General features: G+C 37.4%; 3 protein-coding genes and 2 non-coding genes across 6 annotated transcripts; 3 read left to right on the plus strand and 2 right to left on the minus strand.

The window, feature by feature from the left end:
* Nucleotides 1–1,678: 1,678 nt before the first annotated feature.
* LOC133778508 (serine/threonine-protein phosphatase PP1) lies at nucleotides 1,679–5,258 on the minus strand. The gene is made up of 4 exons (XM_062218464.1): nucleotides 4,724–5,258; nucleotides 3,350–3,909; nucleotides 2,505–2,717; nucleotides 1,679–2,083 (listed from the first exon to the last, which is right to left on the minus strand). Exons 1-4 carry the CDS (start codon nucleotides 4,899–4,901, stop codon nucleotides 2,072–2,074), a joined length of 963 nt encoding a protein of 320 aa, XP_062074448.1. The 5' UTR covers nucleotides 4,902–5,258; the 3' UTR covers nucleotides 1,679–2,071.
* A 42,247-nt stretch (nucleotides 5,259–47,505) lies between these two features.
* LOC133778510 (uncharacterized) lies at nucleotides 47,506–53,186 on the plus strand. Of its 2 annotated transcripts, XM_062218466.1 has the most exons (8): nucleotides 47,814–47,967; nucleotides 48,550–48,683; nucleotides 49,256–49,552; nucleotides 49,979–50,134; nucleotides 50,412–50,749; nucleotides 51,076–51,571; nucleotides 51,717–51,749; nucleotides 52,348–53,186. In XM_062218466.1, the coding sequence occupies exons 2-8, from the start codon at nucleotides 48,644–48,646 to the stop codon at nucleotides 52,881–52,883; spliced, it is 1,896 nt and encodes a 631-aa protein (XP_062074450.1). In that variant the 5' UTR covers nucleotides 47,814–47,967; nucleotides 48,550–48,643; the 3' UTR covers nucleotides 52,884–53,186. The 2 variants fall into 2 exon arrangements, with proteins under 2 accessions (XP_062074449.1, XP_062074450.1); XM_062218465.1 differs by lacking the exon at nucleotides 48,550–48,683 and having other exon boundaries at nucleotides 47,506–47,967.
* Nucleotides 53,187–53,581: 395 nt separating this feature from the next.
* TRNAA-AGC (transfer RNA alanine (anticodon AGC)) lies at nucleotides 53,582–53,654 on the plus strand. Its single transcript has one exon. It is a non-coding gene; the product is annotated as a tRNA-Ala (tRNA).
* A 173-nt stretch (nucleotides 53,655–53,827) lies between these two features.
* TRNAA-AGC (transfer RNA alanine (anticodon AGC)) lies at nucleotides 53,828–53,900 on the plus strand. Its single transcript has one exon. It is a non-coding gene; the product is annotated as a tRNA-Ala (tRNA).
* Nucleotides 53,901–54,180: 280 nt separating this feature from the next.
* On the minus strand, nucleotides 54,181–55,517 carry LOC133834088 (protein LURP-one-related 17-like). Its single transcript, XM_062263592.1, has 2 exons — nucleotides 55,190–55,517; nucleotides 54,181–54,834 (listed from the first exon to the last, which is right to left on the minus strand). The coding sequence occupies exons 1-2, from the start codon at nucleotides 55,502–55,504 to the stop codon at nucleotides 54,376–54,378; spliced, it is 774 nt and encodes a 257-aa protein (XP_062119576.1). The 5' UTR covers nucleotides 55,505–55,517; the 3' UTR covers nucleotides 54,181–54,375.
* Between the last annotated feature and the right edge of the window lie 16,572 nt (nucleotides 55,518–72,089).

Below are 72,089 nucleotides of genomic sequence, written 5' to 3' on the forward strand. Positions count from 1 at the left end.
TATTCTGTACAATTAGAACCTACAAAACCCAAACCTGAGCCCCTTAGTTGCAAATGTGTTCATGCGAGTTGTTGGAGTGAAAAATCAAGCACAAACCAAACAAAGGAAAACTTATTAAACCAAACTACTTATTTTTTAATAAAAATGTGATTTCATTAAGCATAATCGACTATCAAAATAGCCTCCAAGCCAACATGGACAAACCCTCCATTGGTAAGACGACTAGGGGAAGTACAAGCAGACCGAGCCAACCAATTGGCCGCCTTGTTCCCGAATTGTTTCACAAAAGAGACAAAAACATTTGGTAAAGATTGCAACATAGCCTTGCAATCATCAACAATAAGTCCAAAAGGAGAATTTAAAGAAACTGAATTACAAACAGCTTGAACTAAAACAAGACAATCAGATTGTACACAAATGTGAGTGCCATGAAGTTGCCGAAGTAATACAGAATTATCAGGTTGGGCCTTGATCCAACTCAGTACCTCTTTTAAGCTAATTGCTTCAGCAATTAGAGGTTCCACAATCCCCAAGCGAAACCCAGCAGCAGCTTCCAACAATCTCCCATCATGGTCACAAACCAACCAACCAAAGCCATATTTATTTTTGGACCTAAAAGTTGAAGCATCACAATTAAACTTGACAGTACCATGTTTGGTTTAGTCCAATGCTCCTCCACACCAGCCACGCTAGCTGACGTATTCAGGTGTTACCTTCTTCATGAGCTAATTTCCATGAGTCAAGAAAAGTAACTGCATTGCTTACCACCCGAGCCACTATTGGAGTTTTTTGGTTCCACACCAGTTCATTACATGATTAAACCGAACTACTTAAATATACAGTATAGACAAGGATTATTTTCCCGATAAATGCTAAATACACTTTATATTACTCTCTTTTGTACTCTCTTAAATCAATAAATGATATGTGGATTCCACTAATGATTTGAAAAATATTAAAATATAAAAAATTGAATAATATTCACATATCAAGGAGAATGTCTTAACACTCCTCTTGTTTTCTTACCGTAATTACCCACCAATGGGTACCTAGTAAAATGTTTAGAGTTGGCATAATAATGACTTGCTACAATAAGTTACCATCTCGGAGCAGGTCTCCAGATTATTCTGAGAACCAAGCATAGGAGACCATTCAAAATTGGTCTTTTGGCGAAGTAACAATTGACCAGAGATCTCTCACCAGTCACTAATCACCCAAGCAACTTAATCCACTGATAAATTGAATAATCTAACTTACCACCTTATCTCCTCCATCAACATGAACTTAGACAGCAACTACCTCTTTCGTTGGGGTAGACCACATGGGCCGCAACTACCTCTTCCAACAGGGAAAACTACAAAAACCGAAAAGAGCATAGCAAGCTTTCAGAAAAGCAAGGATTTAGTCACTCATGGGTCTCGACGAGGACCATATATCCATTTAAAAAAAGTTCGTATTCTCCAGAAAAAAATAATAATAATAAATACACTTTTTAGGACGCCAGAAATCTTTTGTGATTAATATCATATTCTTTATGTAGCGGCGGTTCAGCTAAAAAGACAAATAAAAAGTACTAACTTATATAAAAATGCCTTCAATAAATTACATCGTACTGATTTTGTTAACCTCTCAAATCACTACTATCTACTTGCATAAAAGTTTATATGATGACGATAAATCAAGACTAAAAATCAATAATTTTCCCAATCTCAAAGGAACAATGGCCAATGGAACAAGTATTTAGCTCCAATTCCACACAACAAAGTCAGAATTTCAATTATACATTAGTTTCAAAAAGGGAAGAGAATTGAAAGTAAAGAAGAAAGTAAAAAAAGACAGCTTTAACGTTATAAAGCCTGGTCAGGCTCTCCTTAAGTGTAGAAGTAACTGTGTCTTCATATGTCTGTAATGCATGCACAAAATGCAGCGCTGAACTATCAAACCTCGCAGTTGCAACGATGCCGGGCAGCACGAGTTCAGAAGTACACAAGCTAAACATTGAGATGGGAAAGTATAATAGCCCGCATTTATGCTTTTACTACTCATGATTAGCTCACAATAGAGGTCTCAATCAGCCCTTACCCTGAAAGTAATAATAAAATATAAATAAATAGGCGCAGCAAAATCCACATTTTAACAACACATCCTAAGATAATTTAATTCAAGTAAAATCTAAAGTTCATTTGATCAGTCGGAGCAGAGCTGTTCTCCTTTCACTCTCAATTAGAGAAAGAAAGGAAAAAAAAAGAACGTAAGCATGATTTCATAAAAGGCCAGGTGTAAATATTTGCACTACATTCCAAAATCCTAGAATCTGGATCACTAAGTTAATGGTGTAAGAGAGCAGATAGTATAACTTATGAGTCACAGGACAAAGCTGCTAGCGTATTGGTCATCTTCCTTGCAAACTTGTTGAAGTATTGATGTGAAAAAAGATTAAATGTATTAATTGAGTAGGCGTAGCTTCTAATATTAAGCCTCTAGTTTTAAAAAGGTTCTTATACCTTATGGGGTGGAGTTCCTGGTCGTATCGTGCTGTTCGCAAGTCCAAATTTCCCCTTCTTCTCGGAAGACTTGAGGATCTGGAATGAGCATGTCAATGAATCATCCACGCTCATCATAGCACCAGCATTGTCGAACTCACCACAGTAGTTTGGAGCTGAAAATATGGTTACCAGTTGCCGCTTCGCAAAAAATTCGTATCCATCTTCCACAACCTATTAAACAAAAACCAAGAAATCCTAGATAAAACCAAAGAAAAATAATTTAAAAAATGCTCATTGTATACACTAGCATGTGATTTCTCATTGAATGGCTGAGTCCAAGAAGCCGTACAATTGCCTTAAGATTATGTGCATGCTAAACAGCAATAGCATATCAGCCTCTACTGATAGACAAGTATCTAATTACCAGAGTATGATTGGTGAAAATAATTAGGATAAGGGAGTAAATTTGTTTCAATAAATATCTTTTCGGGATTGGAAGAACAAGAAGTTGTACATCAGAATGCTGAATTACTTCATGCCAAAAGAATAGCATCCACAAGCAAAATCAATAATTACTAGTACAGTGAACAATTACAACAACACAGTCATCAGCAGCAGAGACCATACTGACGCCTAAATTAAAAAAGAGGATAATAGAAATAACCAAATAAACATATCATGCCATAATCACAAAGTTGTAAAGCCATGGTGGGAAAAAAAAAGAAGCAAATTATACCTTAGAAAACTAACCGGTTGAAAGTGTATGCATGAACAGCTATGCAATGTATTAACCTTTCAATTCTACGATGACATGCAAGAGCATACAAGCCTCAATAGATCCAAAAGATAGATAATCAAATCACCTGGTGAGCACGGCAAACGAGATCAAGGTCATGTTTCTGAAGAAATTCAGCTACCTTGTCAGCTCCAAACGTATATGAAACACCTCGGTCATTCTCCCCCCAGCCATCAATATCCTTATCTGGATCTGCCCATAAAAGATCGCACAAAAGGCCCTGATCTGGCACATCAACAGGACGAGCAATATTCCTAATCTGATCCAGGTGTTTTAGATCAGGAGATAAGCCTCCATGCATGCAAAGGATCTTTTCATCTATAAGAGCAGCAACGGGGAGACAGTTAAAGCAGTCGGTAAATGTCTTCCACACACGAACATTAAATCTCCTCTTGCACTCATCATAAAACCCATATATACGGTTGATGGAAGCACATTCATGATTGCCCCTGAGAAGGAAGAAATTCTCCCTGTATTTGATCTTGTATGCGAGAAGAAGGCATATAGTCTCTATACTCTGCTTACCACGGTCTACATAGTCTCCTAGGAACAGATAGTTTGCTTCAGGTGGGTATCCACCATACTCAAACAATCTTAACAAGTCTGAAAACTGACCATGAACATCTCCTGCAAACGCATGCATAAAGATGTCATTACCAACCAACAAATTAACATATATAATAACATAGCTCAAAATATAAGTTCTCAACAAGTTGCACATACAATTAAGAAAATTATCAACATTTTCATTCATTTCGTTTACCCTCACCTCCAAAACAATATTTAACTATTAGACAGACATGTCCTGGCCTAATGCTCCACATCTCTTTAACCTAAAGCCAGACACGGTGGTCATAAAAATACAACAGGACTGACTAAAAATGACTTTATTCAAGATATCCAAGCATTCAACCCTCGTCCCAGATTTCAACCAAGAATGACAGCCTGAACTATCACAGACTCAATTCTATTAAACAGTTGACAAGGAGGAAAATAATGGTCATATAAAAAAACTTAAAAAACAAACAATGTCACTTTATATACAAATACAATATTTTGTCACTAAATTTAAGTTATATAGAGGTGTTTCAGCTGTGCTGAATACAACATTAGCGGTATGAGTTTATATGCCGGAAGTGAAACAAACCCAACTACGCTTAGAACGTTGTTTCTTTATTTTTTTTCCCTCCATTATCAAAACGTCTCAGTAATATCAATAAGCTTCACAAACTAGAGAAAGATAAGAAGAAAACCTCAAAACCTTTAGGAATATATATTTATATACACATACATATTTAAAACCTGAAAATCTTTTTTTCCCTCTCAAAACTGAAGAGTTTTTCCCCCTCGTTCAAGATACAAGCACACAAGCAAATAGCAGAAGTGACTTAAAATTCAAAACAACACCAGCAAGAATATCAATATAGTCTTCGATATATACCACAAATTTTTATGGGAGCTTCGAGCTCGAGGAGATTAGGTTGACTGAGAAAAATCTCCTTGGACGTAGAGCAAAGCTGTCGTATTTCAGGCTCCGTAAGCTGCACCTGCTTGGTCGTCCGTCCATTTTTGGCCGACACAAGACGCTTTATAATATCCTCAAGAGCACTATCGTCCATCACAACCCTCAAAAAATACCCAATACAACCAAACCCTAAAACCCTATCTTCCTCCCGAAAACTCCAGCCAACTGGTACCAAGAACCGGTAAGGAAAGATCCGATTCCGAAATCAAACCCTCCTCTAAAAGTATAAATAAAAAGAGAGAGCAGTGTTTGGCTTCAAACAAAAACAAATCCAAAGAAAAAGAATCTGCGAGTGAGTTGATGAGACGGAGAAAGAAGAGGAGAAACGAGGTCAATGGGTTTAGGGGGTTATGGCGGCCATTTCCGGCTCGCGAAGAAGAGGGGTTAAGAAGGCTTAGGTGTTGGGGTCTGGGGTTTGTGAGAGGGAACCTCTCTCGTATAATAGAATGGAAGCCCTAATTTGAAGAATCCTATCCCCAATCTGTAAGTTGCAATTTCAGGAAGAATCGTGTGCCTCGCACGTGCGTTGGCTTTTGGTCAACTTGTTTTGGTATGGATGGATTATATGTTGTGTAAGCTTTTTTATAGCAATTATGACGATGATGGACTTTGACATTCAATTTGATACCTTCAAAATATCTATTTTTTTTTTCTCTAGTTTTTTTTTTTCTATTTTTAAAATTTGTGGATGGGAATTGGGTTGTGAATGATGTAGATGAAAAATTGTATGAGAAATGGTAATAATTTTTTTAAAAAAAAATCCAAACATTAGCCTAATTTATTTCATATTTATCTTTATTTTTCATTAAAATATGAGTTAAAGAGTTTTTTTTTTGGGTTGTCATCATAAGCTCTAAGTTTTAAATAGGTGGATGGAAATGAGGATAACAAAAATAATTTGTTTTGTTCGGATATGATCATTATTATAAAAAATTTTAAAAAAAAACTTATCATAAAGATAGAGATAGAAAAAAAAAAGTTCACATGTATTTCATTCTATTACATTAATTTTTCAATCAAATATTTTTTTAATAGATGTTATTATGACCTACAATTTTTGTTATTTGAACTATTTTGGTTTGTAAAAAGTATCTCAAAATAATGTAAGTATAGAAAATGACTTATACTATTTTGTTTCCTAAAAATAAAAATAAAAATATAATGTAACATGTACACGAGTCGATAATTTTGAATTTTCGTTGTTCGAGATATGATTAGAAGAAAACAATACTAAAACCTATCCGACACTAGTTTGGATTTCCTCGAATTCTTTATTTTGTATTTTGAATGGGTCACGTCAAGTTCGGATGAAAATCCCCAAAAATTCCATAACTTGAATCTCACAATCCAAAACAATCCCAAAGTGGCAAAATCACAAAACCAAGTGTAACTCAGAATCAAAGTTTCACTCATTGTCTTGTAAAATTACCAAGTCAAAGATCATATATAATATTCAATCTACACATTACAAACACAATAATGATAGTGGAAAATTTTGAAAAAGGTAGAGAGATACTTTGCCAATTAAGTGGAGACAAACTTGCAAGGGTAGGAAAGACTCTAACAAGGGTGGCAGTAGCTATATCAAAGAACATGAGAGTATGAAAGAAAAAAATATACTACTAAGGGCCAATGAGATCCCACGATTGATGGTTGTGACTGGCGAGGCTTCGAGGATGATGTAGCAACTGGTGAGGCCCCAAGGACGATGGTGGCAAAGGGGAATTGGTTGAATCTCAAATAAAGGGGCAATAAGCAAGGAACCTGGGTTGGGTTTGAGACAAATAAGCGAAAGAGTTTGAGATTAATAATTGGGGGAGTAAATAGACTGTTAAGTAGGATTGTGTTATTTTATTTATTTATTTATTTGGTAAAATAGGGTTTCAGGTTTCGAGTTCACCCAAAACCCATAAACACATATTGATGCAATATGAAATCCATTCAAATTGAGCAGGTTTTGGATCACTATAAACGGGTATGGGCGAGTATTAGGTTGAAAGGTGTCAGGGTTGGGCGAGTTACTCAAGTTGAGCCAGATTTTAGACTCAGTGTTTAGCCCTAATGTATACTAACATATTCTAAAAATTATAGGTATGTTGATGTAATTTATAATAGAAAAATGAAGAAATAAAGTTTTTTATTGGTATTACTTAATAAATCATTTAATTTATTAGTAGTTTTTTTTTTTAAAAAGTCATAAATTTAACCAATTTTAAATTTTTTATCATCAAGAAAAAATATGTATTATTCTTCAAATAGAAAGCAATTTATACTATTTCAATAGTGAAATAAAGAAAAGTAAAATGAAAAATTAGAAGTAATTTAAAGGAAATTTAAAACTTAAAAAATAATTTTAAAAATGTAATGTATTTTTTTAAGAGAGAAAAAAAATTAAAAAACAAACTTATGGCTATTTGAAATTATATTTGTTTATAGTATTACCAAGTGATTAAGTATACAATTTTTCTTAAAAGTAAAAACATAAAAAAATTATTAATCAAACTCGCAATATGATATGTCAAAAGTACTAAATGCTTGATATGATTGCTTATAGAGTGTTGAATGGTAAAAATTGAAAAATAAAACCAACACATGAAATTTTTACATGGTTTTGTTTTCCTAGTCCATAGGGCCACACTTAGAGAATAAACATGATTAGTAAGAGATCTGTACGCCCTGATATTCAGCCCGGGTGTTTTATGCAGCTCGAGTACAGCTGGCTAGCTAAGAACATTACTAAAGGATCTACAAGTTGACATCTCCTCTGCGAAGGCAGTACGATTCCCCAGGTGATAACACGAGCTGAGGAATACGAAGCATTAAGGCACGAGCTGGAGATGGATATAAAGCACAACCTCCTGGGCGCAAGCTGACGTTAAGTTCAAGTCGTGGTACTCTGACAATCTACCATACCCAGGAGTCTTTATAAACCTGGATATGTTATTTATAAATGTGCGTGGTCAGACACTACATGTCTGTTATCCCTGAATTCTCGGACACGTAACATAAACGTGCATGATCAAACATCACATGTCTGATTATGCCAAACGACTCATGATCAATTTTACCTAATGATTAGACCATACCTTAATATATATATATATTGTAATATTCATCATTTGTACAAGACAAGTCACAAATGGGATGGGTATTCACGTGATGACCCCTACACCTATCCTGGGATGGTTCTTCTATAAATAACAAGACCTTTGACAGAAGAAAGGGGGGGGGGGGGGGGGGGGGGGGGGTGTTTCCATGTAAGACAAATATTCTGTCAAAATATAGAGAGAGATACTGTAATAATATCGACTCGTGGACTAGAGGGATTTTAGCTTCCGAACCACGTAAAAAGGGAACGAGTGTTCTAACTATTTCATTCTAAGCTTCCTTAAGAATTATTATTCGTATTGCGGTTTATCCTTAAGCACTAGTTTTCTCCAGCTAATTACGTAATACACTGTTGGCGAAAAACCGCATCAACAAGATCAATGATACACAATAAGATTATCTTAAACACAAGTAGACTCTCTCTACTTCAACGTCGCAAGGTTGAGTATCATATTCCTAATCATTGTTTTTTCTTGCACTTTCACACTTCAAATTTCTTCAATGCTTTGGTGTTGTAACTTCTCCCGAAGTCGTTGCTTGCTTCCTCCCGAAATAAGTCTTTCAATTGTTCTCCCAAAGGTGTTGCTTTCTTCCTCCCAAAGAAAGATTTGTAAGAGTCTTCGCCTGAAGACAATGGTAAGCACAGTTCGTGTGAATGGTTATGACTTCTTCCTTCTGAAGTAGACAATGAACACAATTACACAAATGAATAGTACAACTACACAATCACTAAATTAAGAAAACCACTCTTAACCTCACATAAAAATAATTTTAAAAAAACACTCTCTAGTATTACAATGAAAGACAAAGATAAGGAATGGGAGAGCTAACAATTTATGGTGCTTGAAGTACTATTTATAACTAAATAGGTGACCAAGGACTGATGCACAAAACCTCGTAGTCATTACTAAGAAATCCGCAGCATTCCTTATATAGATGATTTCGACAACTCGCACATCCAACCTGCATGATCAACTCGAATAGTCAACAACAAGTCAGATTGAATGAACATGGTTTGATAGCCATCTATGTAATGCCCCAAATTTCCTAATATGGCTTAGTGCTTGGATTAGGGGGCTGGGAGGCAATAATTGAATTAATTGAGTGTGTATGTGTTATGAGTATGTTATTATATGAATTATGTGAGTTATATTATAATATGACTATATTGGCATGTGTTAGGTGTATTAAACATGCATGTGGGCCTATTTCTTATTAGAATGACATTTTCGTAATTTTGGCCCGTTGAGGGCATATTTGAATATATGTATGGTATATGATTGTGACCACATTATTATGTAGATTTATTTGGGTTATCTGGCATGAGGCGATCCAAGGAGGCAAGTTAGCGATTGAGTCATAACGGGGTCAAATACTCGATTCGGGGTGAGTCTAGGGGTATTTTAGTAATTTAACACATTACCAGGATCTATCGGATAATGGGGAAATTATTTAGTGATCATTTGAGGATAATGGAGATAACGGGAATTTATGAGACGTTAATTATGATTAATGGGGAAAAGTGACAAATGGTGGTAACTGACCAAAGTGCCCATGTGAGCATTGGAGAGGAAAATTTGGGTTAAGGGTATTTAGGTCCTTTGGATAGACCTTAGCTTGACTTAGCTGGTTTGGAAGGCTGTGGAAAGCAGAGGAACACTCAAAAAACAAAAGGAAAAGCTCTCACTCTCTCTTTCCCGTAGCTCTCTCTCTCCCTCCCTGATGACTTGATAATTTTGAAGTTTTTGAGGAAACAAAGCTTGGGAATTGAAGGGTTGGATTTTAGGATCAAGTTAGGAGTAACTTGGGGCCATAATTCAACTATTGGAGGGAAGGATTTGTTCTGTTTGTGAATTTAGTTTCTGGTGGTTTAAGTTTTGTTAGAATTTTAAACTTTGATGGGTTTTGAGTTTGGGGTTTGGATTTGAGTTGGTTTTTTGGGATGTTTAGGGTGCATATGTTGTGTATTATTTCTTTTGGGACTCAATTGGGACTTTGGGCAAACCTTGGGATGGTTATGGAAGGTTTGGGTTCGGAGAAAACGCAAGAAAAACCCAATTTTTATGGGTTTGCGAAGGAGCGTCGCGACTCTGTTCTTCCGAGCTGCGGCACTGTGATGAACAAGGGCAAGGGGCCCTGGTTGTGTGCGGTGGCGCTTTGGGGGCTGCGCTGCAGCACTAGGCCAAATTTTAGGATCCCCAAAATTCAATTTTTAGGGTTTTTGCCCAGGGGCTCGGGGGACGACTTCACCACCCCGTTTGGTGGAATGGGAGGTCCTGAGAGCACGGGATTCATTCATGCAATCGAATATTGATAAGATATTATCTATGGGTTTTGACTAGGTTATCACCAAGGCTCAGGAGAGGATCGTTCTTGGGGGTCGTGCTTGCTTGCTTATTTGCTTGTGCTTGGACCAAAGGTAAGAAAATTGCACCCAATGCGTGAAATACATGATTAGGGCTCGACCCGTTGTTAAATGTATTATGATTAGGGCTCAGACCCATTGTCGAATGTATTATGATTAGGGCTCGGCCCTGCTGTTAAATGTATTATGATTGGGGCTTGGCCCAACTGTTAATGTAAACATGATTATGGCTCGGGCTCAGCTAATGAGCATGATTATAATTATGCATGTGTATACCCGTGTAAGTACATTGTAATGTGTTGTATCTGTTTATGATGAATATATTATATGTATGTCTGTTCCCAGCTGGGAGGTTCGACTTATAAGTATAAAGTATGTCTATTACACCTAACCAAGAGCTCGCCCTGCTAGTCGAGGGTATATTTGATTTAAAAAAAGGGCTCGGCTTATAAGCCGATGGAAAAAAAAAGTGCTCCGCTTATAAGCCAAGGGACTACAAGGGGCCCGGCTTATAAGCCGAGGGATTATAAGGGATTCGACTTATGAGTCGAGGGGTTTACAAGGCTCAACTTATAAGTCGAGGATTTACAAGATCGACTTCTAAGTCGAGGGATTACAAGGCCGACTTATAAGTCGAAGTTTTACAAGGCCTTGCTTATAAGTCGAGGGTTTACAAGGCTCGATTTATAAGTCGAGAGTTCACAAGGCTCAACTTATAAGTTGAGGGTTTGCAAGGCTCGGCTTATGAGCCGTGATCGGCATTATGCGCTTTAAGTGCAGGCTGTTATGGCTAGGCCATCCCGGGAGTGCATTATGCACTTGATTGGTTCGGATGCCAAAGGAATGAAAGGGAGTGCATTATGCACTTGGCTGGCTCATATGCCATAGGAATGAACGGGAGTGCGACACGCACTTGCGTGACCCTATGGTCACTTACTTGTACTGTGTATGTATGCTTGGTTCCAGTATTACTGTTGAGCATGCTGTTTATATTCTGTGGACTATCTGAATTTGCTAATGTGTTTTTTTGCTGAGTCTTTTGGCTTACGAGTACTTTGTGGTGCAGGTAAGGATAAGGAGAACCTTGGCAAGCCATGAGTTGGAGAGCATTAAGGGTGATGTGTATATATGCAGTCTACTCGACCGCCACGACTGAGGTATCGCAGGGGAAATTGGGGTTGGACCTTGTTTTGCCTCTTAGGTCGGTTTATTTTGTAATCCCTGAGTTGTAAACAAATTTTTAAACTTATATTTTTGGGATCCCATGTAAAGACTAAATTTTTCTTTTAATGGAAATGTTTATTCGTTGACCAGGATTTTTAATACATGAAACCTTAGTGGCTTAGTCACATGTTTTAGTTCAAAAAACTTGTTTAGCGAGCTCCGCACTATTTTAAACACACGTGGTAACAGACACTAATTAGCATAGCGCTACAATCTAGGTTCATTTGCTAGAGAGAATCACAACCAATATTTGCATTTGAATGATAATGGCTGGCACACAACAATATTACTACAAACATTATAAACAAAATACTGCAATCAATCATAATTTTAATAAGAAGATAAGTTATAATCAAGGAAAAAATCCATTATTATAAAATAATCTTTGACTGCAAATTCTCCATGATTAGCAATGTATTAACACCGAAATGGATTTCATAAGCTTATTTAAGGAAATAAAGATATTTACATAATAAATAATTAAATTATTAATTAAATAAATATCTTTTTTTGAAATACTCCTGCATTAAAGATAGACACAAAAGAAATTGATTTGGTCAAAGAAAAATATAATATGACAAATCAGCTTGAATAGAATCTACACGAACCTAGCATATGCGTGTGCCCAGGTTCGTTTTTACTCACTTTGATATGCAAACCAATATATCCATGCACAAAACTAAAAATATTAATAAAATCCTAAAACTTTTCAATTTTATTCATTTGGTGCGAAAAATAAAGGAAACAAAAAATCACAATATTTATTTAAAAAATAATTTTATAATAATATCTTTCAATATTATAAAATTATTTTTTGTTACATTTGCTTGTCATTCAATCTGAGTGGCGAAAAGAGGAAACTGCAATATTTAATTAATAAATGAGTGAAAAAATATTTTATTAATTAAATATAAAAGCTCCTTCATTTTGTTAATCACAAAATATAGTTTTATGTAATAAAAGGACAAGGGACACAAAATAATGCAACCAAATGATCCATCAAATTTATCAGTTCCCATGAATCTATCATATTTACCAATTATGATGATTTAATTTTGACATAAATTATCATTTTAAAGGATAGCAATTAATTTTATACTATTTTACGACAACAGTCTTGCAGATAGTATAGTAATTATAGCCCTACTTCACAATTAATAATTGTCTATGTATAGAAATTGATAAGAATAATGTCCCATGGCATGCGATAAAACGACAACAGATTTATTGTGGGAAGAATGTGTTATGACATGTGGTCACTAACCATCTTCCATCATCTTCGTGGCCCCGTGAAACGGAGAATCTCTGTCTAAATGGGAAATAGGACGGAAACGTGGATAACTTTCAATCTTCGAATGTTAAATGGGGTGGGGACGGGGATAGCACTCCCCGCCACGACGAGGCCCCGTTTAATTTTTTATATATTTTTATAATATTTTATATGTATTTTATATCTTTCTTTATGTGTTTTTGTTGTATAATAGTAATTTTTTTAATATTTTAAATTTTATTTAGGATAGTGTTTAATATTTTAAATAATAAATATTGTACAATATTTTAATTCACATATAATTTACAATTTTTATTTTAACATTTTAATTAAAAAATTATTTTTTAAATAAATAGGTTCCCTGTGTGGATTCCCCGCCCCAATAGGAGATTCCCCACCCCATCCCCGACGGAAAATAAGCAGAGATGGGGATTAGAAATATAAACGGGGACGGGGACGGGGACGGGGACAAGGGGAGCACTCCCTGCCAATTCCCCACCCTGTGTGCATCACTAGGAGGCAACAAACTCTTGTTGTGTCCAATTGTTTGGAGCATGTTTTTGGTGGGTTATTAGTAAATCACAATGAGCTCTTCTATTGTGAAACTTATTTAGTGAGAAAACTGAAAAAGTGTTTGGCCAAAGCCAAAAAGAGGTCGACCTAATCTTTGGTCATATAGTGAATGCTCGTTCCACCCACCATAATGTTATAATTATATTATTGTCCAAAATTATCTTTTTAAATTTAGTATTTTGTTTCCTTCTTCTTTTTCATTTTAGTATATTTCAACATTAACTCTTCTTTCATCATTTTTATATCTTTTCAAATCCACTTATTTATTGGATTTATTTCTTTAAATTTTAGTTTCTTTATTTGTTTATTTTGATGATTTTAATATAATTTTTTTTACATTGATTAACGCTCAAACACGACTTCCACTAAACAATGGTTGTAGTATAGATTGGGCGGTCAATTCCACAAGAAGGTAAAGAAACAAAGTTAACAATAAATAAAGTTTAGAGACAAATAATGTGAGAAAATTACAACAAGTGATATTTTTGTGTTTTTGATATTTAAATATTAGAAATAAAGATATGATAAAGTATAATGTAACAAGTAGGAATGAGCAAGAGTCACCAATACGCATACTTATTTATTGGTATTTTTTATTCACAAAAAGTACACAAATGAATAGTTCACACCTCAACTATTCGTTTAGAAGATTTAACATTAAAGCACAAACATATTTCACAAAATGTATTTAAGTGATTTATATTCTTTACTAAGGAATGATGAGATAATTCTTATGAGAAATCTAAAAATGACACTATACCATTGACAATAATGCAATAAAAGATTTGACATAAAATATTTACAATTTATAAAATACATAGAAAGAGCATGATTAATTCTATATAGATTTAACAAAAGTAAATATATATATATATGAATGAGATAAAGAAATTGATAAAAATATTATTTATATTATTTTCACTAATTTGATAATACATAGAAAATGATTGACAAAATCTATATACATTAACCAGCATAAATAAAGATAATAAGATAAAGAAAAATAGATCAAAGAAAATAAATCACTCAAATATATAAACTTGAAGCACATTGTGAATAAAAAATACAAAATAAAATCATAATGCATATAAGATCAAAAGAAAGTTAGCATATTGTGCTATACATTCTTATAATAATTCTAGAGAGAAAAGATGAGAAATGAGACTAAAATTTGGTAAAGTTGAGCTGCTTACAAAATTACATGAAAAGCTATGGAAAATGAGCTCTTATTTATAGAGCTTAAAAATGACTAAGAATAAATAAATAAAAGTCTGAGCTTACAAAATAAATATTAATAATAAATATGGTATTAAAATCATTTCTATTATTAATATTATTTTTATTGTTGTTATAATTTTTTTTTTTGCTTTTATTGTGCATGGAGTTGGAGTGTGATGGACAAAATGGAGCTGGTGGCATTTAGACTGATCTGACGCGTTGACTAATGTGTTGACGCGTTGCAGGTGTAATGCCCCAAATTTCCTAATAAGGTTTAGGACCTTGATTAGGAGGCCGGGAGGGCCATAATTGATTTATTATGGTATTTAATGGTTATATGCATGTTTACGTTAATTATATTATTATATGATGGTGAATGTATGCATATGGGAGAATTTATTATTGTGAGGGTATTTTGGTAATTGGGCCACTGTGGGCATAATTGTGTATTTTGGGTGCATGATTGTGATTAATTAATATAGCCACATTATAAGGTGGATTGGTTCGAGCTTTTCGACATGAGACGATCATGAGATGTAAGTGTTCGGTCTAGTCATAGCCGGTCTAAGTTCGGGGCTCGGGGTGAGTCTCGGGGTCACTTTGATGATTAGAACATTACCGGGAATTAAAGGGTAATGGGATGTGATTTATTGGTATTTGAGAATGTTGAGATTAGCGGGAATTGGAGAGCGTTAATTATAATTAACGGTATAGGTTGGAAATGACGAATTTACCCTTGGGAGTGCTTAGAAGCTTTTAAATTGGCCTAGGGGCATTATGGTCTTTTGACCTTAAGGATTTATATAAGCTTTTGGGGTTTAGAAAGCTGTGGAAACAGAACCAAAAACATAGCCTATCTTCATCACTTCTCCTTCTCTCTCGTACAAGGTTCCTCCTTCAATTCCCATTGAATTTTGAGAGGCCAAATTGAGGAGTTAAGCTAGGAGATCAAAGGTGGGAGCTTAGGAACTTGGTTCAGCCATGAAAGGGGATTCAAAATCAAGTTTGAGGTAAGTTCCAGCCATGAGTTTCATGGTATACTCTGTTTTCTTCTTTGGTTTTTTAGTTTCGATTTCTTGTTGGAAGTTTGGATTTAAAGGGGTTTTGATTGATGGTTTGATTGGGTTTTGATGAGGGGAGGTTATGAGTGATGTCTAGGGGTTTGAATGAGTGTTTGGAAGAGGTTTTGGGCTAATTTGAGAGGCTGTTTCTAAGGGAAAACGCATGGGACTTTCTGGTGTGCGTGCTGGGTTTTCTGGGCAAAACTGGGTATTGAGCCGCGGCATGGCTGTGGTGCGCCGCGGCTCAAGGCGTCTGGCAGAGGGGGTTGCCTCTGTCTGAGGGGCGCGCCGCGGTGCAGCTAGGGCGGGTCGCGGCCCTTAAGGCCATTTTGACCCAAAAACATGTTTTTAGCTTGGGTATTCAAGCCATAGGCCTCGGGGTTGAACCTAGTACCCGGTTAAAGGGGGATTGATGTCCCGGAGGCTAGATATTGGTTTGGGACTTATGTTGATCATTTTTAATGATGATACCTTATATTTTGGTTATGACTAGGTGACCGCTAAAGGACTGAAAGCTGATCGTTCTCAAAGATCGTTTCTTTTATTAATTCTCGCTCGAACCCAAGGTAAGAAAACTGCACCCCATATGTGACATGCATGGCTATGATTGATGCATGTTGGATGTTTAAATGTAAACATTGATAGCATAATGAATGCCTGACAATCTTGCCCATTTGCATATGATTATTATTGAGGCATGCTGGATGATTAAGTGTGATGCATGTGATGCACAAGAAACATATGATTAGGGCATGCCATGAATGATGAATATGAGATTGGTCAGAGCTTGAGTCTCTGGGTTTGTGCATGATCATGATTATGCTAGCAACTGTTTAGTAAGCATGATGAATGCCCTATTCTTGGATAACTGGCATATGATACATATTGATAGCATTGCTTACTTGTGCATGGTACTGACTAATTAGTCAGATTTGGCAAAGGGGCTAGTATCAACTGTGAAGCTGTGACTCATTAGTCAGGTTCGGCAGTGGTACTGGACACTGGTCACGTTGCACTGACTCATCAGTCAGAATTGGCAAAGGTGTTAGTATCAGCTGTGAAGCTGTGACTTATTAGTCAGGTTCGGCAGTGATACTAGACACTGGTCACATAGCGCTGACTTATTAGTTAGAACGGCCTTAGTGTGGATCACGCAAGCCAACAGAGATTAGATCTAATCGACCATCAGCATTGAATGACTCAAAGAGCATTAATGCCAAACCAACCTCGAGGGTCGATGAATGAAATAAGTGCTTGGAGGCTAGTGGCTTACCTAGCAGCCAGTCTCCCTCTTGAATCATGTGATGTTCACTCATTGGTTTGAAAGTTTTATGCTTAGTGTGATTATAATGATGATCACTTGATAATGTTTATGTATAGTGTTATGTTTTCTTGCTGGGCTTCGGCTCACGGGTGCTATGTGGTGCAGGTAAAGGCAAGAGGAAGCTGGACCATCCTTGAGTTGGAGAGCTTAGGTGATGACGTGTACATATGCAGCTGCTCGTCCGCCACGACCGATGTTTAAAGTGAAACTAGGGTTGAACCCTGTTTTACCGCTTAGAACGGCCTGTTGTAAATATTTTCTGTAATAGACTCTGAAATTATATTTTCGGGATCCCAATGTATATGTTAAACGTTCTAGTGAAACGTTACATCTTAACCAAAGTTTTTAATCCCTAAACCGCTAATCATACTTAGTTCACGATTTTGGCCAAATGACTCGATTAGCGAGTTTAGCACTGTTTGCAAGGCACACCGTAACGGTCCCTGGAGTTGGGGCGTTACAGCAGGTGTGGCAGCTAGTGGGCGAATGGAGAAGCTGTAATGCCCCACGCCACTATGGCTGCTTCCTGGACTGGCGATTGGCCCTGGAAACCAACACGAGTCTTTCCAGCGTGCTTTGTCCTCACTCGCACGCTTCCTGGGAAAACTTCCCAGGAGTTCACCCATCATGAAACTACTCCAGGTCAATCACACTTAACTTTGGAGTTCTCAAGTAATGGGTTACCGAAAAGAAGATGCATCTTGTTGGCATAGGTAGCACCCATCAATCCATTTAAGCTTTCTTCAACTGTGTAGTCTCATACCTACATAGTCTTAGAATCATCACACTTGACCTTCCCCAAGCGATGTGGGATTACACAGCCTTTACCCAGTCTTTCCCCCTGTGGATCACGGGATTCTGACTGTCACAATCACCCCCCTTTAAGGGTCCAACATCCCCGTCGGGCACACTTCCGGCTAGGTCAAGGCTCTGATACCATTTGTGACACCCCACGTCATTATGGTTGCTTCCTGGAATGACGACTGGCCTTGGAAACCAACACGAGTCTTTCCAGCATGCTTTGTCCTCACTCACACGCTTCCTGGGAAAACTTCCCAAGAGGTCACTCATCATGAGACTACTTCAGGCCAAGCACGCTTAACTTTGGAATTCTCAAGTGATGGACTACCGAAAAGAAGATGCATCTTGTTGGCATATGTAGTACCTATCAATCCATTTAAGCCCTCTTCAACTATGTAGTCTCATACCTACATAGTCTTAGAATCATCACACTTGACCTCCCCCAGGTGATGTGAGATTGCACAGCTTTTACCCGGTCTTTCCCCTTGCGGATCATGGGATTTTGACTGTTACAATCACCCTCCCTTAGGGGTCCAACGTCCCCGTCGACCATACTTTCGGCTGGGTCAAGGCTCTGAACCATTTCAGCCTGTTTCTTCACGTTCAAACTGATTCTTGGAGTCCCATAAGCTTGTTTGTCACCAACCACGCACACCATACACTCTTAAATACCCTTAAATTTGAAATTATCCAAGAATATGCATTTTCTTGGATAAAAACGGTGAATCAAAATCTGGGACCTTATAATTGTTTTTCCCACACTCAAAAGGTTTATTTCCTCCCCTAGAATGATTCTAGAATGCCCAATATCGCCCAGATTTTCCCAAGTGCAAGAACTTAAAAATTTCTTATCTTTAAAAAAAAAAAATGATAACTACCTTCTTTCTCTTCGACCCTTTGCTTCCCTCTCTATTCCCACGATTTCTGTAATGCCCCGGATTCCCTATTATGGTTAATGGCTGGATTAGTAGGCCGGGAGGGCCATAATTGTTTAATTATGCCATTAAATGTGTTTATGCATGTTTATGAGAATTATATTATAATATGATGTTAAATGCGTGCATGTGAATCCACATTTGTTTACATGGGGTATCTTGGTAATTTGGCCCGTTGAGGGTATAATCGTATATTTGTATGTGCGTTGATGATATATTGTGAGGCCACATTATAATGTGGATTGGTTTGAGCTATTCGGCATGGGACGATCTTTAAGTATTAAAGTAGCAGTTTAGTCATAACGGGATTAGGTTCGAGGCTCGGGGTGAGTCTCGGGATGTTTTAATGATTAGAATGTTGCCGGGAGTAAAAAGGGTAACGGGATATGAATTATTGGTGTTTGGGAATTTTGAGAATAGCGGGAATTGGAGAGCGTTAATTATGATTAACGAAATAGGTGGAAGATGGCAATTTTACCCTTGGGGAGACATTATAAGCTTTTGATGACCTAGGGGTATTAAGGTCATTTTGCTTGGGTTATATATATGTTTCAAGTGGCTATAGAAAGTTATAGAACAAAAACATAGCAGCTTCTTCACCATCCCGTACACCCATTTCTCTCTATCTTTCTTTGAGGTTTTTGGTCCCAAGTTGAGGTGGCAAGTTAGGAAATCAAAGCTTGGAGGTTGTGGACTTAGTTCATCATCTTAAGAGGATTCAAAACCAGTTGGAGGTAAGGAATTTTCGTTGAATTTCAGGTGTACTCTGTTTTTTCTCTTATAGCTTTCAGCTCTAGAACTTGATGTGGAAGGTTGGAATCAAGGGGAGTTTTTGGTGTGTGTGTGATTGGGTTTTGGTGAGGAGGTGATGTAGGTAAGGTTTAGGGGTTGAATTGGATGTTTTGGTAAAGTTTGGGGTGTGTTTGGAAGGTTGGTTTCAAGAGGAATCGTAAGAATGGAGTTTTAGTGCAGCTGCTGGTCTGAAGCTGGCGCCCCAGCGCCAGCCCTAGCGCCCCAGCGCTACTCAGGGCAGAGAGCAGTCGTCTCTGTTTCTGGGACAACGTCCCAGCGCTAGTGGGTGGCGCCTAGGGGCTAGGCTAGTTTCAGGAGGAGTTGATTTTAGGGTTCGGGATGGTTTTCAAGGCTCGGGGGTTGGTTCCTTTGCTCTTTTTGAGTAGGTTGGGAGTCCCGAGAGTGGGGGATTGGTCCCGGGAGTGTGGTTTAGTTTGTAAACCATCCATTGATTTATTCTATTAATGGTTTCTAATTGGTTACGATTAGGTAACCGCTAAGGAGTCTAAAGGTTGATCGTTCCCAGGGGTCGTTCTTTTAATCATTCTCACTCGAACCAGAGGTAAGAAAACAGTGTATGAATACAGCTGCACCCTGTATCGGTATATGACATGCATGGTTTGATAGTGAGGCATGTTGGTTGATTTATGTGGACATGGATTGCATGTTAAATGCTAGTGAACGCTGATTACCTGTTTGAGACACTGACTAGTCAGGGACCGACTCTAAAGTCGATGATCACGCGTTGAATGGCTCTATGGCATTAATGCGGGACCGACCCTAAGGTCGAAGAACTTATAAGCGCTTGCCTGGTCTACGACCAGATGACTATAGCCAAGGTATATGACCCCGGTGGCCGTTTGTCACGTGGCTAAGGGACGTTGTCCATAGTTTCGACTCTAGAGTCGTGAGGAAGGTTATGTTGGTGACCAGTCACCATGCACCTGTCATGAACAAGCTTATGAAGGAAATCACCTATCAGTTAAGCCCTGGTGACCCTATCGTCACATGGCTAGAGGGAGCGATGCTCATTACTGTGACTTTTGGCTATTGTTACCTATTTGTTGGACTCATAGTCCTGAATGGTCATTATGATCGTTGTTGATATTATATCATGCTTTATTGTGTTTTCTTGCTGGGCCTTGGCTCATGGGTGTTATGTGGTGCAGGTAAAGGGAAGGAAAAACTTGGCTAGCCTTGAGTGGAGAGCTTGGGCGATGTGATGTACATACAGGGCCGCTTGACTGCCATGGTCGAGAAGTTCTCAAAGGGACTAGGGGTTTACCCTATTTTTGCCGCTTAGGCCGGCGGGGATTGTTTATTTGGAACTGTAGCAACTCTTTTGTAATACAAACTACTTGTAAACATTTTAAAAGGCTCATGAGCAGTTTATTTACCTAATGAAATGTACCCTTTCCTTTTTATTGGTTTCTCACCTTAACCTGCTAATAGTACCTAGATCACGTTTTTAACCAAAGGACTCGGGTAGCGAGTCAAATTTCCGGTTCACTGTTCACCGTAACTGTTCTGGGGTAACCAGGGCGTTACAATTTCTTTCCTTTAGATTATCATGGTAAACACGTTTTAAAAAGGTTTAGAAAAGAAGTTAGCCTTTGAAGTGGTAATGTCCTCTTTTCATGGAATTCTTTATTTTTTTTTAAATAATAATGAATTAAGGTTCCACAACTGATATTATCAGTTAAATTTTGAAAATTTGACCAATTTTATGAATATTTAATTATGTTAAATCAGAAGAAATAAAGTCTCTAAATTGCCCCTTGAACCAATCCCAAACTTGAGGGAATTATAGTTTTTTCGCAAATTCAATTAGTCAATTTTATAGCAAACCAAAAATTACACATAATATGATAAAATAATTTCAAACATATTATTATTACCATTATGCTCATAATAATATTTTTTAATTAAATAAATAACAACTTAACAGTAACGCCCTGATTACCCCATAATAGTTACGGTGAACCAGAAATTTGACCCGCTACCCGAGTCCTTTTGTTAAAAACATGCATCTAAGTGTTATTAACAGGCTAAGGTGAGAAACCAATAAAAATGAAAGGATATATTTTATTAAATACATAAAACTGTTCATGGGCCCACAAGAACATTTACAAGTTATTTACAACTCAAAATGGTCATTACTGTTTCAAATTTACAAACCCACCGACCTAAGCGGCAAAATAGGGTAAACCCCCTAGTTCCTCTGAGAACTCCTTGGCCGTGGTGGTCAAGCGGCCGCATATGTACACATCACCACCTAAGCTCTCCACTCAAGGCTGGGTGAGCTTTTCTTTCCCTTTACCTGCACCACATAGCACCCATGAGCCAAGGCCTAGCAAGAAAACACAGTATTGCATATAAACATTATCAACTAATTATCATTATAATCACACAGAGCTTATAGCTCTTAAACAGATGAGTGAATATCACTTGAGGTTCTGGTAAACCATAATGAGTGACTGGCAAGTAAGTCACTAATTTAAACAGATGAGTGACTGCTGGGTAAGTCACTAGCTTAAACATTTGAGTGACTGCTGGGTAAGTCACTAGCTTAACAGATGAGAGACTGATGGGTAAGTCTCTAACTTAACAGATGAGTGACTGATGGGTAAGTCACATAAGCGCTTTTAGTTTTCATCGAACTTGAGGTCGGTCCGGCATTAACACTCTTCTGAGTCATTTAATGCAGATGTCGATTAGATCTAATCTTTATTGGCTTGCGTTGAACACGCTAAGGCCGTCCTGACTTATAAGTCAGCACTGTGTGCCCAGTGCCATTGCCGAACTTGACTAATAAGTCACAGCTTCACAGTTGATATTGACACCTTTGCCAAATCTGACTAATTAGTCAGTACCATGCACAAGTGAGCAAGATTTGCTAAGCATTCAATAATCAATCCATGTCCACATTTACACAATCAACATGCCTCATGAACAACCATGCATGTCACATATGGGGTGCAGTTTTCTTACCTTTGATTCGAGCGAGAAATAGAACAAGAACGACCTTTGAGAACAATCTGACTTTAGTGCTTTAGTGGTCACCTAATCATAACAAAATAAGGGACACCATCAATAAAATGAACATCAAAGGTTCCCAAACCAAGATCTAGCCTCCGGAACATCAATCCCCACTAATCCGGGTAGTAGGAACGATCTCGAGGCCTAAAACCATGTTATCGGGGCAAAAACACTCAAACGGGCTCAACCCTGCTCAAGGGCTGCGTCCCTAACACCTTGGGCCGCGGCCCCCAACCCAGAGCCATCCCCAAACACATTTTCCATCATTCCAAAGCCTCCAAAATCATACCTAAACACTTCCAAATCATCAAATCAAAGTTCTCAAGCTTCCCAATGATCCAAAACCATCAAATTCCAAGGCTCAAACGAACCAAAAACTCAACGGTTCACAAAGTCAAATTCTGAGCTTAGAAACTCTAAGAACTCAAAACTTAAAACTTAGATTACCTTTGATTGGGTTGTTTATCGTCAAATCCTTCAGTTAAGAAGCTTCTAATCTTTCCTAGGATCGATATGCCTCGATCCTCGCTTAATTCCGACTCCTAGAACTCGAGATTTCTTCGAAAACGCTTCGAACGGTAAAATGAACTAATGGGAAAGAACGAGAGGTTTTCTGACGTATGTTCTATCTGACAAGCTACTTCAAGCTTAAGTAACCTCAAATAAAACCTAGTGCTCGGGGTCCCAAAAACACCCCCGGGGACATTATAGTCAAAACCTCCAGAATTTCCTCCTGATCTCAATAACTCCCAATTTATCATCAAATAACATTCTCATCATAACTCAATATCCCAATAAAAGACCCCCGTTATGACAAAACCGCTAATTCATAATATAAGACCGTCTCATGCCGAATAGCTTGAATATATCTCCATAATAATGGGATCTCATTCACAAATCACAATATGCACCCAAATTCACAAATATCCCCTCAACAGGCCAAATTACCAAAATATCATAATAGTCAAATGTAGACCAACATGCATGCATATAACATCATATTATAATATAATTCACATAAACATGCATATATTCATTTAATGGCATAATTAAACAGTTATAGCCCTCCCGGCCTACTAATCCAACCATTAAACCACAATAGGAATTTCGGGGCATTACATTAACCCCAGCCGTTATTTATTCACTTGAAATTATTCTCATGTTGTGATTCCACAAAATCTCAAACAAGAGAAACCATGAATTTTATTTCCATTTGAAATCATACATATCCAATATTCCATCTGTACGCCCTGGATTTCCCACGGGCTGTTTAGCAGGACGATCCTCGGACTAAACATGATTTAGCCCGAGGCTCCCACAGGCCAGAGGCTTTATCTTCAGGACGGGCCCTTTCTAGCTCGAGGGGATGGAGTTTCCTGCTCCTTCTTGTTGTTCCAGGAGCTGGGAACAACATCGGACGACCACTGAAGGATCAGCTCGGGTTATGGATTGCTCCGGTAGCGAGCTTCTCAGGAAGCTCTGACCCTATGGGAGGTCAACACGCAAGATAAACGTGCATAATCCTGCCATCACGTGTCCGATATCCCCCTGACTTCTCGGACACGCCGCAGGAACGTGCGTATTCAGACACCCACGGATGGGTTGGGCCGTGCGGCCCATTATCTCCTTCCATACTGATTAGACCACACTTGTGTGTCAGGTTTAGGAAGTAATCATGAATATCACAGACTTGATATGACAAATGGTAAGGTCACGGGATGACCTCCCTACCAATTTCCAGGTGCCTTCTCCTATAAATATGGAGACCCTGGGAATTGATAGGGGTTGGAAAAAATAGTCTTGTAAGAACTATATATTTTGTAAACCAATTACCCAGAAAAGATCAATAATATTGACTAGTGGAGTAGAAGGATTTTAACCTTCGAACCACTTAAAAAACGTGTTTAGGGTCACCTAGTTCTTCTCACAAAGATTTCATATCTGCGGCGGTTCTACTTTTAAGTACTAATCTCTTTCTCTTCTTCTCTTAATTACCTGTTGCCGAAGAACCGCGTCAACAGTTTGGTGCTTTCATTGAGAGCGAATCTAATTAGTACTACCACAAACATACAACTATGGTGACCACTCGATCCAAACATGGCAACGAGACAGAACAGCATGATGGGCAGGAGGCCCGCCATGTTGCCCTCCCCGAGGAGCAAGTTCCTGAAGTCCAGCGAAGGCCAGGAAAGCAGCCGGCCGGCCAAGACGATACTGGTAGTTCGACGCCCCGGCCGCCTAATCCGAATCCAGGTTATTATACTGCGGTGGAGATGGAGAATGCTCAACTGAGGAGCCAGCTAGCAGCAGCTGGTCAGCAAATCCAGGATATTCTGAGTCGACTACCCCCTCTCACAACCAACGGTAACGTTGGAGAGAGGCAAGGCGAGGCTCCTAAGTCTCGCCAGAGTAATCGATCCAGGTATAGCCGTTCGGGTAGACTCCCTGCAGCCAACTCCACCCCTTCATCACGCCATCAAGAGGCGAACTTCAGGGAAATGCCTCAGACCGAACCGCAACAGTACAGCCGTTCGGTTAGGACATCAACCCCTAGCTCTCAGCCTTCCTCGAGGACACCCAGAAGAGATAGGGGAAATTCCCAAAGGAGGGCCGAGGAGATCCGGAGACGTCAGCCCGTCCCCGAAGAGCGTCCAGTTCCTCGTCCAGATCGCCCAGCGCGAAACCATCAAGCTGGCAGGGCCGAGAGGCCCCCACCAAATTTAGTCCGTCCAGACGGCACTAGGATCGCCTCTCCGGTCAGACATCCTCCCTCTCCCATCAGATATCCGTCTCCTCAAACCATCCGAGACATCCCGGCCTACATAAATAGTAGGAGAGACCCGCCATCGGCCGGGCCTTCCCGGCGCAGCAGGGTGCCGGGGGAAGGATCAGGTCGGAGCCGCCAAAGACGCACATCGAGCCTGTCCAGCAGGAGTCACAGGACCGGTAGTGCACGGAGTGATCTTTCGGGAGGAGACCTGCGACAGCGACTAAGTTCAGCACAAAGTCACCATAATACCCAGGGAGGCGACCTTCGAGATCGCCTCAACTCTCACAGAGAGGATCGAGTTAGGGATGGTAGCCAGGCCCGCTCAGTTGGGGTCCGATCCGAAGTACGTAATGGCGGGAATGCCCCAAATGACCTATCTCCAGATAGGAGGGGCAATAACCCGCCTAATATGTACAACGGGTCCGGAGCTGTTGAACAGCCCCGGAATAACCCAGGATCTTAGGACAAAACCTTAGAGCGCTTAACTCAAATGGAGGAGCTGATGAAGAAGCTCCTGTCAGAGAAAGAAAAAGACGAATATGATTCAGGGGATGAGATGGAGCTCTTCGCCCCCAACATAGCAGCAACGGCATACCCTTCTGGCTTTCGTATGCCTCACTTGTCAAAGTTCAACGGGGATGGAGACCCATCTGACCACTTAGGGATGTTCAACACCCTAATGATGGCTCATAACATCGGGCCAGAGCTTCGTTGCTTGATCTTTCCTTCCACCCTAACTGGACCTGCCAGGCAGTGGTTCAAACAAAGTAAAAGGCAGTCAATCAGCTCCTGGAAGACCTTTTCGGCTGACTTCAAGAGGGCATTCCGCGCCTCTCAGGCCGCCAGGGTCCAGGCCGACTCCCTAGCTAACGTGAGACAGCAACCTGGAGAAACGCTAAAAGCCTACTTGAGCAGATTTGCAAATGTCGCTGCTCGAGCCAGAGATGCCGACGACAGCTCCAAACTCATGGCTATGAGGACCGGGATCCTAGTAGGCGGAGATCTGTGGAAGGATATTCAAAGGAGGGGGGTCAGCTCAGTTAGTGAATTCCTTAACAGAGCCCAAGAATGGATAAACTTGGAGGAAGCTGAAGCTTCAGCCGCGGGGACCAGCCAGGTCCTCGAGAAGCCCGCTGGGGCGGGAACAGAGATCGTAGTAGCGACTCCCGACGTCACGCAGAGCAACCAGCCCGGTGGCGGCAAAAGAAAAGGAAATGGTGAAAACGTCCAGCACGGTCAAAAGAAGAATAAGTCCGTGGATAAATTCAAGCCCGTGTTCACAGCGTATACCGAGCTCACCCAAACCAGAGAGAATATTTTCCTGGCCAACGCTACGCGAGTCCCCTGGAAAAGACCGGAGCCAATAAAGCACCCTAAGGGAAAGAGAGACGCTTCCAAATTCTGCCGTTTTCATAACGACGTCGGGCACAATACCGACGACTGCAGGCACCTCAAAGATGAAATCGAGACTCTCATCCGAGCAGGTCCGTTGGCGCAATACTCGCGGAACAGGGTCCCCACAGGTCGACCCGCTCCGGAGATCCCAGCCAGTCAACCTGGACCTCGAGTAGATCAGGACGTCCCTCCCCCCGTGGTCGAGGGAGAGATTTCCACCATCTCTGGAGGGCCACACATGGCTGGCACGAGCAGAGGCGCCCAGAAGAGGTACATAAATGAGTTGAAGGCCCACAATGGAGGGGAGTTTGTCCCGGAACAGCGTCAATCAAAACAACAAAGGTTAGAGAAACAACCAGTCACTTTCACGGAGGAGGACGCGGGCCATGTCCAATTCCCTCATAACGATCCCTTGGTCGTAGCAGTCCAGCTCGCCAACCGGAGAGTAAGGAGGGTGTTAGTGGACAATGGGAGCTCGGTGAATCTCCTATTCCGTTCAACCTTAGAAAAAATGGGTCTGACCGTCTCCGAGCTAAAGGCAACCTCGATGATGCTATATGGTTTTTCAGGCGAAGGGTCAGCAGCGATAGGAACGATCGAGCTGGTGATCACCCTAGGCGACGAGTCCCGAACAGTGTCCAAACTGCTCGAATTCGTAGTCATTGACTGCTCCGCTGCCTACAATGCAATTTTGGGCCGACCAACGCTCGTTGCTTTCGAAGCCATCACATCCGTCCGGCACCTCGCCATGAAGTTCCCTACTTCGACAGGGGTCTGCACTATCAAGGGCGATCAGCTCGCTGCCAGGGAATGCTACAGCATTTCCATGAAGGGAAAATCTAAACCCGGGCAGGTGGCGATGGCCATTCAGGATGAAGAGGAATCGCAGGGACCCAAGGCGGCCCCTGAGATTGAAAAACCTCGGGTTTCCGAAGACGAAAAGCTCGCCTTAAGCGAAGACATTGACCCCCGAGTAGGCGAGGACAGGTCCGAGCTCCAAGCTATTGAAGATCTCGAGGAGGTAGGCATCGATGAACAAAACCCTTCACGGACGGTGAAGCTCGGAAAGAACCTCTGCGATAGAAGAAAGGCGGATCTGACCGCGTTTCTGAAAAAGAACCTAGACGTATTCGCATGGTCGCACGAGGACATGATAGGGATCAGTCCGAGCGTAATCATGCACACGCTCCACCTAGACAAAAGCGTCCCTGCAAAGTCTCAAAAGCAGAGGCGTTTAGGGACAACCCGAGCCGAGGCCCTTGAAGAAGAAGTGGCCCGGCTCAAGAAATGTGGCTTTATCCGCGAAGCCAGATTTCCCATTTGGGTTGCCAATCCCGTGTTAGTTCCAAAGCCCAATGGCAAGTGGCGGACCTGTATTGATTTTTTCGACCTGAATAAAGCCTGCCCCAAGGATTGCTTTCCGTTGCCGAAGATCGATCAACTGGTGGATGCCACGGCGGGGCACGAGCTCATGTCCTTCATGGACGCGTACTCGGGCTACAATCAGATCGCGATGAATCCAGCAGACCAGGATCACACCAGCTTCATGACCCCGACTAATGTCTATTGCTATAAGGTCATGCCGTTCGGTCTAAAGAACGCCGGAGCTACCTACCAAAGGCTGGTAAATAGAATGTTCGCGGATCAGATCGGGAAGAACATGGAAGTGTACGTCGATGATATGCTTGTCAAGTCAAAGACTGCCACCAACCACGTTGCCGACCTGGAAGAATGTTTTAACATACTGCGAGAATATGGCATGAGGCTCAATCCTCAGAAATGCACTTTCGGTGTCGCATCGGGGAAGTTCTTGGGTTTCATAGTCAATACCCGAGGAATCGAGGCAAATCCCGACAAGATCAGGTCACTGCTCGAGCTTCCATCCCCCAGGTCGCGGAAAGATGTCCAAGGACTCACAGGAAGGGTGGCGGCACTGAACCGGTTCATTTCCAAATCGACCGACAAGTGCCTGCCTTTCTACAACCTGCTCCGCGGAAACAAGAAGTTCGAATGGACAGTAGAGTGCGAGGGCGCATTCCTCGACCTAAAAACGCACCTGGCTGAGCCACCTGTGCTATCAAAGCCCAGGGTAGGAGAACCTCTTTTCCTCTACATGGCCGTGACTGAGGACGCAGCTAGTGCCGTTCTGGTGCGAGAAGAGGACCGGGCTCAGAAACCGGTTTATTACATCAGCAAGAGACTCCTCGGAGCTGAGTCAAGGTACCCGTTGATGGAAAAGCTGGCGTTCTGCCTAATCACGGCCTCGCGAAAACTCAGGCCATACTTCCAGTCCCACTCTGTACACGTCATGACCGATCAGCCTCTAAGGCAGGTTTTGCAAAAGCCTGAAGCCTCGGGACGCTTGCTAAAGTGGGCGGTCGAACTCAGTCAGTTCGAGATTTTCTATACTCCCCGAACTACCATAAAAAGTCAAGCCTTGGCCGACTTCGTGGCAGAATGCGCGGGATTCCGTGAGATCCCATCAGAAGATTCACAGCAGCTCACATCCTCAGGCTCATCGTGGAGGATCTTCGTTGATGGCTCATCTAACGAGAACGGCTCCGGGGCCGGAATTATTTTGATATCCCCAGAAGGACATAGATTCCATTCGGCGCTGAGATTCGGGTTCAAGGCGTCCAACAACGAGGCAGAGTACGAGGCCTTGTTAGCCGGACTTAGGATAGCTAGCGAGCTAAAGGCAAGCTCTGTCCAGTGCTTCAGCGACTCCCAGCTCGTGGTGAATCAGGTCTTAGGCGAGTATCAGGCGCGGGGTCCCAAGATGGCCTCTTATTTGGCTAAGGTAAAATCCGAATTATCTACATTTGGGCAAGGGTCGATCGAGCAGATACCTCGGGAGCAGAACGCCAATGCAGATGCTCTCGCCAAGCTCGCCACCTCGGGGGAGGCAGAAACCCTGGGGTTGGTGCCAATTGAGTTCTTGGACAAACCAAGCATAGACGGAGATCGAGCGGATATTGAGATGATTGACATCAGGCCGACCTGGATGACTCCCATTGTTGAGTACCTCGTCGAGGGCAAGTTACCCGAAGGGCGCAACGACGTACGGCGAGTCCTTTATCAAGCTCCGAGATATACGCTAGTCGAGGGGGTGTTGTACCGACGTGGGCATTCATTACCTCTCCTCCGGTGTGTTCTTCCAAGTGAGGCGAAGGCCATCCTGCAGGAAGTTCATGACGGATTCTGCGGAGATCACACTGGGGGGCAAAGCCTGGCCTTGAAGATCCTTCGGCAGGGTTTTTACTGGCCGACTCTGTCCAAAGACTCGATCTCATACGTAAAAAAGTGCGACAAATGTCAGCGGTTCGCCGCGGTTGCACGAGCACCCCCGACCGAGCTAAAAATGATATCGTCTCCCTGGCCCTTCGCCATTTGGGGCATAGATCTAATAGGCGCCCTGCCCACCGGAAAGGGAGGGGTCCGTTACGCCGTGGTAGCCATTGACTACTTCACAAAGTGGGCCGAAGCAGAGCCGTTGGCGACAATAACATCGAAAAAGGTGCTAGACTTCGTGGTTAAAAGCATCGTTTGTCGCTTCGGCCTACCCAAAAAGATCGTTTCCGACAATGGCACTCAATTTGACAGCGACCTGTTCACCGAATTTTGCGAAAAGAACGGAATTGTGAAAAGTTTCTCATCCGTGGCCTATCCCCAGGCGAACGGCCAGGTCGAAGCTGTCAATAAAACTCTGAAGGCAAGCCTCAAGAAGAGGCTAGATGAGGCAAAGGGGATCTGGCCAGAACAGCTCCCCCAAGTTCTGTGGGCCTATAGGACCTCACATCGGACTCCCACGGGTCACACTCCTTTCTCCCTAACCTTTGGAAGTGAAGCGGTCCTCCCCGTGGAGGTAAAGGTCCTATCGCACAGGGTCCGGTCCTACGAACAGAACAAGAACCACGAGCTCCTATGCCACTCCTTAGACTTGATGGATGAGAGGCGAGAGGATTCACAACTCCAGCTCGCCCATTATCAACAGAAAATCACTCGCTACTTCAACGCTAAGGTCAAAAGACGTGCCTTTAGCGTCGGCGATTTGGTCTTGAGGAGAGTTTTCCTGGCCGGGAAAGATCCCAAAGATGGGGTTCTGGGACCAAGCTGGGAAGGACCATACCAGGTCATCGAAGTCATCAAAGAAGGGACGTATAAATTAGCTCGACTTGGTGGAGGGGCGGTCCCGCGGACTTAGAATGCAATCCACCTAAAGAAATATTATCAATAAACATGTGTAAGACCTAGAAGGTCACCTCCCATGTATAAATAAAAATCAAATGTTTCTCGTTATTTGCAAGGGTAATTTTAAAGTAACAACGAAAGACCCTTTCCCAGTTACTTGGGGGGCATATGGTACCCGGATATATCCAGGTCTCCTTAACGACTTAGGTGTTAATTTTTATCTATGGATAAGAGTTATCACAAACTAAGTCCTATCCTGGTCTTAACCAGGTCATAAAACTTAGAAGTTAGCTAAAATTTGTTGACCGAGGTTCTTCTTTAAAGAGCCCGGGATACGGATAAAAGTTGACACGAACTAAGTTTTTTTCAAAATAAGTTCCTGGTCTTAACCAGGTCATAAAACTTAGAAGTTAGCTAAAATTTGTTGACCGAGGTTCTTCTTTAAAGAGCCCGGGATACGGATAAAAGTTGACCCGAACTAAGTTTTTTCAAAATAAGTTCCTGGTCTTAACCAGGTCATAAAACTTAGAAGTTAGCTAAAATTTGTTGACCGAGGTTCTTCTTTAAAGAGCCCGGGATACGGATAAAAGTTGACACGAACTAAGTTTTTTCAAAATAAGTTCCTGGTCTTAACCAGGTCATAAAACTTAGAAGTTAGCTAAAATTTGTTGACCGAGGTTCTTCTTTAAAGATCCCGGGATACGGATAAAAGTTGACGCGATCTGAGTTTTTTCAAAATAAGCTCCTGGTCTTAACCAGGTCAGAAAGCTTAGGAGTGAACTAGAAAATTGTTGAACGCGGATCTTATTTAAAGAGCCCGGGATACGGATAAAGTTAACTCGAACTACGTTCATAAAAATAAAGAGATAAATTATGACCAAATACATGAAAATATATATGTAAAACTGGTTGAGCAAATTGTCTCGAGGCGGAAACGCCTCACATAAAAAAGAGAATTACAATAAAAAAAAAAAAGAGTTCAAAATACGAAAACAAGAAGCATCCTAAGCCCCATCAGCTGGCCCTTTGGAGGTCGCGGTCTCACCCTGCTCCGCCGCGGCAGAGGCCTCTCCAGTCTCCGATGGAGGAGCCTCCTTATTCAGGCGGGCTTGAAGCCGCGGCAACAGGAATGCCCAGAGGTCCGGCGGCATGAAGGAGAAGTCCGCGTCCGGATTGTGGGACCAGCAGTGATAGAATAGGTCCTGTAAGGACTGCTCCGACACGACCCGTTCGTCTTTCAGGGCGGTCTGGGAGGTCTGGACTTCGGCCTTCGCCACCTCAAGGTCTGCCCGCGATGCGGCCAGGGAGTTTTTAAGCTCTAGGTTCTCGGAGCGAAGCTTCTCTAGCTCGGATGCGGCCAGGGAGCGTTTAAGCTCTTGGTTCTCCGAGCGGACCTTCTCTAGCTCGGCTTTTGAGGCCGCCAAGGCGTCTCTCGCCTCCTGAGACTCCTGGAGGGCAGTCTGGCGATCTGCTTCCATACCCTCGAGCTGGGCCTTGGTCCTAACGATGCCTCTATAGGCGGCAGCCATGCCCTGCAAGAAAAGAGTGATAAATTAGCAAACTGGAAGGAGAAAGGCGGCGTGTGAGTGTCAAAGCCTTAAAAGAAGGGGGCACTTTACCGTTAAAGTCATGTCCATAGCGGACTCTATAACTCGGACCGGGCTCGTTGTTTCGATGGCCCGGAGCTCCTTCTCCCTGATATTGTAATAGTGGCTGACGGCGTAGCTGGCCGACTCGTACACCGTACCCCGGAATGCTTCGGGCATCTTCTCCAGAGCCCGGGGGTCGACCGGGATACGCACGTCCGGGGCTACCGCGGCCAGATTCCCGACCTCTATTACCCCGTCCTGGGCGGCCAGTGGAGATCGTTGGGGTGGCGGATGCATGAGTCCTGTCCTGGCGACAGGGAGGTTCGCCCCCGCGACCTGGGATGACGGGTCTCTCCCCTTCTCCGTAGCTGGGGATTTGGTGGAGACCCCGGTCGAGCTCTTGGACTCGCGAAGCCTCTTTAACCTCGGCCCCGCTGGGGGATTCCCACCAAACACAACGCCCCGCAGACTATTCCCGGGCTGAGACATCTCTTCTGCCAAAGAGCAAAAAACACGGTTATCAGCAATCATACAGAAATAAAGGCAATAAGAAAGCAAATACTAAGGGAGCCCTACCCCCCGAGCTGGAAGAGCCTAGGACGATTATCTCACGAACTGGCGAAGGTTCTAGGTCCGGTTCTGAATTGGGGCTGGACTCTTCTACGTACTGCCTAATCCCCGGAGCGTAGACGCCCCTCTGGAGCGCAGGCCACGTGCGTAAATTGGTCCCGTACTCCTCAAAAATGGCCGACCTAAAGGCTAGGGTATTATCTACTACTACGGTACCCTTGGGCCGACTCTCTTGGTTGTCCAGCACGAGCTGGTCAACGCAGTGGAGCAGAAGCGTGTCCAGTCCGGATTCCTGGGGTGACGATGGACGAGCTGCCTAGGGTTGAACCTAACCAGCCGGGGGTCTGCAGTGGCCCTATCTACGTTCTTAAATAAGTAAAAGTTACCTTGACCGGAAGGACCCGCGGCTGCTCCGGATTGGGCCCTCTCCTCGATCATCCCCTGGGCGACCTCCAAGCTCCGCTTCCTGTTCCTCACCAGAGGAACTTCCTCACCTTCTTCCTCGCCTTCGTCATCTGCGACCTCCTCCGCGACGATCGGCCTGTTGTCGCGGGCTGGGGGAGGCCCCCGGGGCCTTTTCAAATTCAAAGTCTGATTTGGGAAAATTAGCTTGCAGAATACCATCGTCTCGTCCGTCACGAGCACGCGGTAGTCTTTCTCACTGGGAGGCAGGTTCGCCAGTGTGTCGTATTGACCCCCGAGGGTCACGGACTTTTCGGTCCTCGAGTAGATGGCTGCAAGGTTGGTCAAAATCAGAATTGGAATAAGGGACGGGCTAAAATAAGATAACCGTTAAAAGGCGAGCTAAATGGAGGATTACTTACGAGGGCGGTTGAAATAATGATGATCGCAGTTTCGGAACCCATTAGACATAAAAAACTGGTCTTTGAAGTCGTTTGGATGGCTCGGCAGCTCGATCACTGCTGCTGTGTTAGGGAAGCGGGTTAAGTAATAGAACCCGTCGCCTCGCCCCCGCTGGTCCGGGCTGGCTTTGAGGCAGAAGAAATACAAGATATCAGCAGGAGTGGGGACCTCCCACTCATGCTTTTGGAACAAATACCTCAGTCCCGCCAGCAGATGGTAGGAATTGGGGGGGAGCTGAAATGGGGCCAACCCCACGTAGTTCAGAAAATCAGCAAAATACTGATCCAGGGGGAGGAAGGCCCCTGCCTTGAAGTGTTCCCCGCTCCAGGCCGCGAACGACTCGTCGAGCGGCGTGCAGCTCCTCTCCCCATCCGCAGCAGGTCGGGCGATCACGGAGGTCTTCCCCAGAGGAATGTTGTGGTTAAGGAAGATTTTGGTGATCTTTGCCTGGCTGGTTATCTTCGAGACGATTCTCTCCGCCTCGAAAAACGCGTCAGGAGCCACCTCGGCCTGCTTCTCCACCGCCGGTCCAAAGTGAGGAATTGGCGAGCTGGTCACCACCGCCTTTCCTTTATCTTTCTGGGAGGCCAAACTTCCCACATTCTTCTGTGGCAGATTTCTCTTTGGAGCCATCTGGTCGCCTATCGAGCAAAAGAAAACACTTTAGAAAAGGCGACCCAAGCAGGAGAGTGAGGCAAGCATTAAGTACACGAGCTGGGGTAAGCCCAGCCCGTGGAGAGTGGTGCCACGCGTTCCAAGGAACACGCGCCTATGCCCTCAACAGATCCCAGATTACTCGGAATTCGTGTGTCAGATGGCTCAGAGTAAAAAAAAAAAAAAAAAAAATTTGCCTTGGGGGGAAAGTTTCAACAGGCAAGGCGTGGCAAAACCGCTTTTAAGGCGTATTCCCTAAGCTACCCGGTTTTTGCACCCAAAGTTCCTACGGATCCTACCAGAAATTGTTCCTAAGAAAGAATCATGGAACCCATGTTCTAAGGCGATGTCCCATGGCAAATGTGCCCTAATCAAAGAAGGGCCATCACCCTCCATATCCGCGCGACCCAGAAAACCTCTGCATGTGGCTACAGTAAAATTTTTTACCTAGGCTACAGTGGCATGCTTTCAAAAATAAATGGGGACAGAAGACTTACAGTATAGGGTTGGATGGTGAGCGAGGTTGCTGCGCGGGTAGGGGCTTCGTTGGCACAGTAGTCTCCAAGGCCTTGAAGGAACTCGCACGCTTAAGCTTCGTGAACGGAGAAGATGAGAGCAATGGAAATGAGGGTTTTGCTCTTCGGAAGGTCAGAGAGAAAAGAAGGAAATTTGAGAGGTTCTGAATGGTAAGGTGGTCCGTGCGTGGGATGACCACCCCCTTTTTATACAAGGGGGGATCACGTGTAAAAGGCTCCTGGGAGACCCTCCACTCGAAATGTGAAACGACGGTTGGACAGTAGGCTAGGCCATTTAATGCGGTTCTCGTAGAATGTACCGTCGCCACCCGCGGCGTTCCACGTATCAGACGCATGCGAAAAGCATGGAATGCGAAGGGTTGTGGGAGAAGTCTAAAAGCTCCAACTGTGGTCTCCCATGTCTGACGTCATGGACCACGAGCAGGAGCTTGGGGGGCAGATGTACGCCCTGGATTTCCCACGGGCTGTTTAGCAGGACGATCCTCGGACTAAACATGATTTAGCCCGAGGCTCCCACAGGCCAGAGGCTTTATCTTCAGGACGGGCCCTTTCTAGCTCGAGGGGATGGAGTTTCCTGCTCCTTCTTGTTGTTCCAGGAGCTGGGAACAACATCCGACGACCACTGAAGGATCAGCTCGGGTTATGGATTGCTCCGGTAGCGAGCTTCTCAGGAAGCTCTGACCCTATGGGAGGTCAACACGCAAGATAAACGTGCATAATCCTGCCATCACGTGTCCGATATCCCCCTGACTTCTCGGACACGCCGCAGGAACGTGCGTATTCAGACACCCACGGATGGGTTGGGCCGTGCGGCCCATTATCTCCTTCCATACTGATTAGACCACACTTGTGTGTCAGGTTTAGGAAGTAATCATGAATATCACAGACTTGATATGACAAATGGTAAGGTCACGGGATGACCTCCCTACCAATTTCCAGGTGCCTTCTCCTATAAATATGGAGACCCTGGGAATTGATAGGGGTTGGAAAAAATAGTCTTGTAAGAACTATATATTTTGTAAACCAATTACCCAGAAAAGATCAATAATATTGACTAGTGGAGTAGAAGGATTTTAACCTTCGAACCACTTAAAAAACGTGTTTAGGGTCACCTAGTTCTTCTCACAAAGATTTCATATCTGCGGCGGTTCTACTTTTAAGTACTAATCTCTTTCTCTTCTTCTCTTAATTACCTGTTGCCGAAGAACCGCGTCAACACCATCAAATGAAAAGAAAAAAAAATGACAAAAATGCACACGGTGGAAAAATTACGAAATTTCCCTTATGAGAAAATGGATATTACAGGAGCGCCATGTGGTGCGCGTGCAGGTTTGGCTGCAGGAGGGAAACCAACCGGGTGGGCTGGATCTAGCTGGGTCGTGGTACGGGTCACGCTAGCAGAGGCGCGGGTCGGAGGACACGCATCAGGCGTAGGGGCTGTCTAGGCTGCAGCAGCTAGGACGCGTGACGAGCTGAGGGGGCAACACCTGGCAGGCGCAAGTGAGAGGAGAGAATAGGCGGACTAGGCCTGGGGTCTTTTGGGCCTGCTCTAAGCACCCGGGCTGGGCTTCTCTCTTGTGGGTCTTCAATAATACCAATTTTCTCATTTTTCTTTTTTCCAGTTTATAATTCTTTTTTTTTATTATTATTTCAAAGTGTCAAAATACACATTTAGTTCATACAAAATAACAATAAATTAAATCATAATAAAATATTTTTATATATAAAATAAATGATATTTATTCAATGAAAACAACTTAATTTATTTAGACATTTAAAATCAATAAATGTGTATTTTTCATCACTAATCATATATATATATCAAATTTGGGTCAAATTATTATAAATTTATGTTCATTCTTTTGTTATCTTTTTATTCATAAATTTAATGATAGATGATTTTATTAGCATATTATATATATTTTTATGTTTTCGTATGTTAGATTTGGTTTTCTGACTTCATATATGTATATATATATATATATTTTAATCATATATTTGATTGGCTTTATTTTTGACAGGATATATTTTAATCATATAGGGAAATTTGACTTTTTATGCTTAATAGTGTGGTGTAATACAAAATAATGCTAGGCATTTTTAACATTACAAAATAATGCTAAATTTTTTGCTAGTACCCAAAATGCCCCTGTCACAATTCCCCCCAATCCCAGTTGGGAAATTTGACTTTTTATGCTTAATAGTGTGGTGTAATACAAAATAATGCTAGGCATTTTTAACATTACAAAATAATGCCAAAATTTTTGCTAGTACCCAAAATGTCCCTCTCACAATTCCCCCCCATCCCATTTTGATTCTCCCTCTCTCTCTCAAACTCTCGGTCACAAACTCCCAACCCCCCGACCATTGAACTACCCAGATCTCCCCCCTCCGTTCAAGCTTTCTCTCTCAAACTCTCGGTTCGAGTCCCCATCGCAGCCCCCGTCGAAGTCGCATTGCCCCCCGTCGAAGTCGCACTCCCCCTCGTCGAAGCCGCGCTGCCCCCCGTCAAGCCCCCGTCGCAGCCCCTGTCGAAACCCCGTGCCTCCGTCTTACCTTTCGCCGTCCGTCCGTGTTGCCTCTTGCCGTTTGTCATCCAAAACCCACGGTTCAAGTTTCTCCATACCCAAAACAAAGGTAAGTTTATTGTTTGTGTTTGTGTGTATGTGTATGGATTAGTGTGGAATTGTTTGTGTATGGATTAGTGTGGGATTGTTTGTGTGTATGGATTAATCTGGTTTGTTTTGGGTATGGAATAGTGTGGGTATGTTTTAGTGAAGCCTGGGATTTTTGTGGGTCTGTAAGGTTGCTCGATGGGAGGTTCGATGCATGTGATTAGTGCTCAAAAGATGTCATTTTATCAAGTTTAAGTTCAAATTAAATTAAGTTTTGAATAATATTTTCTTGAATTTATTATGATATATTCTTTAAATGGAAAATATTAGTTTTAATTTAATTTACATGAATTATAATGCATTTGAGCCTAATTAAAAGAAAAAAAATATAAAAAAGAAAAGAAAAGAATTAAACTTGAAAAATGACATTATTGTAGTTAACTTATTTCTTTTTGTTGTTTCATTTGAAGCCCAAAGGAGGCCCACGGTTTCAGGCCCACCCCAAGCCCACAGCTGAGCCGAGCCACGCCGCTACCTAGCCGAGCCGAGCCGAGCCGCCTGCCACCTGACATCTGCGCCTGTCAGCCGCCTGCCACCTGACATCTGCGCCTGCCACCCGCCTGCCACCCGCCTGCCAGCCAACCACGCCTCGCCACGTCGTCAAGGGACCAGCTGCCAGTTTTGTCCACATGCCCATCTAGCCGCGCCAGGTGTCCGCCCGTGATTGGTTGCGGCTGGTAAATGGACCGGCTGCCACCAGCCCATTTTGTGTGCTCTTTGGGCCTTGGACCTCCTATTTTGAGCTTAAAACTCATCTTTTTGTGGTATTTTAGAAAAAGAGCATTTTGACTATACACAAAAATAGCTAGGGTAATATTAATAATAAGATTTGATTTTTTTAAAAATCATATTTTATTATTAATATTTCAGATTTATTTTGTAAACCCCATTTTTGTTGTTTAATTTCTTTTTAGTCCTTTTTCCCATCTATAAATAGGGACACTTTCTTCACATTTGGTATGTAATTTTTAGAGTAATGAAACTATAGCAAAATTTCTACTAACTTTCTTCTCATATTTTCTTCTTAGAATTTTGTGAGAATCATGAGCATAATGGCCTAATCTTCCTAGGAAGGTTAGGGATGATTCCATATGCAAGTGATGTTATTTTGCTACTTTGATTTACTATGTTCTTAATGTAATATATTTGAGTTATTTATGTTCTTTCATCTCTATCTTTATTTTGCTATCTTTATTTACTTATGCTAATAGTATATAGGATTAGTCATGCTCTTTCTATGTGCTTCTAATTAGTAAAAGTAATATTGATACATAATTTTATGTCTAATCTTCTATTACATTATTGCCTTTGGGTATTTTGTCATTTTTAGATTTTTCATAAGATTAACATTGTACTTTTAAAGTAAAGAACTTTATAACTCAAATGAACTTTTGTTAGAAAAACTATGGACTTTAATGTTAGATTTTCCAAGTAAATGTTGGGATGTGAACTATTCACTTGTGTATTTTTAAATCAAGTAACCAAGTAACTAAGCAAGCATATGGATGATTCTTGAAACCTTTCCATTTCTCAAACTCTTGATTACATCTTACATTTATCTCACCTATCTCACTTTATCATTTCATCAAAAAAATACAATATCAAAATCTCAAACCTCTTTCCATTTACAATTTTATTTATTTCTTGTTACTAACTTTTTGTGTTATTTTCTACTAATCTTTTGATTTAGGTTACCTCCTTGTGGATCGACCGCCCGATTATACTACAACCACCGCTTAGTGGTTGTCACATTTTGGGCGTTAAACAGCATGCTCGATGGGGGTTCGATAGGTTAAGCCGTTAAGGGTTCCAAGTTTAGGTTCGATGCTCGATGGGGGTTCGATGCATGCTCGATGGGGGGGTTCGATGCATGCTCGATGGGGGTTCGATAGGTTAAGCCGTTAAGGGTTCCAAGTTTAGGTTCGATGCTCGATGGGGGTTCGATGCATGCTCGATGGGTTGGGTATTTGTTGGGTTCGATGCATGCTCGATGGGGTTCGATAGGTTAAGCCGTTGAGGGTTCCAAGTTTAGGTTTGATGCTCGATGGGGGTTCGATGCATGCTCAATGGGGGTTCGATGCATGCTCGATGGGTTTGGTATTTGTTGGGTTCGATGCTTGTCGATGTTGGTTCGATAGGGTAGGCCTTAGGGGTTCGATGTTGGTTCGATGGGGTAGGCCCATTATGGGTTCCAGGTTTAAACCTAAGAAATTAGATGCATGCTCGATGGGGGTTCGATGCATGCTCGATGGATTGGGTCTTATGTTGGGTTCGATGGTGGTTCGATGCATGCTCTAGGGGTTCGATAGAGGGTTCGATGGGTACTCGGGTTGGGGTTCGATGGGTGTTTGAGATGCTTTAGAAATTCGGTCTTCTTCCATGCATAGGCTGCTGCCTACATCTCACTGTGACAGTGATTAGTCTTGAACTTGGCTTTCACATTCATACTGATGTGATGGTAGCATGCGCCGTGGTAGGCATCAGGAAAGACAGCCTCTAGAGTATGAATAATACTCGCATGCCTATCTGACATGAAAGCCAAGTCATCAACGTCCCCAATGGCTTCCTTCAACTTCGTCATGAAATATTTCCACGAGTTGTGGTTCTCACTATCCACTAACCCGAAGGCAATTGGATATAAATGACTATTCGCATCCAAAGCAACGACACATAACATGTGGCCACCGTACTTATTCTTCAAGAACGTGCCATCCACACATATCACAGGACGACAAAATCTGAATCCTCTCCTACAAACTCCAAAGGCAAAGAAGCAATATAGGAAACGACCATCTTCAGTGACAAAATCAGTAATTGTACCTGGATTCTTTTGCTGCAACATGTGCAAGTAGGATGGCAACTTGCAATACGAATCCTCATATGTCCCCCTAACATACGTAAGTGCCTTCTCTCTACATCTCCATGCCTTTTCATAACTCATATCAATACCAAAATTTTTCTTCATATCCTCCTTTATGTTGTTTGCCATGTAACTGGTCCCATCAACTGCGTATTTGTTCTTTATGAGTGTCCAACGACCCATGGTGCAGCTTGACGATGACCTTTTTGTCGCACTTCTAGTGAGCATGTGTGTACGCTCTTGTATACCGTGATCTCAAACATGGGGGACATTGGTTGTTTTTTCCCTCTCAATCTCCAACAACAGTCAGGATCTTTGCATGTGATATACCACACGTCAGTACCAGACTTTTTCACCATATACTCAAAGCTATTCTTCATTGCAAATAGAGCAGCTTTGGTTTTTAAATCAATCTTGTCCTCAAAAGTCTTCCCAACATATATTTCTCCCATTGGTCCACCAGATGATGAGGAATGGGTTTTAGCAGATGCCTCAATATCTTCTTTTGTAAACATTGGGGCACTCCATCTGGTGTGATCTTCTCTTGATACAATTGTCTCCCTCCACCCAGTGTTATCTTCTGTCCTAGCAGATTGATTACTGCTTCGAGCAGGTGCTCGGCGTCCTTGAGTTGGGAGAGGTGCCTGTGCAAGAGGCAGTCCTGACTCTTCTTCTACTTGTTGGGCTTGGGAAATGTCTAACTCCTCATTTGAAACATCTGCACTATAATACGAGTCATCCTCGGAACCATCATCATTATCTTCAAAGCAATTACCAACTGGATCATCATTCACATAGGGATCGTACTCATATGCCTCAAGCACACCTGAGGGACCTCCTTGTGGTATATTAAGCTGAATAGTAGCCATCAGATCAGTAACTGGAACAAAAGTGCCCACCTCGCTAAGATGCTTGTAACTGCTACCTGCAGGAAATGGATTGATACTGGTAGTGTCTTTTTTGTTCACACTAGGAGAAGGATCTGATATGACATTCTTCTTAACTGGAGTCACACATAAGACTACCCGTTCATTCAAGCTTATTCCTAAGAATACACGAACTTGACGATCATTCTTCAATTGAACCGGTGCAAATGGTTGCTCGCCGCATACGTATGGCACCTCGAGTTTCAATTCATACACCTCTCTATCCACCTGAAATGTCTCGTGCAGTATGTCAAGTAGTTGCAAGTAAGTGACATCATTCTCTACTGGTATCACTTCACCTTCAGCATCCTTAAAATACCATTTCCTACCATGCATTTCCCAAACACCGTTGTAAGAAACAAATACGTAAACAGTAGAACCTGAATAAAAAAACACAAATACAGTTAGCTGAAAACACAGATGGTAGGAAATGATATTTTAATGATGCTGAAAAACATGACCATCGAGCTTGCATCGAGCCTGCATCGAGCATGCACGAAATAGTGAGAATGCACATTACCATCGAGCTTGCATCGAGTAACTATCGAGTAACCATCGAGCACAACATGCAACGTAAAAAAATATGTGCCATCGAGCTTGCATCGAGCAGGCATCGAACATTTATCGAGCATGAATGAAATAGTGATAATGCACATTACCATCGAGTACCCATCGAGTAGGTATCGAGTACCCATCGAGTACAACATACAACGTAAAAAATGATGTGCCATCGAGCTTGTATCGAGCAGGCATCGAGCATGCATGAAATAGTGAGAATGCACATTACCATCGAGTAGGTATCGAGTACCCATCGAGTATAACATGCAACGTAAAAAATGATGTGCCATCGAGCTTGCATCGAGCAGGCATCGAGCATCTATCGAGCATGCATGAAAAAGTGAGAATGCACATTACCATCGAGTACCCAACAAGTAGGTATCGAGTACCCATCGAGCAGAACATGCAACGCTAAAATTGGTGTGTCATCGAGCCTGCATCGAGCAGGCATCGAGCACCCATCGAGCACAACACTAACCTAAAAAATTCCCTGAAAACGCAGATCGACAAAAAACCAGAAAAAACCCAAAAAAATGTACAAATATTGGTCAGATCTATTCGAAATGCTCAAAAAGTTTAAAGGAAACATCACTAATCCAAGTATATACGAAAAAATTGCTTACCCATTAAATTTTTCTCCAAGATTTCTCAACCCTTACTTTGGTCTACAAATGGCTTTCTTAGTGGCGGTCCCAAGCTCTACCGTGGTGCTCTTAGTGGTGGTGTGAGGTGAGGTGAGGTGAGTGAGAGTGAGGAAGAAACAAGAAGGAAGAGAGGAGGAAGGAAGAGAGGGGGAGGGAAGATAGGAGATAGTTGTTTTTAGGGGTATTTTGGGTACTAGCAAAAATTTTGGCATTATTTTGTAATGTTAAAAATGCCTAGCATTATTTTGTATTACACCTTACTATTAAGCATAAAAAGTCAAATTTCCCAACATATATTTGATTGACTTTTGTTAAGTAAATGTATTCTTAATAGTGTTTTTATGTCTTTGTGTAGTGAGTGTATGTACATGTATACATAACCTAATAATATACAGCAAAGTCAACTTGTATGCATTGTATGGAATATGCACATCTCATTTGTTTGTTAAATAAATTAAATAAAAATTAATTTTTTGTAACTGCACATGATTTAAATGAAAAATATATTTCTATCACTGTAGCTAAATATTAAACTTGATGTTCTGTATATAAAAATTTCAATAATAATAATAGTTTGTTTTACAAAATCTATCAAATTTAACCATACTCATTTTTATCAAACTTTTTTTTTTTAAATATATTTTATATTTGTGTTCCAATAACTATAAGAATATAATATCTTCTTTATAAGCTCATACATATCAGTTTATTTTTCCTCATTGGCCTCTTCGTCAATCTAGAGCTAAATAAAGGATAGACATAGAAGCTCCTACCCTTCTTTGGTCCCGGAAAAACTAGGTATTTCCAAAGTGAGTCATACACAAATATTCACTTTCATATACACAAATATCATTCTAATATCTAATTTGCAATTTAAACATGGAATACTAATTCTAGTAGAATAAGGCCTAGATCGACCTAACTTCTAGCTTCTAGCTTTTTAAAAACATTTTTTTTGGAGAACCTCTTATTTGTTACTTCTTGAAAAATGACCTTCCAAAGTAAAAAGTTATTTTATAGAGGAAATTCAACCAACTTAAAAAGAAAAAAATGGCTTTAGAAGCCTAGCTACTTGTGTAACGCCCAACTAAGACCTAAAAATTCTACCACTTATGTAATGTCTTACTAATTCAGGACCGTTACACTGTTAGTTTAAAATTGTGATTAACTCGTTAAGCGAGTCATTTGAACTCAAAAATGCATTTAAGATTAAATAAAGGTTTAGGTACTAATTTTTTGGGTCAAAAGGTATAAACTTTTCCATTAAAACTTTAAACATTTACAAAGGGATCCCAAAAGAGTTTAAATAAAATACAATTACATTTAATGTTCTCAAAATAGTTGACCTAAGCGACAAAAGTTGACTTTTACTCTGAATCCCTCAAAATATTCCGACCGTGGCAGCTGACTTTCCCCTTGCCCTTACCTGCACCATAGAACACCCGTGAACCAAGACAGAACAAAAACACATGAAGAATACAAAAAGAGATCATACCTCCTTCAAACTTGATTCTCTATGGGTGAAGATGAGCCTAGCAGCCTCCAATCTTCCTGAAATTGGAATCTCCCTAGTAAACTTGGATGAACTCAAGGAACTTGGATAATGAGCTTGTATGGAGAAATTAAGCTTAATGGTGAAGAAACTAAAAGAAGGAAGAAGAATAGAGTAACGTGAGAAGGGAGAAAGAAAGAGATAGTCTCCGATTATTACTACCCTCTTAGCCAAATGATTATTTTGCCATTCCCATACAATTGTCCCATTAATTTTAGTCATTTTGCTTAAAATCCTAATTATACCACTAATCACCAAATTTATCAACTAATCCACCAAACATAAGCATTTCATTGACTAATTTCATTTCATTAATATCCTCAAAATAAAAATTCACATAATACCACTAGGTTCGATTCGAGCCGAGTATTTATCCCCGTTGTGACTTTTCTGCTAAAACCGCTCGAAATGATCCACTCATGCCGAAAATCACATATATCCACATAATAATATAGTCTAAGTACACAATAAGTCAAAGTTACGAAAATGCCAATTTTTAATAAAATCGGACCTTTAAACATATTTAATACACATAGTCATGTATATTCAATCATATAATAATATAATTCATATAATTACCCCACATGCCTTCTCAACAGGCTAATCAAAGTTGTTAATCTTGGAGTTTATGAGTCACATTTAGTTTGGTGAAATGAATTAAAAATGATAAGGAGTATACTATTATGTTGTTTGCTTACATTCTAGAATAACATTCATAAAATATTTAAAATGTTTTGCATACTTTTATTAATAAAAATATTCATAAAAAACAATACACGGATCAAGCAAAATGAGTATATTTTTTAGTCTAATCATTATAATTGAATTGAAGGTAAATCATGATATAACTGTCACCATAAAAATTCACCCAATTCATCATGAACCATAGCCTAAAATTATTGGAGTATATAATGACAAAAGTAAAATTTGAATTTTTTTTTGTCCTTTTATTTGGTACACCCACGAGACTAATAGTAAAAGCGTAACCTTAAAGAAAAATATAAAAATAAATAAAATACAAGAGTAGGTAACTCATAATTTTGATTAGTTATTACTTACCCAATACAAACTTATCTTTTTCATCATTTGCATTTGTGTTTCATTCATTCACACTCTGTCTATAATACAATTGACCTACTACCAATAAAATGAAACCTACATTTGTGGATGATTTTATTAAAATTTAATAGTGATTTTCATCAAATATATGTTATTTTAATTCAAATCAATATATACGGGAACGACTACAACACATTCTTTTTTTTTTGCAACATCAGTGAATCACTTTTCTATTTTGGCACCTGGATAGATATAATCTCAATTTTTTTTATATGACGGTGTACATTGTAGGTATTTAGAATATCCTGCAAATTTTCAAGAAATTTTGAATAGTTTACGAAGTCGAAAACAGAGTTCAAACTGTCAAATTTTACAAGCGTACAAAAAAAAAAAACAGTCACGCGTGCAACAGAGAGTTTAGATCCTGTTTCGGTACCATAATTTATTCAGAATTTCTTGAAAATTTGAAGGATGTTCTAGATAGCTATAATGTACACCACCATATAAAAAAAATTGAGATTATAACTATTCATGTGCCGAAATAGAAAAATGATGCACCGGTGTTGCAAAAAAAAGATGCGTTGAAATCGCTCCCTATATATATATTAAAGAAATATATCATTTCATTTTTCTTATTCAATGAAAAACACCCCACTCTTAACATATTTTTGGTCAAATTATTATTTTTTAAATATATAAGTCCTTAATTTTAATTTCTTACTATATTTTTAAAATTTTTTATTTTCAATTAAAATAAAATAATTTAAAAATGTTACAAATAAAAAATAAATTCCATAACAAATATATATATTTTATAAAACATCTTAATAAATGTAAATTTCTCTTTATCATGTTAACACCACAAAAACACATTATTATAAAAAAACAAGTCTATGAAAAATAGTTATAAAATTATTGTCAATTATAAACTTTATTGTTTTAAATAGAAAAAAGTCCATGATTGAATTATAAAAATCATAGCATTTATTGGTAAAAAATAGAGAAAAAAATTAATAATAATAATATAACTGACAGGCCAACGAGTAAGAATAAATATGGTCAGAATCCTTAAAAAAAAATTGTGGCCATTTGAGAAAGACACTAGAGAAGAATATCATATCACATGACCATATATGCTTGTTGTCAAAATTTTCAATTTTTTTTCTTTTTTCTTTTCAATTTTTTAATAATTTATTATTTTATATTCAAAGTGTGGTCTTAGTAAGTAATTGATTAATATTAATTAAGATAATTTTTAGTCCATGATTTCTACATAACTAATTTGACAAGTACATTATAATAATTATATAAATCTAGAATTATTTTATATTTAAAAAAATACTTTTATAACAAAACATAATATTAGAAAAAAACGAAAATCACAAAAAAATTAAATATATAGGTTTAAATTGATACTCAATTGTCCCTTAATTAAATAAGTTATTCAACTCATCACTTTACACGAAATCCATATATTATTTTAGTGGTAATGACCTTCTTAATAATTTAAAATTTATTTAAAAAAAGACTACTTTTTATTTTTATTTTTTATATATGAATTAGATTTTGTATCATGTTCTTGATGTCGGCAATTTTAATTATATATTTATTTGTTGGGATAATCTTGTAATTAGCACGACAGAATAACAAGACAATTAGATTGTGCTTTATAATCTTTTTGATTCCGAACTTGCTACCATATTCCACTCATCAGCAAAGCCTGTCCGTCGATTATATATCTCTCAAAATCTGAGTCACTGATTCGCTACACTCGGGTATACATGAGCTTAGGGATATATCAGTAAATTCACAAACTAGGGTGATCCCCCGGTGCTTCCGAGTTTATCCCCGCGACCAGTGAGTGACAAGGATATTTCGGTAATATACAGAAAAACCCAAATATATAACACAGAAATTATTAAATAAAACGACACGTGGTGAATGTTCATTGGCTGAAAAGTAAAGCAATGTGAAATCACTCTTGTTTTTATTATTCTCGTGTAGTTATTGGATAATGCCACGTCATTTGAGCAAAAGTACAATATGGATTACGGTGAATTTAACCTCACCGGAATATTCCTCATCGACGATTTGTTTCCTAACACACTCTCCTTTTCCCGAAAAGTATATATACTTATTTTTCTTCCCCCAATTCGTGCCCTAGAAAAAAATACCCCTTTTCTGATTTAGCATTAGCCGCAACATGCTCATCCACACCAGAAACCCCACCTTCCCTTCACTTTCCCTCACTTTCTGGGATTCTTCTCACGCCCTCAGCTCATTTTCAGGCTGCAATTCGTTCTCGGATATGGTGAAATGGTTCTCCTTGACTCGAGCTTGATTTCTCGCGACAAGGTTAGGTTTCGAAGAGATGTTGTTATGATTCGGATTCTTCTTGTAGTATTTAGCTTAGGTTATTAGTCATGGATGCGGTCAAATTACCTTTACCTGTGGATGTGGTCTCGGCTTCAAAGTTGATGGGATCGGAAGGGTTTGCGAGAACCGGAGTCACGGTGCAGGAGCTGGAAGCTTGCGAGTCCGATGGCGTTTCAGTTATCGCCAGCCGTTCAATTGAGTACCGCTCCACTATTGATATCAGTGAAAAATGTGAGTTTGTCGCTTTTGTTTTTGTTAAAGCATCTGTTTTTATGTTAATTTATTTTTCAATATTTTCCAGCATCAATTCAGAGGTTCTGAGTAGAGATTTTGTGAGTTTTATAGTTTTCTGTTGGTTTAAAATATTTTTATTTATAGAGGTGTTGGAGGATTTTAACATTTCTCTTTGTTGGTTCTCGTTAGTTTAAGTGGTTACTTCATGATAACTGTTATTTTTCTTTTCTGCGTTATTACGAAAGTCTCTAGTCTAACTTGAATGGTTGAAAGCTCGACATTTGGTTGCTGAAAATTAGGGAAATCTTTGATGTACAGGTGATAAGTATGCGTTAAAAATGTGACTATGACGGTTTGACAGGTCCAAAACATGATTTATGTGCTTTGTAAAAAAAAAAAAGCATGTATATTTTTTTCATTCATGTTGTCGAAGAGGCTATAAATATTGGTTTAACTACACCTTGTCTTGTAGTTATTCACCAGTTAGTTTTTCCACTTCTGTTCATCTGATCAGACCATGTATATGGGTGGATTAAGGATGAGTGGATGACTTGTATTAAGAAAAAAATACACTTGCAGAATGTTTTCCGTTAGGGAACAGTCTACAGAAAGGCCATATTCACGTTCTGCTGTACTTGGACCATTTATAACATCTTGATAACCGGATTTTGAGATGGATGTTTTCAGGATGACCAGAATAACTAACATACAAGGTATCTAAACATATGGGCCGCACTTTTTTTGCATCATTCGTCAGTGGGAACTTGATAAGTAAATCTGGCTGCTTATATTGCTTTTCCCTTTGTATTTTCTCTGGAGTATTTTTGTATGTTTTGTTTCTTATATATCTTTCAGTAATGATATATGATGTTTTAGTCATTTCTAGTCATTATTGGGAAAATATTTGAATACAATTCACTATTATCCCTTCTAGCTTTCTAATGATGTATCATGTATTGATTGCTTATGGATCTATTCTCATCATTTGCTACTCAATCACATATTCTAATGCGGAAAGAAGTTCAGTTATGTCAACTAGAACATGTTGGATGCATGATTCTCACGTGGCAATGTAATCTGAAGAGAACATATACAATTTTAATTTAAGTAAACTTTGATGATATCTTTCTATCAATGACCTCACCATATCAACTCTTGAGGTGATTGCAGTGTTTACCATTTTGCAACTTACATTCTTGATGTAACAGGTTCTTATATTGCATTATCTTTTATGCTGTTCTAATAACTTATTCTAATGTTTGGAATTTGGTCATGACAACTGCAGTAAAAGATTTTTTATATCCTGAGCTACGTAAGCAGGATAATCAGCTATTCAGCAATCAAGGCGAATCATTGTCAGAAGTCTTACAGGATAGGTCTAAGAATGGTCTTTTGTTGACTCCCAAGGCCGAAGGTGTACAGTCAGAACGGAAAGCAGGAAAAGTGTCTAGAAGTAGTAGTAATTTTTGTGCCAAAAGACCACGTGTAGTTAAATTGCAAGATCCTCCCCTGGTAGGAGTTGAAGGGATAAAGGATATGTCTCATAAGCTTACCTCATGCTCTCTAAAAGGCACTTGTTCAGGTAAACACCCAATAATTATTAGAGATTAGAAGACTATGGTGTGCAATATCTAATAGAAAGTCAATTTATCTTTTTCCTGCGAGGGTGCAATCTACGTTTGTTGAGAGGTTATGCAAAAATGGATAGTTCAGCATTGGATGATTAAGAACAGAGATTGAAATATAGAGAAGTTTTCCACTTCTGGAAAGATTTAAAATGCGTCTGCCTGTTTTAATCACTTCGCATTGTATGCATTTAATAACATAATTAAAAAGTTTAGTTTTGCCGAAAATTAACAAGTTTTTGGATGGTATTTGTTGTCTTTAAGTATTTTACGTCAAGTTTATTATTTGAGGCAATTGATGGTAGTTCTTTTACTTTCTAGGCCCATTAGGTAGGAGCTTGGGCTGATATATCCTTATCTTCTTTCTTTCTTAAACATTTTAGATAAAACTCAATTGGTGAAACAAAAGAGCAACCTTAATAGCAAGCGAGGTGACAAGAGAAGTCTTAGAGTTCCTTTAAAGACCAAGTTTGATTCCTTTTCGATGAAGGCAGGTTTGACCAGCTTTGGTTCGGCTTCCGGAGGGAATAACTTCTTTGGTATGAAAAATATTTTTACATGATATATGTGTTATTACTTGATTTCATCATGCATCTCCAAGTTTATTTTGATACTCTGTCGGTGTATGTGTTATTACTAACTGTCATTATGTAATTTTAAGTCATTGGTAGATGAACTGTAATTATGCTATTCTGTCTCTTGCTAATAAATGTTATGAACGTTTCCTATAGTTCATTTATCGTCACTAACTTTTTGTTATACAAACTACCTAAATTCTGAATATGCTCTTACCAGTGATATTTATATATGAATCAGGAGTTTATGGACTGAAGTCAGATAATCATGATGTCACAAATCTTGTAGATGATCTTCCATTGAATGAGCTACTTCATGGCAGTTACCAACCTCCTAGCCTAGGCAAGGACAAAGGGAAGAAAGCAACAGTTGTCAATGAAAGTTTTCTGCATTCCCTTAGAAAATCTTGCTCCCTCCTCCAGCTCCCAAGGCCTGTTTCCCAAAATATTGTTGAGATAGACAGTTGTTCAAACAAAAAAATGTCTGCGTGGTTATTGAACTCTGTTTCTGTTGAAGCTAGTGGTGTCAATAGTGATACAGGAGATTCATCCTTGATAGATGTGTTGTCTAGTAATAAGGTTAGTATCATGAACATATCTAAGATACTGGTGAATTACTTTATGGGAAAATTTAAAGCATGCACTTTGTCGTTGCTGACTGTAAATATGTCTGTCTAATTCTGTATCCATTGTACTGGTCTTAGAGAATTTGCTTCGAATACTCTGATTAGACTAGATGTTGGCTACCTGCATTTCAATTCGTTATGTGATCTGCAGCATTGTAAATGATAATTGAAAGACAAATTCTCTTCCGTTTATTTTTTATGCTAATTCGAAAGTATAATGTTATAGTTCTCAGTCAAAAAAATTAGCGTCAGTAGTCATCTAAAGTTTTTATGCTTCAGGATACTTGTATCAAGTCTGAAGCTCCTGATAATCCACCTGAGTTGCTGTTGCATCAACCTAAGGAAATTTTGCAACGGTTGGCACTTCCTCCGCCAAAGGATTTGGAGTCTTTGCTCTTGGATGCAGCAAAGCCTACTTTATCTTCAAAGAATACTGCTGATTTACGTTCAGGCAAGCAAATGTCTCGTCGAGTAAGCTTGCCACCTTTTCAATGGTCACATACTTCAAGTGGACACTGCAGAACTAGTTCTGATGTAGTTAAGTTGTCAACAAGTAAGGGTACATGCCAAGGTAGATGGTTAAAAATAGGGAAAGAAATTAAGAGTTCTTTTGGTATTGTGACTAGCAAGTTTACAGACTTGGAGTCTCTTACATATGATCAGAGTTTGGTCCCTTCAGGGCTAAAAGTGGCTTGTGTAGACAATGTAACTTCTCCTCAGGAACCCACTAGTCTTACTGGGCGTGGATGTGATTCAGAAGCAACATGTTTGAAAGGTAAGGCATTTCTTAAAATTTGTTTGTATGAGTTGATTCATGTTTAACTTCTACTTTATGATGTCATAACTAACTATCACTATTTTCCTTGGAGCTTTAACTAGGATATTGCTTTATAATTTTATCTATTTTCATGGAAATGCAGAATCTGGCGGCAAGGTGAACAATCCGGGAAATGGTACGGTTTCTTTTTTTCATTATTGCATATTTGCGATTTACAAATACATCTCTATAGTATGTTCTTGTGCATCTTCAAGTGCGTTTTGGGAGACCTTGGAAGAAGGATTGTAGAAGTGATGTTGAAACGATTCAAGGAGGATTGTAGGAGTGATGTTGAAAGGAGAACAGCAATCAATCATAAAAAAGTCTGGAATATGAAGTACGACGATGGCGTATTACCTTTCAAAATTATTTTAAACATATCATTGGTGGCTAGTCTGGTATTAGGTCCTTGACGCTTACTTCATTTTTCAACTTCTCTGCATTGCATTCATTACTTTTAAGGGTCTAAATTGCCCGCTCTATGTTGTTGACCTTTCTTGATATTCTTATCATTGGAGAATGGATGATGATTCAGATACGATACAAATTAAATGAGAAACCTTTGGTAATCTGTAGGTCTTGGAGACCCGTTGGGATTGGTTAAAATGTTAATTGAATTATAACATAGTTGGTATTGTTTTCTCTTGTTTAAGAACTTTTCAAAATACAATTACAGTATCTGCATGCTTCTTATACCTTTTTATCTTTTGGTAACGTATTTATTTTTGTGGCAGCTGGGCACAGTCCAAGACTATATGCTGCAGCTAGAACGCTGTATGACATTGCAACTGGTTCCCCAAGGCAGAGCCTGGATAGAATTATAAGTTGGCCAAAGAAGTCGTCTCAAAAGACTATGAAAGCTCGAAAGTTGAAATATAATGGGAAAACTGAAGAATCTCAGTTACCATTAGCTTCAGTATTTCGGCCTGAGAATTTGGCAAGAATTGAAGAAATAGTTCCATTCTCTTCAAAGAAGCCCAAACTCTCAAACATCAACCACAAACGGGATCCGAATCATGTCAAGAAAGAAACTTTGAAATGGTCAACTCCCAGATCAAGTAGATCCTCCCCTAGCAGAACAGGCAAAGACATCATTGCAGGTTACCCAAGACATACTACCAATATTTTAAAGCAATCAAGTATGATGCCACCGCCGGCTCCTCCGGTGGTAAGAGTTTCAGATATTGCTACTAACAGTCAGCAGAAGTTAAGAAAATTGCCTTTAGAATGGAACAGAGGAAGGGACAGGGACAGGGACCGGGTGGAGTGATCAATATCGATTTTTTCATCTTTTTCCATATAGAAAGCTCATTCCTTTTGACAATTGTTGTTAATTTATTAATACCCCTTTAGAAGGGTGTTACTGGGAAGAAGTTGGTTCTGTACATATGTGTAATGTTGTAGGTGGAATGGGAGTGTTGCAGTAAGCATTTTAACTGGAATGGGATTAGTTGTAGGCTATTTGCAGTTTCCAGAGATGAACAAAAGGTGGTTAATTCTCATGTTGTATGTACCCTTTTAGGCAGATGTAAAACACAGCAGCAGGGCGTTATTTATCTCATCTCTTTCTCTCCGTTGTACTCTTTAGCCATATTCTTCTAATTCAGTTCCACTTCTCTCATCTAACGGTTACCACATGCTTTTGAAGTTGTGCTTGTTATTTTTCAGTTTCTAACATCTTTTGAAATATTCAAATAATTGTCAATGACCCCATTCCGCCATTCCACTTCGGTCCATTCCCTTCTGAAACTTGGTAATTTACTAACTCTTTTTCTTCTTCTTCTTATTTTAGGTCCATGAATTAAAGAACTTGTTAATATGTGGGAAAAAAAAACAATGATTGCAAAATATGATTAGAAAGCTTAAAAAACTTGGCTCAAGTCAGACAAAAATGGGATTGTTAACAATCTTTCGTGGCCTCATAAAACAATGATATATAAAGGACTATCCAATTTCATCAGCCAAACAGGGGATGTAGCTCAGATGGTAGAGCGCTCGCTTAGCATGCGAGAGGTACGGGGATCGATACCCCGCATCTCCATCTTTTTGTTCTTTCTGATTCATTAAAACGACATATATATTTTTTTTTATAAGGAACATACAAACGACATTGTTCTCAAAAAACGACAAAAAAAGGAAGAAGAAAGGACTGTAAAAACAAATGGCCAAAATTCACTTTAGAAAAAAGTTATTAACAGACAGTAAGAAGCACATGGGGATGTAGCTCAGATGGTAGAGCGCTCGCTTAGCATGCGAGAGGTACGGGGATCGATACCCCGCATCTCCATTTTTAATTATCTCTTCTTTTTTAATTTATTTTTATTATAAATACATAGAACCCTCCTCACTAATAATTTAATTTAATTTGATCGATATAATCAAATACAATGGATTCTTGGATCCATCGGTCATCTCTCGGTAGATGCAGTATTTTAATTTTTGAAAATGGTCAAAAGTCATCAACCGACCATTTTCTCAAAGTAAAACTCACACTATTTTTAGTTTGAAAAATTATTATTTCTAACAAATTAGTTTACAGTCCGTACTGCATACGAAACCTACAACAATTGAGAAAAAATAATCATGGACTTTTAATACATATAAACACTGCTTAACCAAGATTGTCAAAATTGTAGCTTAACTATATCTGTGTCTATTTAGGTAAGTTGGGCACTAATAAAACAAACCCTTTTTACTCAATTACAACATGTATACTATACATGATATTATGTTTATACTAAAATAAATATAACTTAGAAAATTCAAGAGAACATTTGATCCAACAACAGAACAAAAGCCATAGCAAAAGTGGGGTCAAAACCAGGCTGAACAATCAGCTGAAAAACCTCAGCACCAAACGACACTCCTCCAACACACTCTTCCTTTCTTTTAATTTCAGCCACCACTTTGTTATTAGACCACTTATCCAACACTTTACACGATCGTTGACTGTAAGAACCTTCAATCACGTAATTAGCACGTGACGATGATGATGATGATGATCTTTCATCCGACGAACTACCTCGAAACACGTAGGCAAGAACATGTGATTTGTAACCATTGATCAAAAGATTGATGTTCTTCCTCACGTAGAAAATTGGCTTTTTTGACGTTGATGTTGATGATGATGATGATAATGATTTTGATCTTCTAACAATCTTTTTATTATGATCTAATCTTTCTCCTTCGTACACAAGCCAACTATCCACTAGTCCAAGCTTCTGTAAATAATCACCAAACCAAATTAAATTGATTATTATTCTAAGAAATTATAACCCTCTAAAAGTGAATAAAGACGACGGTTGAGAACTAACTGTCGTCTATGTAATTCCATCTCTATAATCAGTATCGGAATCTGAAGAAAATTTTAGGAGGGTCAAATGTTTTTTTTTTAACAATTTACTTAATAAAAATGCTATTTTTTTTTAAAATTTCCTACACATAAATATACATACAACGTAGATTTTAGTATTATAAACATATAGACACATCAAAACGACAGTTTTGAACCGTCGTTAAAGTCTTCAACGGCGGCTAAGAAGAACTTTTTCTAGTAGTAGTATAAAGAATAATTACCGTACGACGATGCATTAATGTGAGAATGGATTTTCCGGAGCCATCCATGAGAGTGATTTCTTCTGGTCGAAATCCCATGTAATTGTCGACACGGTAGATGAGATTTCCATTGGAATCGATCACTGTAAAACCATTGCAGCTCATCAAGAGTGACTTTCTCCACACTGTCAGTGATGTACAAGCTCCAACGACATCGTTTTGACTGTCGTATTGCTGCTCCTTCTGCTTATTATGGTCTTGATGATCGTCAGCTTGGTCATCATGGACGACTGTTCTTGAAAAAGATTTAAAGGGAATAAGAAACGTAGTCTTCATTATCTTTGGTATATGTTTAAACTAAATGGGTATAGAGATTTATGATGATAATGACGATGACTATATATATATATCTATAAGTCTATATGTATATAGTGATATAGCTAAGTAGCTAGATGGACCCCTACGATCGAATTGCCAACTACAAAAATTTTGGAGACAACATTACCAAAAAGGTAGCTGCTGGTATTATAGAGACACATTGATCAATGGCATTTGATTAAGTTTAATAATAGTGTTTAGTTGTTAAATACTAATAATATGTTTTCTATATGAGATTTCACGTGTAGTTAGCGTTAAACAAGGCGTACACGTGTATGTTTATCAGTTGTTTATTAGAGAGATTATATTCCAATTTTCTAGATTTTAAGTATGAATTAGGTCTGTCCATTTTTTTTCTTGTTTGAGGAAGATTCGTGGGAAAGAGACAGATTGTGTAGTTGGGAAAAATGTAGGGTGAAATCCAAGAAAATTGCTTTTGAAACCATCAAGGGGTAAAAAGTAATAAAGGGTTGTCAAATTTTGGCTAATTATAACGATCGATAATAATTATGTGATTATATATTTATGTGAGTTGCTATTGGAAAGAAAATAGTATTAATAGATAGTGAGCATATGCCATTATCAATATACGAATCAATTGGTATAATAATCCAAATTCTATAATGAAAAAAATTATTATTATTATTATTATTTTGGTGAAATAGTAGCTAGATTCTGGCAATGAATTATTTTATTGGGAAACTCTTTTTGTTTTTCTTTTCCCTTCTATTTTGGCAAATTAATATAATTTAAGTTGTGAATAGTAAAGAGAAGACTTTTGTAGTCAAATAAAAAATGTATCATTGATTAGGGGAAACATTATAATAATTAGCTGCTCATCCAAACAGTACACATGAGTCACTAAAATGTATCATGGTAAAATGATTTATTTTTTAAAGTTATTTTGCACTCTAACTTAGTTTTATTAATTCTTTGCAAAATAACTTTACATAAAATTAGTCAAAAAATTTAAATAATTGGTCGAATTTTCGACAGAGACTATTTTACAAAAAATTATAAAAAATAAGTCAGAATTCAAAATAACTAAAAAAAAAAGTAATTTTTACCAATTTCTCATATTTCATTTGTTCTTAATGGAAAAAGAGAGGCAATAAATTTTCATCTACTGCATCTCTCGATTGAAGTTTTTATTTTTAATTTCTATTTGTATGAAGATTTTATTCCAATAAAATTTTTCATATTCTAGATTTTTTTTTTGAAAAGGTTCCTCTATGAAATTATTTTATAAAATAATTTCAGATGATATAACATCACAAATACAATTGGGAAAAATGTCCCAATCTCCCCTAATATCAGTAAGAAGACCAACCCATTTTTTGCTTAGAGCATGGGCCACCATATTCCTAAGTCAAGAAACATGAAAACATATACCACATCAAATTAATGGGATCAAACTTTGACTCAAGCAAGCAATTCAACATGGAAAGCTGATACAATCGTCCTCAAATTGGTAGCACAGAACACCACTACTGGGCCATAAGAGTCATGAATAAAAGCTACGGAACCACCATATTATAAAAAAATAAATGGTACAAAAACACCATCAAGCATAGCGGATTACAACCACCCATAACTGGGGACGTTATTAACATAACATAATAAAAAAACACTTAAAACATAAAATTGAAACCAAGCAAAACCAACAGAGAAATAAAAAACATCAATCTGGATCCAAGCGATGACCAAGACGCACCTCCCGAGTCATGAATAAGGTACTAACCCATACCCTATACCCCAACTCCCTGCCTGACGAGCCTCCGTCACCAGGCTCACTGAAACCTCTCAGCCGAATGGAAGCCCAAAAACGTTGCCTGGTTGCCCAAAGGATTGGTGCCGGAGAAGACCCATTTCCCCTGCCGCTCCACCTTCCTATCTGCACCTTGCATTAACCTACGTACTAGGGGTGAGCATCGGTCGGTTTGGGTGGTTTTTTCACAACAAAAAATCCAGAATTCGGTTTTCGGTCCGGATTGGTGCAATCCAAAAACCGACCGAACCAAACCAGTTTAAAAAAAAACCGACCGTTTTGGACTGCGGTTTGGTCGGTTAAACCGACCAAACCGAATTGATTATTGTTTTTTTTTTTTTGAAAGTTTTAGTTAAAAAATTAAAAATTTTGGATTGTTGGAATTCATTTTTGTGCATTTTTAAAACATAAATATATAGAACATAATTACATTTACAAATTTTAAAGTTTGAAACATAATTAAAAGTACAAATTTTAAAATTTTTAATAATTATATAATATTATATTATATTATTATTTTATTATGTTCGGTCAGTTTCGGTTTTATTGGTCGGTTCACCTAAAATTTCAAAACCGACCGAACAGTGGCGGTTTGCACCGTCGGCGATTTTTTCGGTTTTCGGTTTAAACGATTTTGGTTTTTTCGGTGTTCGGTAGGTCGGTGTACACGGTTTTTTCGATTTTTCGGATTTTATGCTCAGCCCTACTACGTACACTCATTGAAAGCCCCTCACGACCAGCGCTCCAGCCAGCCCAGTGAAGGACCGGTGAACCCAGACCGTGAAGGAGGAGAATGAGAACCTTCGTGCGACGCTTCTGTGAGAGAAAGAGAACCTTTTTCTCTAGATATTTATTCCTAAGCATTTAATTATAAGGATTTTTTTTGGATATCTATCATGAACATCTCTTCTATATAAAAAGTGTGTAGAAAACATAAATTTTTGGTTTTAACGATTTCTTTTGATAACTATAACGGAATATTCTAAATATTTAACAGAATATACTTTTAAAACCAATTAAAAATAAATATTTATTGATTATATTAATATAAATTTAAATATTATAAAATATCTCTAGATATTTATTAATTATATTAAAATTAAATGTTATAAAATATCATTATTATAATAATATTTAATACTAGATATTTATTAATTATATTAATATAAATTCAAATGTTATAAATATCATTATTATAATAATATTTATTAATAGACTAGATATTTATTAATTATATCAATATAAATTTAAATATTATAAAACATCATTATTATAATAATATATAATATTCGACTAGATATTTAATAATTATATCAATATAAATCCAAATGTTATAAAATATTATTATTATAATAATATATAGAATATAATCCTAATTTTTATAAAATTATGCTAGAATAAATATTTAGTAATTATATTAATATAAATTCAAATATTATAAAATATTTTTATTATAAATTTTTTTAATACAAAACTAGATATTTAATAATTATATTAATATAAATTCACATGTTATATATAAAATATTAATATTACAATAATATATAATACATAATAAATACATTATACATAGGTATCGTGTGTGTATAAATAATATGACTGTGTAACTAAATAAGAAATTAGAATAATATTTATCTTCAATAAAGAATAAATAAGTTTATTATCTAATAATTGATGTGTGATTTGAATAATATCATGAATGTTTGTATCTTAAATAGGATACGTAATTTGTGATATACAATGTTGTCATATTATTATTTAAAAAAAATCATAAACAATATTTTTGTTAAATTTTTCTTTTAATATATTAATATTATTTTTTATATATAATATTATTTATTTAAAATTTATATAACAATCATAAAAACTGAATAAAAATAATTAATAATTTTTTAAATAAAACTAAACAATTGCAGCTTATATATATAAATACTAGTGAAGAGTAATGTACGTGCGTACACGTGAAAAATAAAATAAATTAAATTTAGTGATATTTTTAGTAATATAATACCAAAATGTTGCCAATAGTATTATTTATATATATATATCCATTTTTTCTTTTTTTAGAACAATAATAAACTATATTAAATGTTTATATTTGATTGCATTTATTGGTACAAACTTTTTGACTATTAGTAGTGTGACAATAGTGAATGATGAGCAGGTTTTATTATTTATTTTTTTAATTGTTCTTCCTAGTAAGAATTATATAGAGTGTAATTATAAATAAGAATAATATAAAAAATCATTTATAATAAAATGATATAGAGTGTAATTATAAATAAAAAATCATTTATAAATATAGTAAAATTTAATTTAGGGTGTAATATGATTTCCTTAAATAATAATATGATTTATAATATAATATATTATTTTATATGGTTAGGTTATATATAAATATTAAAACTAATAATTATCGAAACAAAATGTTAATAGTTCTAAAAAATATAAATTTACTTATAAAAGATAATGTTTTTCACTTTTTAAAATAATTTTATTTTAAGCCGATTAATTTTTTTAATATTTGATTTTTAATTATTTTAACAAAACGATTTTTAGTTTAATAATAAAATTTCTTTTAAAATGTAAAATAGCATATTTTTTTACTATTTTATTTTATTTAAATAAACTCCAATATTTTTATAAAATATTTCAAAACATAATTTAAATAATATTTTGATTGTGAAAATATTATTATGTTAGAATTAGTTATGTTTTAGTGTGGATAACTTTGAAAAAGTGAAAAAGACATAAACTAAAATAATAGAAAATAAGTAAAGGAAAGAAGGATATGTGAATGACTCACTGTTAATTGTATTGGATAAAAATGACAAAAAAGAAGGAATAACTAACTATGATTGAGCAGGTTATTCACAATTGTATATATAGTATAGGTATATATTTTCTTCTTGATCTTGAGTAACATGGGTCGAGAACTTTATAAAATAATTTGGTTGATAGTATTTTAATATTACTATTTGTAATTAGATAATCATAACATATTTTTTTCGAAGAGAAATAATAATGTATTTATGGGAATGTATTTTTAATTTCTCTTTAAGTGTGATTTTGGTCAAAATTAATTTAAATAATTTGGGAGCATATATATTTTAATATTAATTTAAATAATTAAGAGAGTATTTTTATAGGGGAAATTAAGAAAGCTCTTGATTTGTTCAAATTAAATTGAGCTTACAAAATAATTATACATATTAATTTGTAAAATGCTTTAATATTACGGTTGGCTCAATTTTTGGACAACTTCATCAAACACTCAAAGAATAATATTGACAAGTTTGGTGAGAATGATCTCAAGTGTTTAAGACATAATCACTTGAAGGAATAAAAAAAAAATAGATTTATAGTGTTTCGACCATTAATAAGATCTACGTGTCCACTTAGTCATTATTATTGATGTATGAGCTTGTAAACTTTTGTTACATTTATAGTTACATATTAGCTCTCTTAAGTGTGGAGATAGTATTTGGCTATGTTGTCATCCTTCTTTTCCAAACCCTATCTCTTATTTATAGTGAGACGTTGAGTTACATTTGGGTTATAGGCTTAAACTATTGAGCTTGGGTCAAAGATAATAAATACAAAGTTGGGACTAGACTACTTGGGCTACATGCTTTGGCCATGCTGGTGCCTCGCCTCCAATGACCAGCTCCGAGTACCGTGGTTGAGGTCGGTAAAGGTCCCTAGGTGAGGTGCATCTCCAATGATGACTTGCCTTGCCGAGAAGGACCTTGCAATTGGGGTTCGATGCTTGGGAATAGGCGACCAAGGCCTGGTGCCTGAGGTCTCGAGACCAACCCTGGTAGCTAAAGTTTGGTGAACAACACTTGGTGCCTAACTGGGTGACCTAGGCGAGGTGCTTGGGTCGTGAGCCTAACTCTATAAAGTTAGGTGGCTTGGACGTCAGGTGAATCTAGGTCTTTTACTCTGACATCCTTGACATGCAACGTCAACTCTTGCAATGCGTATTTTAGCGAGGCCCCTTATAGTTAGCGAAGTGATCCGTTTAGGCAGTCCAGTTAGCATGTCTTTGTCACATCACTTGTCACGTTACTGTGTCAAAAATTGGGTATAACAATTACCAAATTTTCATAAACTACTAGATTAGTATACGAATTTTTAATTTTTTTTTTCAAGGATGAGACCAAACTCAAGAAATGAATATGATCAAGGAAACACAAATAATAATTATGACAGATACCGTTCAATCTTGTTAAGTAACGCTAGCTAATAATATAATGACAGATAAATCATAATTACATGGATTATTAACACATTTAATCATGAGATGTTATAATATCATTATTGTATGGACTGTAAGTAGGACATTTATAAAGATGTAGGCGAATTGTTACAAACATGATATGATGGTGTATCTTTCCTACCTTAATTAACAATTATTTCATCAATCGCTTTTACACAACTTTCGAAGGGAACATTATAATTAAGATATTCTTCTCAGATCATTAATATTTTTGATGAAATGATAAGATTAGATTAGAGTATGATTGTGGTATAATAATGGAGAGAGTACATATATTAATACTATTATGATGATAATGCAGCTTGATTAGGGCCTAGCTAGTGTTTGACGTGCATACATATCAGCATGCTGTAGCTGCGTCAGTGGTCGTCTACTATTCAAACACGTTCCTTTTTTTATCCAAATAATAACGTCTTGCCATATTTGAAAAAAGTGGACCATCTTACGAGTATTTTATTTTACTTTATTTCTTGAACCGCCCTCTCTCTATAATATAATTCATTTATTCAAGCCCTAGCTAATCCTCTCTTTCTCTCGTGTTGATCGATATACATGACCAACCTCCTTGTCCCACTTACAAAAAATATATATTATAGATAAATTTAAGAAAGGGAATATACCCACCATTTGATATTTATGGGTTTGATCGAAATACGGTGCTTTATATTTTCAATAGTGATTATTAAGTATTGTGTAATTTATACATATTTTGATACTCTAATTACAAGGTACTAAATAAGTATATTCTATATGAATAACATGTACTGTATTTTACACTAATTTTTGAATTACAGGATACTTGATGTTTATTATGAATAATATAAAGTATTAAAATATATACAATTTTAAATTATATAATACTCGATAGTTATTATCGACAAATAAAATACTAAAAATTGTATTTTATTAAAGCACATAATACCATATGAGTATATTCTCTTTAAGAAATTATACCATTAATTATAGTATATATCATATAGTTTGTTTTGTGATGATTTAAAATTGCATTTATACACAAGTGTACATTTTTTATGTATAAATATGTTTTAAATCTAAAAATAAATTAAATGAACGAATTTAAAACATATTTATAATTTATTTTTACCAAACTTTGTGAAAAACTATAATTAATATGTAATTGTGTTTAAGCATATTTTAATGACAGAATTTATGTGAGTGTGATGCTATTTCTTAGCACAACTCAATTATTTTTGTGGTCATAAGTGTAGTACAGTAATACTATATTTTTTCTCGACAAGATATGAGGAGGACCCAAAGACATGCGTGATTAGATTCCTAATCTTATATTTTTTTTATTATACTCTTAATTAAGGCTTTCGATTACCCCACTACTAGTTGTATTATTACAACAAAATAATTTTAGGGTATTTTAGTATATATAGATAAATATATATATATATAAAATAATTCTTTTATAGATGCTTCACTTTAAGCTTTACTGATAGGGTTCTCAGTGTTCTCGACCTATAAATAATTTTCGACCCGATTCTTTTTTATGACCATATATATTGTAGCTATTTAGAGCATTCTGCAAATTTTTAGAAAATTTCGAATAGTTTACAGTATCGAAAACTAAGTTCATGTTGCATGACTAATTTTTTTTTATGCGCGTGAAAAACAACATGTTTGAACCTAATTTTTAGTAGTAAGGCTTAAAATAAAACTCTTATAAAAAAAGTTGTCTTATATATATATTGAGAGAGAGATTTTGATGTCTCTATACACAGCAGCCGACAGAAACTTCAAACTTATTATTATTTTCTTTTTTTTTTAGCTCTATTCATTTGTTGTTTTTTCAAATTAGTTTCCTCTTTCGGTTCTTTCTCAACAATAGTAAATTATAGTTGAAAAATGCCAATAAAAATGTGTGTGATCGACACTGCAAGACCAACCACATTTTGACACGTTCAAATTAGCTCACAATATTAGTCTTTTTAATGACATTTTTAATTATTAACCACTCTTCTATATGTATATATATATATATATATATTAGCTATACTACTACTAGTCCCTTTTAGATTTTACGTCACTGATTATCAAAGCAGATTTGACCAACAAATAATTTTACATCTAACCATTGCCTACAAAAAAAATGATTATTCGAATCTCAGCAGTAAATTTTTCTTTTTTATTATATAGTAAAGTTTATTAAAATGAATAAAGTGCCTCCCAGCGACACGTGTTCTTCTTTTGACACTTTCTTCACTCTTTTTAGGGTTTAACAAATGATGTGTATTATTTGGTTCAAACCGATCATTTGGATTTTATCCATGCTAAATTTAGAAAATTTGAATTAGAAACTGGGAGATAGCCACGTGTTTATATTTTCTGGTTCATATTTTACGATGTTGTCGTCGTCTTATTACTCTCTAGTCGTATCCTTGTAGGTCTTGGTCAACGATGATCTTCACCCGAAAAAGAAAAAATAAAGATATTCATATTGAAATATTGATTTGCAGTTCCACGTGTTGCTAGCTACTTTTGATATTCAATAGAGAAAGAAGAAATAGGATTAGGGTTAGGGTTATTGCGTGTGTAAAATGAAAACTAATAAGTTCACCAACCAATTAATACAATTAGTCAAGTAATTTGTCATCTTAACGTGTCCATACCTTATGTTTGGTTAACAATACCTCATAATACTTATTAAACTAAAATAAATAGGACCTGATATTGGATTGTACTAATAGCAGTATGACACCTCCTTATGGTGTTGGGCACACCAGTGGTGCCTATTAGCAATTCTCCTTTAAAATATATCATGCCTATGGATTTACAGGAAATGCAACTACATTTGAAAATGACCGACTTTAGATATAGGCGGAGGGGGAGACTAATCTCGTACTTAAGGTCCCATAAAAAGAGGCCAACTTTTTTTTTTTATTGTTTAAAAGATTCCAAATTTAAAAAAATATCATAATACATATAATTTTTGTAAGAAAAATTACAAAAATTATGTTTTTATATTGGGATCCTAATGCTTCAAGCTTTGAAAAACAATATATTTTTGTAAGATAATTCTATTCTCTCTTATAAATATAAGGAGAGAATGATGCAAAAATTTTATGTGTTGATTATTTTGAAGAATTATCTTTATGAAACAATATGACAAAACTATATTAAAAATGTATATTTACTCGTTGATAAACCTCCATCAAGACTACTACCACTGACCACACAGATGACATAAAAATCGATACTCGTGACATGAATTTATGTATCTATTTGGTTGAATTCTAATATTTATTTTGCTTTTTAATGTCGTATAAATTAAAATTTTGATGGTTAAAATTTTTGCTATACTACCTTCTATTATTCCTTTGAAAAAAAAGTAATGGTAAAAAGAATTATGGCATCTTTTGTCACTAAAGAATGAGACTGTTATTCATAAATATCATATTGTATCTAAGTATTAGTTCTATCAAAGTGTTAGAAATTTGAATGAAGAGTCTCACATTTTTTTGATATATTTTTTTACCTTAATTTTAAAAGAAAATATATGTCTAGATTGTCTTGGTTTTGTTGTTAAGAATATCTCTTTTAACTCTATAGTAGAGTAATGTGAAGAGACTAATTTAGTTGAAAAAATTGTGTTACACAAATTTGGATAATGTTTAATATTTTATTATAATTATAAATTGTTATTATATTTAATAATATAAATATAAAAGGTATAATTAAACTAATAAAAATATATATAATTTTGCTAATTTTTTAGTTCAAAAATTATATCATATATCATAATTTTTGTAACTAGTTAAAAAATTATATCATATATCATGTAAACATTGGCATTTAGCCAAAAGAATCTTCTCGATTTGTTTATCTCACAAAAAATTGTCAAACGTGGCCTAAAGATGGGATCTCAATCTCAATCTCAATCAAGTAGGCCCAATACAGTTTTAGTTGCTTGACTGACCAACAACGATTATGGAATAGTTAATGGGCCTTATTTTTTGGTCCAAACAAACCCATTGTTCCTACTTATTTTAGGCTTCCCATAATGGGTTGAGGAAATACTTGGAATATGTCACTTTTTTTTCTCAAGTTTTTTATAGCATATTTTTCTTGTTTATTTTTATGGGAGTATATATATATATATATATATTTATACAGTTTTAGTAGCTAGTTTTATTATGTTTTAAGATTATTTTTATAATTTTAATCTATTTTTATTATTTTTTATCATTCATATTTTATAAAACATTTTTTTTACATTATTCTTTGAAAAAAATTTGAGACTTTCATCACCATGTTTTTTATTCTAATTTATTCTTCTTTTCTTCTATTTTTTATCTTCTTTGATCAACATATTCTTCGCAATAATCGGTTACCACTATCAAAATAATTTTGATATTTTTTGTGGTAGTATTCGTATGCCACTGTCAATTTTTTTTAGTGATGTGTGGTAACTGGTTACAACTATAAAAATCAATTTTATTTTTTAAGTGGTTGTAGTAACTGGTTACAACTATAAAAATAATTATGAATATTTTCGTAATGTACCATTATCAAAATATCAATTGAATTGTAATTGGTTACTTAATGAGATTTGGAAGAAAAAAAATTGGTATGAATTTTTTTTCTTCGTGAAGGTAACTGTTTACAGCTAGGTCTGAAAAAAATGGATATGAACAAAAAAGAACAAGTTGCGATGGTAACCGGTTACTTAGCCAGACCTGGAAAAAAAGAAGATCCAAACAAAAAATCTAAACTGATCATAATCGTAACTGTAGCTAGGTTTGTGATTACCGAATTTTTCGGAAACTAGAATAATAGAAGATTAGAGAGCTTAGAAGAAAGGGTTTGAGGAATAAAGACAAGGTTTTTACGTGGTTGGGGCGTTAATGAGCCTTAGTCCACGAGACCGTTGTATTAGAGCTTAGAGAACCTTTGATAATGGAGTTTTCTACAAGTTTGAGCAGAGTAACTGCTTACAATCAAAATCTCGGATCCCCTCCTCAATGCACCACTATTCGTATTTATAGGCACATGAGTGCACTGGTCTTGGGCCGGGATATTCAGGCCCAAAAGGGTGTAAATACCATTGGCTTCTCTGATGCGGGCCCAATACAAAGGATCGAAATATGAAACATGCGTCTAATCAAAGCCCATTGGGCCAGTCCAAACAAGATCTTATTCTAAGACATGCGACAAACTGGTGTTTCAGTCTGGGTATTCTGGGCTACGAGGAAGATTTGGGGGACAAGATCGGTCAGAGTAGTGGCGGCGCAGGTTTGAACCAACGGCGTACAATCCCGAGGTAGCCTCTTCTGCAGGTTAAGCATGGGGAAAACCCCCACGCTTCATGGGACGATGTCAGTATCTTGGACACTCTATCTCGCCAAACTTGGACAACCGACCCGGGTTCGTTTACCAACGTCCCCATCCGTTCACCATGGTCCCAGACCATTTACCAGGAGCCCGGACCGTTTACCAGGATTCGGGTGTATCCACAGCGATCCCAGCTCCTATCTCGGTTTTGGGAGCTGCGACCTTCGCTGCCGCACCTCGGGGGACTCCGTGGTGAGCGGTCCCGGGTTCATACCACCTGCCCTGGCAGTGGTCCCGGTCCTCACTCCCGGATGCCCTTTGGGCCTTGCATAGACTTGGGTTGCCAACATCTGTTTTCCTCTCGTCAAATGGTCCCTATCTAGGCCTTAACTCTCAATCGGGCGGCCCACGGGCTTAGAGTGTGGATCTGGACATCCAGAAAGAAACGGGGATAACAGTTTGAAAACAAAAATCAGATCTAAAAAAAAAACAATCGCCATGGTTTTGGTTACTTTTTAAGGTGTGAAATCAAAATCACATCTAAACAAAAAAAATCTAAATTAATTGTTATCGTAACTGGTTATAGTTAGTGTTGACCGCGTTTTTGGCCAACGACGTGAGAACGTAAAAAACGACAAAGCCTTCAAGAGAAATAAAACGACACAGACGGTTTTGAAAATAAAGTAAATAACACACGCAATTTTTATAGTGGTTCAGCCCCAATATGTTGGTAATAGCCTAATCCACTTAGAGTTGTGATAATAGATCTGTACTCAAGATCAGATGAACTGAGCCAACTGAGTTTCTTCAGTACAGATTACAAGAATACAAGAATTCTTTCAGATGCATGCACTTTCTCTCTCTAGAAAACTCAGACCCAAAATTTCCCCAAAAGTCTCCAAAGAAGCCCCTTTTCTAATCCCATAAGTCATATATTTATAGGCTTAGGATTATACACCTGCTCTCCCCTAGAATCGGGATATTTCATTATATTTAAATTACAAAAATATTCAAAATTTAACAGAACACCCAATTTGTGGGAAGAATGAGAGATTCCCGCGTATGCCAAGACCGATTCTTGTTGATGCCGTTTCTGGGAATCTTGACATAGTCTGTTCTACCGGGTTGATGAATATCACCTTCTGGTCGGCCATACCTCTACTGGACAGTCACACACTTGGCTGGTAGGACACACACTCCTCTGGTCTACCATGGCACTCTGGTCTAGCATGCCATGTCTCTGGTCTAACATGGCACACTGGTCTAACATGCCATGTCTCTGGTCTAACATGGCACACTGGTCTAACATGCCATATCTCGTCTAACATGGCACACTGGTCTAACATGCCATATCTCGTCTAACATGGCACTCTGGTCTAACATGTCATATCTCGTCTAACATGGCACACTGGTCTAACATGCCATATCTCGTCTAACATGGCACTCTGGTCTAACATGGCACATCTCGTCTAACATGGCACTCTGAGCTACTCCTAACCCAAGTCACCCATCCATTCCTTGCCAGTTGTCATTCCTATTGCCACATCATCAATCTCCAATTTTTGGGGATAACAGTTAGGTTTAAAAACAATCATATATGAATAAAAATAATTATGCGTCATGGTACCTAGTTACTTAAACAGATTTAAAAAAAATCCAGAAATCTGAACAGATCGTGACAGTAACCGATTACAGTTAGGTCTAAAAGAAAGAAAAAAAATCAAATATGATGTGCAAAATCATATTTGAAGCATATTTGAAATGTCGAGATCATCTGTGTAAAAGAATAAGAACAAAAATAATAAAAATAAAACCACATTTGAAGAAAGAAGAAGAATAATAAGAAAGAAGAAGAAGAAGAAGGAAGAAAGAAGAACTAAAGGGGTGGAGGTGTGTCGCCGTCAAGGGCAGGGGCAGAGGTGCGTCACCGGCAGGGGTGGGGGCAGAGGTGGCGGGCTGAGATGAAGGAACCGAATAGGGGAGGAGAGAGGAAAAAATGAGAAAAGAGAGAGATATCGTAAATGAGAGATGAGAGAGGATAGAGTGAGAAAGAGTTTTGTGTAATTAGATTTATGGTGATCTTTTTTTTATATATTTTATGGAACTATCATATTTAATTTTTTTTTTCAAAGCTTGACATATTTTGTATAATTACTTTTTTTTCGCGTAAATATAAAAACTAAGTTAATTTTCCTCATATTTATGGAAACTTCTCTAATGATATTATACTAACTGACCACAGAGATGTCCGGAGAAAAAATTATCTGAGTCAAACCGAGTGTATATGTTGTTTATTAAGATATATAACACTTTTATTAGTACAATTTTAATTTTTCCTTCCACTCCCACGGTTAATGGTGATAATTTTTGTATAATTCATTGTATTACATTTTCTATGGCGCCTCTCCCTATATTTCACTAATAAAATGTATAATAGTGAAAACTAATTAATTAAGAAAATAGTATATTATTAAGTGTACATTAAAATTGACAATATATCTAATTATTTGTTATTTTTAAGAAACATTTTTTAGAGACCGTAATAATAAATAATGTACATAAGTTTTTATTTATTTTTATATATATATTTGAGTATGTTTTCGTTATATTTGTATATCCCTTCTATATAAAATATGTATAAATAATAGAAATTTTTTATTCTAACGGTTTTTAAATTTTTTTTTTCATTAACTTTAACAAAATATTTTTATATTTAACATAATATTCTTATATTTAACAGTAGACTGCAAACATGACTTAAACTTAAATAAAATTAAATAAATTAAAATAAAATATTTTTGAGATATTTTACAATAATAATTATTTAAAAATAATAAAACCATATATTTTGTATGATTGAATCTCTTTTTCTTCATCAAATTTACCAAAGGACATTGTGAGATATATTAGAAACTAAAAATAGTTGATGCATATATACTACTTTCTATACTATGACTTTTTTCTATTATTAATTTCTTTTTAAATATATTATTTTATTTTATATATATGTCATGTAATCATGTATATATATATCTATGTTAACGTTGTGTTTATATGTCATATATGTAGAGATTATTGATATACATATTTATATATACTATAGAACTATAATTCATTCTATTATATATATTTAAAAAAATAGTGAACGAGTTATTATTAAAATTAGGGTTTATGTCGTTTTAGACTCTTTGTTTTGACTCATTACCTGTTTGGATCATGTGTTTTGACAAATTACTTTTTGAACGCTGTGTTTTCTAAAATAATTCAAATAGACCCCTAAACCCGATTTTGATCAAAGTTTTTTGAACTAAAATCACAAATAATTCATCAAACTAACAACTCAGAACAAAAATACAGTCATTCTGCCTAAGAACTGTGTTGTTATATTCAATTTTTTGTTCATCAAAATCAGATTTATGAGCTTATTTGAACAATTTTACAAAACACAGGGTCCAAAAAATAATTTGTCAAAACACAGGGTCTAAACAGGTAATGAGTCAAAACACATGGTCTAAAAATGTATAAACCCTTAAAATTATAGACAATGTTTACAACTTTAAAACTAAGCAAACATACATTGCACGTTGCTTTAACCTAGTATTAACTTATATATGAACTAAAAGATTATAACAAAGAGAGACATATATTTTCAGCATCAAGTAATCCATTTTAGGTACATTATTTTGTAAAAAAAAAAAAAATTCGATTTTTTTTTTAATATTTGAAAATTTTATTTAATTAATCTTATAAGGATTTATTAAAAAAAATTCTTTTAAGAATTTAAAAGAAACAAATATTTTTTTTGAGTTTTTGAAATATTTTTAATTTTAATATTTTATAAGAAATATATATTTTTAATTTTTAATTTTTAATTATTTTTTATTTTAAATTATACATATGACGCTGAAGTGGTAATGACAAGTTAGCAATTCATTAGCCACATATAATAAAACTTAACAGAAATCTCACTTTACTATACCATGAATAATTCGGGAATAATTTTTAATGATTCGAAAAAATCAGGCGGCACAATAATGTATTGGTCATAGTTTGGGGGGACAAAAGTCCAAATCAACCTATATATTTATTTATTTTTCGTAGATGCTTTATTTTTCTCTATATACAAAAGAGAAGATTCATATATAAATATAGGGAAATTATTAGGTAGAGGCTAATATATTTTTAGTACGTGGAAAAATTATAACCTAATTTTTTTTTATGAGATTGTACAAACATTCTTTCAGTTTAGAAAATTTTAAATAATTTATGGTGTTTGTACATGTGCAATTGATTGTTTTAAATACTGTTTTTGACATCATAAATTGTTTAGAATTTCCTAAAAATTGATGAAATGCTCGTTACAACTATAATATATACCAACGTATAAAAAAAATTAAATTATATTTAAATTATAGTTTCTTTACCCAACCAAAAGAGATTTATGCGCTTTTACCTAATAATCTCTCTATAAATATATATTATATATGTGCTTTCCAGCCGGAACAAGATTTTGGTAGATTAATTGATGTAGTACTTGATAAAACAAATCATTATTCCTATATCTTGCTTTTTCTAGAAGCTAATTAGGAGCAAAATGGTAACTTTGATAATATCCCAATTATTATAAATATATGAATCATATGTGTGTGTTTAATCCCTAGTGGCTAGTGGTACTGATAATAAATATATGATCTAGCTTTTATTAAAATCATCTTGACTTATATAATGATTAAAACCTAGTCTCCACATATATCTTTGTCCGAAACCATGCATCTTGCTTGCCATATCGGTTTTTTCTGTCTGCCATATATTGCAAACGATAATGCTTGTCCATGTTAGTTATAATTATATAGAAGTATATATAGGATTTATACCCCATCCAAATATTTATATAAACACAAATAAATGTAAAATGTATACAGCGAACAGATTTATGACAATATAATTTTCAATACTATTAAAATAACTCAAAAAGTTTATGTAAACTTTCAATTAGAGATTTTTTTTAAATGTTAATAAGATTGTGAAGATCTAAAAATTCTTTAAATGACTCCACTAAAGATAAAATCATTAGATATTAAAAAAAATCCATCAAACATATATAATGGGCACTATCAAAAAAAAAAAAAAAGGAAAGAAATTGAAAATTCTACTAAGACCAAAAAACTCAATAGAATAAGTTCTTCACAAAAGAG

Source organism: Humulus lupulus, chromosome 5, assembly GCF_963169125.1.
Source record: "Humulus lupulus chromosome 5, drHumLupu1.1, whole genome shotgun sequence".
Taxonomy (NCBI): domain Eukaryota; kingdom Viridiplantae; phylum Streptophyta; class Magnoliopsida; order Rosales; family Cannabaceae; genus Humulus; species Humulus lupulus.

Coding starts and splice junctions, on each gene's coding strand:
- LOC133778508 (XM_062218464.1), bottom strand. CDS start 4,901: ATGGACGATAGTGCTCTTGAGGATATTATAAAGCGTCTTGTGTCGGCC. Junction 3,910..4,723: donor AGCTCCCATAAAAATTTGTG/GTATATATCGAA, acceptor ATGCGTTTGCAG/GAGATGTTCATGGTCAGTTT. Junction 2,718..3,349: donor TCGTTTGCCGTGCTCACCAG/GTGATTTGATTA, acceptor TTTGTTTAATAG/GTTGTGGAAGATGGATACGA.
- LOC133778510 (XM_062218465.1), top strand. CDS start 47,784: ATGGATGCGGTCAAATTACCTTTACCTGTGGATGTGGTCTCGGCTTCA. Junction 50,135..50,411: donor CGGAGGGAATAACTTCTTTG/GTATGAAAAATA, acceptor TATATGAATCAG/GAGTTTATGGACTGAAGTCA. Junction 50,750..51,075: donor ATGTGTTGTCTAGTAATAAG/GTTAGTATCATG, acceptor TTTATGCTTCAG/GATACTTGTATCAAGTCTGA.
- LOC133834088 (XM_062263592.1), bottom strand. CDS start 55,504: ATGAAGACTACGTTTCTTATTCCCTTTAAATCTTTTTCAAGAACAGTC. Junction 54,835..55,189: donor CATTAATGCATCGTCGTACG/GTAATTATTCTT, acceptor GATTATTTACAG/AAGCTTGGACTAGTGGATAG.